Raw genomic sequence first — 72,089 nt, forward strand, 5'->3', positions numbered from 1 at the left:
TCCAAAGAGGGGAAATGGACTCAAGAAAAATAAGGGAGCAATCCCAAACAGGAGAAGAATTTTTTTTTTTTTAAGATTTTATTTATTTGACAGAGAGATAGAAAGAGAACACAAGTAGGCAGAGGGAGAGAGAGAAGCAGGCTCCCCGTAGAGCGGGTAGCCCCATGTGGAACTCGATCCCAGGACTCTGGGATCATGACCTGAGCCGAAGGCAGCTGCTTAACCGACTGAGCCACCCAGGCGCCCCCAGGAGAAGAATTTTTGACTCCTTGATTTTCCCCCTCTGAAAGAATCAAGTCCTAACTCAAAGGCTCAAATGTGTACCTATGCTCCTGATGAGGCTTCTAGCTTTCAGTAAGAAAAGAAGGGTAGATAGCCAAGATTTAGAAGCAACCATAAGTATAGATGCATGGGTATGGAAAAGATGTGGTATACACACACACACACAGAGGAATATTATGCAGCAAAAAGGGATGAGGTCTTGCCACATGCAGCAACATGGATGAACCTAGAGGGTGTTATGCCAAGTGAAATAAGTCAGACTGAGAAAGACAAATACCATATGGTCTCACCCTTATGTGGAATCTAAAAAAACAACAAATGAATTAACAAACAAAAAGCAGAATCAGACTTATAAATACAGAGAACTAATGGTTGCCAGAAGGGAGGGGTGGAAGGATGGGCAAAATGGGTGAAAGCAACTGAGAGATACAGGCTTCCGGTTATGGAATGAATTTAACTCACAGGAATAAAAGGCACAGAATGGGAATATAGTCAATGATATTGTAATAGCATCGTATGGTGACAGATGGTAGCCACATGGTAATGAGCATAGCATAATGTATGAAGAAGTCGAATCCCTATGTTGTACACCCGAAACTAATGTAACATTGCATATCAACTATACTGAAATTAAAAAAAAAAATTAAAGAGAGAGAGGGAACATAGGACAGAGGAGAAAGCCTTGAGCTCCCCCTAATGCTACTAAGGGCAATAATTTTATGAGACTCTCCAATACTTAGAAAATCATTCTGTGACTTATTCCCTTCTCTTTCTCCTTTTCTTCTAAGACATGGGAGAGGGACAAGTAAGGCATAGTTTTCAGAAATATTCAAGAGACTCATTTATAGTGAAAGGGAAGAAAAGAAGGAAGATAGAAGAAAGAAAGGAAGGGAAGGGAAAGGACATAGAAAGAGAAGGGGGAGGAAGAAAATAAATGGAAGGAAGAAGGAAAGGATAGAAGGATGGAAGAAAACTAATGTTCCAGGAATACCAATAATGTCTCCCAAAATGCACTAGGAGCTTTGCCTACATTATGTGATTAATGCTCACTGTCATCTTGCAAGAGAAAATCCTTTATCATTTCCACATCATAAAGGAGGGAATTGTGTCCTAGACAAAGAAAATAATAATGATTTTGTTGATGCCTACTTCATGTTTTCCAAAGGTGGTGTATGGATAAGTGACTCCCTGAAAAGGCATCTTGCCATTCGGGAACAGTGGTTAGATGGTAGACCCTGAGAGGAAAAACGCAGAAGACCTGAAAAAGTTGGAGGAACCTGGGGCAACTTTAAGAGAGGAGGAGTGGAGAGAAGCTGCAACTATAGTAACTGGACGGACACTATGTGTGCAGGGGCCAGAGATGGGCTCTGAGTCAGTAGGCAGATCCAGAGTACTCCTGAGTGAGAGATTGGGGCAGAGGAACAAACTAAGTCCAGAGAGACCTTTCCTTTCCTAGGGACCAACGGAACCACATCTCCAGCCTTAGACTGGGACTAGGAACTTGTAACAAATGGTTACATGAATGTAACAGATGAATGGATTGATTCATCCCATTAATATTTCACCTGTTACATGCAGGTGTAACAACATGGGCTGTATCATGGTAGAAAATGAGCTCCGGGAGTAACCTATCTAATTGGGAAACGAAATGAAGGGCCTAAAATTCACCGTACTAAAGATTTAAGGCAAGTCTGAACTGAATAACATGAATCTGTATAAATCAAATTTCTTTATAGTCTTTATCCCCAAATTCTTTCCAACTGCAGTAAATTTGTTTCTAAAGTTGAAACAGCTAACTGAATTTGATCTCAGATATGTTTCTCCCTGACTTTTGAGGGGGATTATTTGTATAAAATTCAAAATACATATCTAAAGGACTATATATTATAAAACTAAACATTAATGACTTTGGAAAAAAACACCCATTATACAATTAATTCTCCCTATAATCAAAAAAACTGCTGGAATAGCTTAATGTGTGGGTCACTGATTTGTATTTAAGCTGGTAATTAAAGCCATTAAGATGATCCACTAGGTACAAAAAAGAGTGCTGTGTTGATCATCAGTGAAATCTCAGTGAATCATGAATCAATGAAATTCATGTGTAATTAAAACATCCTAAATAGAAGACAGTTGTCAACCTTCAGATAAAAAAAAAAACCTGGAGGTTTGATCGAAACAAATCTGTAAATTTATTTTTTTTAAGATTTTATTTATTTATTTCTCAGAGACAGAAAGAGAGAGAGCACAAGCAGGGGGAGTGGCAGGCAGAGGGAGAAGCAGGCTCCCCACTGAGCAAGGAGCTTGATGTGGGACTCGATCCCAGGACCCTGGGATCATAACCTTAACCGACTGAGCCACCCAGGCATCCCAAATCTGTAAATCTAGAAAAAACCTTTAAAACAAAACAAAACTACTGATAAATAAGTACCAGTCAAAAAGATACCTGACAAAAAGCCAGCAAGGCAAAATAGTAACTCAGTGAATGGATGCAAAGGAATCGGAGACCAAAGCTAGCACAGAAGACAAGTGAATGTGGACATCAATCACCCAGCCAAAATTGGCTAGTGAGCATCAGCTGCAAGATAAAAGTGAGAACGTTTCTATTTTGTGATGAAATAAGCCCCCACCTATACCCCAGGAACATTGCCAGCTCACTCCCCCTGCTACCTTTAGATAGTTTCATGAGACTGAGATACCAACACTTGTGGGTGCTGGAAATAAAGGACATAAAGCAGGTTGAAGGAGGTGGCAGGACTTGTCAGCTCTAAAGATTTATCAAATGGAGTTTGAAAGAGTCAAGACTGAAAAGTGAAGTATTTAGGTCTGGCTCCAGATGTGGGTGTCTGTCTTATTCTGTTGGCGCTGCTATAACAAAATACCGGAGACTGGTGGCTTATACAGATCAGAAATGTATTTCTCACAGCTCTGGAGGCTGGAAGTCCAAGATCAGGGTGCCCGTGTGTTCGGGCTCTGGCGAAGGCTCTCTTCTGGGTTACAGACTGTGGACTTCTCACTGTGCCCTCACATGGTGGAAGGGACAAGCTAGTTCTCTGGGGCATCTTTTATAAGAGAACTACTTCCATCGGTTTTCTTTTGTTCCTTTTTGTTTGTTTGTTTTTTTAGTTTCATCCAAGTTTTTATTTAAATTCCAGTTAGTTAACACATAGTGTAATATGAGTTTCAGGTGTAGAATTTAGTGATCCATCACTTACACACAACATCCAGTGCTCATCACAGTCAGGGCCCTCCTTAATCCCCATCACCCATTTAGCCCATCCCCCCACCCACCTCCCCTCTAGCAACACTCAGTTTGTTCTCTGTAGTTAAGAGTCTCTTACGGTTTGTCTCTCTCTTCTCCACCCCCCCCACCCCGTTCATCTGTTTTGTCTCTTAAATTCCACATATGAGTGAAATCATATGGTATTTGTCTTTTTCTGACTGGCTTATTTCAACAGATGATTTTGGAAGAGATGCAGACATTCAAACCATAGCGTTTCCCCCCGCCAAGACCCCCAAAACTCATGTCCTTCTTACATACTGACTGAGAGGCTTCTAAATAACAGGAATTTGTTTCTGTTGTGGAGGCTGGAAGTCCAAGATCAGGGCTCAAGCATGGTGAGCTTCCAGTGAGCCTGCTTCTGGATTCCAGACTCCCAACTTCTCGATGTGTCCTCACACGGTGCAAGGAATGAGCTAGCCCTCTGGAGCCTCATTTCTAAAAGCACTAATCCCATTTACGAGGGCTCTGCCTCATGATCTAATCACCTCATGAAAGTCTGACCTTGTAATACTATCACCTCGGGCATTAGATTTTCAACATATAAAATGTGGGGGACACAAACATTTAGACCATAGCAGTGTCTTCCAATATTATCCCCACTCCATACCCTTAGTTTTCATCGTTTTTATCACCATCAATGTTGGAAGAAAGAAAACAATTGGTGGCTGAGTCAGGTAAGCATCCAACTCTTGGTTTCGGCTCAGGTCATGATCTCAGGGTCCTGGGATGGAGCCCCGTGGCCAGCTTTGGGCTCAGGGCTCAGGACAGAGTCTGCTTGAGATTCTCTGTCTCCCTCTCTCTCTGCACCCCCCACCACACATGCACTTACGCGCTCTCCCTCTTTCTCTCTAAAATAAATAAATAAATCTAAAAAAAAAGAAAGAAAACAATGAAAAAAGTAAGAGGGTAAAGGGAGAAGTAATATTTATGGAGTGCCTACCTGTATGACAAACACCTTTCTGCTTCATTACATACCTTATCACATTTGATCCTCAAAGTAACCCACTTGGCAGGTTTCATTACCCCCATTTCACAGATAAAAGGAAGGCTCAGAGGTTATACACACCCCCAATCTTGCACAACTTACAAGAAAATGAAAAATATTTTGGAGCCTGGATCTGTTCAAATCCAAAGTCTAGCAGAGGCTATATTATTTAGAAAAGAAACCCCCTCAATGGAAGCAGCATAGAGTCAGCCAGAGGAAAAGAGTGAGGGGACCGTCTGCCTGGTGTCCTGATCCAGGTTTCAACAAAGAACATCCCTCCTTGTGTGCCATGGCTATTGTTTTTTTTTCTGCTATAGAGAGTCAGTTCACACATGCAAGGAGCTTCCAAAAAAGGCAAGAGGCACAGGGATATACACACAATAAAATATTAGTGAGGATGACTCCCTGGGGAGATAAAACAGGTATGTGCAAATACTCAGTGTTTTTGCATGTTTGTGTGTTTTTTGGAGCTATGTTTTATGATCAATCACAAATGCTTATTCACAGGGGGAATGGTGTCTCTCTGAAAAATTGCTAACAACATATTGATCTTAAAACATTGAGAAAATGCAATAAAACAGAAAATAAATGGTGAGTAGAGGCAAAGTGCTTCGATCCTTTGCCCTTTCGTGAGAATGTGGTAATAATTTGATGCTAAGGTACAGATGACTTATCATCAACACTGTTGGCTATGTCTCAGTGTTAATTCAATTTCCCACTAAAACTGAGGGCTAAAGATCGTTTATGAAGAATAGTTGCAATCAATAGTATCCATGGGCAGATATCAATTCAAAAACATTTCTTAGGAGCCCCAAAACAACAATTAACATTTATTGAACCTCCATTCCACACTAAGAGACCCTGAGACTTTGCTGGGCCTGTGTCACAGAAAAGAACCCAACGCCTCATTGTGGAAACCTACATAAACATGATCAATTGCAATTGAACCCATTTTTAACAGAAAATTCATTAATATCTTAGCAAAAAAATGAGGGTAGATTCCCTAAGTGTTCATGAATATTCCACTAAGATGGATTCAATTGTCATTTGACTTTTTGGAAATGAAATGGGACTTTGCATAGATTGTAATATGCCGGCATATACTGTGAATCTTCAAGAGCATTAGCATCATAGCATCTTTCCCAAACCTGTTAGACCATGGAGTACTTTTATGAAAAATACATTGAGAAATGTTGGTGATGGAGAGAAAACAAATATGGGAAAAATAAAAAATCCAATGTAGAATAAGATAAACATGTTAAAAGGAGTACACCCTGGTTATAGCCCTCAAAACGCAGAAGAGCATAGAAAGAATAGTAACGACTGCAGGTTGCACAGTCTTAGGGGATTTTCATGACCTTGTTATGCCATCCATTATCATCAAAGGAAGCAGTCTGATAGCTTCTAAAGCATTGGCTCTTACAAAGCCATAAACATCCCAAGACAGCCCCCTCATCACCATAGCAACCCTATCCCTAATTACCAATTATGTGAGCTCTGGTATAACAATCTCTTTTGTGCAAGTCTACGTTTTTGCAGAACTATTGCTCGAGCACCTAGAACGAAAAAAGCAAGAACCAGGAGCGCCACCTGGTGGCCAGCACTCTCTCCTGCGCGCTCCAGGCCAGCTCTGCCGTGCAATGGCAGGCAGTCAGGATCAAGATCTGCTCACTGCAAGTACCCTCCTGATTTCCAGAAAGAAATGCATCATGATCAGACAGAACTTGCACAGTAATAAGCTTCCATTCTTATATCAATGGAAACAGAAGTCCCAAGCCCAATGGCAAATTCTTAAAACATAATAGGAAGCCAAGATAGGAAAGTAGGAACTAGCATGTGGAAATAAAACCACATTTGGGGTTTATGTTAATTTCTGGAAAATGAGTCTCCGCATAGACTCTTTTCTGAGATCGACTTTAAGTGCATTCCGTACTGTCAATGAGTAAATAGGTAGATAAAGACCTCCTTTACAATGAATGTTTAGCTCAATGTAGTAAGAGAGAAAGCCACTGAAATGGGAAACATTTTAGGGTTGACAATTAAGGAACAGCGGTCTTGAGACACGCTCGAAGCCCAAAGCACTCTGAGCCTTCTCAGTCATGGGAGCCCATAAATTCCCTTTGATGCTTAAATTTGTTTGAAGTGAATTTCTACCTTTACCCCCCAAAATGCATATTAACACATACTACATTCTATTTATTGTTTGTTCACTTTAAAAATTGTATTTCTCTTTTCCCCTGCATTCTGGGAGAAATTTTCAGGTGTGTATTACACTTGGCTTAAATATTCCTTTCATGGTGAGTTATTTATTTGTTTGTTTTACTGATGTGAACACATGACTCAATTGTGGTATGCATTTTTATTTTTCTTCAAGACTTCTCAGTATCGTATGTATCTCCATATTTCTTTCTTTCTCTTCTCGGTCCTTCTCTCATTAATCTTTTGTCTTTGCTTTGGTCCATATCTTCTTGAATTTTATTGAAAGACAAAGCAAATGCTATGTAAAATTCATTTCTCTTTTCTATGATAATAAATATTTCTCAAAACAATCCCAAGCATTCATATACGATGAATGCTATGAAAGCTTTATTTTGTACTTTTATCTCTTTTCACAGCCTCAGATTGGTTTTTCCCTGTTTACACATCCCTGAGCAGGGACAGTTCTATCTGGCCCTGGAATTGATCAATTCTCCTAGGGCCTTTTCCATGTGTGTCTCATTTATGGAAATGCCTTATCACAGATCATAAGCTGGAAGACCGGTTGACAATAATCTACATGAGCACTCAGTGATACAGCAGTCTAAGGTGACAAGAGAAAAATCCTTGGGGAGCCTCAGGAGGCAAAATTACCCCGGTGCAGTTTCTTCTACTTGTTTTGGTGAAAGTGCAGAGTGAAAGAGGAGCTTTCTCCATCAAATCGTATCTTTGGTGTGATCTCACGCCACAGTTCCCAGGTGGCTGTTGTTGGCTCTCACCCCGCAGCAGCTGTGTCTGGGTCTGGAAAGCCCCGCGGCCCCTCTGGCTTTCTGCCCTGACAGAGCACTGCAGGGACCCTGGCCTCCCAGTTCCTCCACTGCTCTCTGACTGTGCTGCCCTTCGAGGGCAGGAGGAATCCCCAAAGGCACGTGGCCCCTGGTATTCCTCAGCCACCATCACCCATATCCTTTGACCCTTCCAATTAGGGTGTGTCATAGGCAGAAATGTGGTCCATTCAGATGGACACCCAAGATTTCCATATCCTAGAAATGGGTTTCTTCAGTCAAACACTAATGTAGGTGCTGCTACAAAGGCATTTGGTAGATGTTAAAGTCCCAAATCGGTTGATCTTAAGATAGGAAGACTATCCAGATATGCTTGGCCTAACAACATGAACACTTTATTTATTTATTTTTTTTACTTATTTATTTATTTATTTATTTAATTTTAAATTTTTGTATAGTTAACATACAGTGTTATTTAGTTTCACGTGTACTGTATAGTGATTCAACAATTCCATGGTGCTCGTCAAGCTACATATACTCTTAATCCCCTTCACTTCTTATCCTCGTCCCCCATCCACCTCCCCTCTGGTAACCATTGTTCCCTGTAATTAGGAGTCTGTTTTTTGGTTTGCCTATTTTTTCTTTGTTCACTTGTTTTGTTCCTTAAATTCCACATGAGTGAAATCACATGGTACTTGTCTTTCTCTGACTGACTTATTTCGCTTGGCATAATACCCTCCAGTTCCATCCACATTGTTGCAAATGGCAAGATTGCATTCTTTTTTGTGGCTGAATACTATTCCACTATATGTATATACACCACATCTTCTTTATCCATTCATCATCGATGGACACTTAGGCTGCTTACATAATTTGGCTATTATAAATAATGCTACAATAAACATAAGCGTTCATATATATTTTCAAATTAGTATTTTTGTATTCTTTGCCTAAATATCCAGTAGTACAAATACTAGATCATAGGGTAGTTCTATTTTCAATTTTTTGAGGAAACTTCATACTGTTTTCCACAGTGACTGTACCAGTTTGCATTCCCACCAACAGTGCTCAAGGGTTCCTTTTTCTCCTTCCTCACCGACACTTGTTGTTTCTTGTGTTTTTTATTTTAGCCATTCTGACAGGAGTGAGGTGATAAAATAGCCAAACTGTGGAAAGAGCCAAGATAGCCATCTACAGATGAATGGATAAAGAAGATGTGGTTCATATATACAATGGAATATTACTCCACCATCAGAAAGGATGAATACTCACCATTTACACTGAGGTGGATGGAACTGGAGGGTATTGTGCTGAGCAAAATAAGTCAGTGAGAGAAAGAAAATTATCATATGGTTTCACTCATATGTGGAATATAAGAAACAGCACAGAGGATAATAGGGGAAGGGAGGGAAAACTTAATGGGAAGTCATCAGAGAGGGAGAAAAACCATGAGAGACTCTTAACTATAGGAAACAAACTGAGGGTTGCTGGAGGTGAGGTGAGTGGGGGGATGGGGTAACTGGGTAATGGGCATTAAGGAGGGCATGTGATGTGATGACCACTGGGTGTTATACACAACTGATAAATTATTGAACACTACCTCTGAAACTAATCATGTATTATATATTGGCTAATTGAATTTAAATTTTTAAAAAGTTAAAAAAAAGGAGGGAGGTTATAGTTCATGTAGTTTTGATTTGCATTTCCCTGATGATGAATGATGTTGAGCATCTTTTGTCCGTTGGTCCTCTGGATGTCTTCTTTGGAGAAATGTCTGTTCATGTCTTCTGCCCATTTATTAGTTGGATTATTTGTTTTGGGGTATTGAATTGTATCAGTTCTTTATATATTTTGGATACTAACCCTTTATCAGATACGTCATTTACAAATATCTTCTCTTATTCAGTAGGTTGTTTTTTGGTGGGTTTTTTTTGTTTTTGTTTTTGTTTTAAGATTTTATTTATTTATTTGACAGAGAGAGACAGAGGGAGAGAGGGAACACAAGCAGGGGAATGGGAGAGGGAGAAGCAGGCTTCCCGCAGAGCAGGGAGCCTGATGCGGGGCTTGATCCCAGGACCCTGGGATCATGACCTGAACTGAAGGCAGATGCTTAATGGCTGAGCCACCCAGGCACCCCTTGTCTTTTGGTTTTATTGGTTGTTTCCTTCACTGTACAGAAACTTTTTATTTTGATGTAGTCCCAGTAGCTTATTTTTGCTTTTATTTCCCTTGCCTCAAGAGACATGTCTAGAAAAATGTTGTTGCATCCAATGCCAGAGATTACTGTCTGTGCTCTGTTCTAGGATCTTTATGGTTTCATGTCTCACATTTAGGTCTTCAATCCATTTTGAGTTTATTTGTGTGTATGGTGAAAGAAAGTGGCCCAGTTTCATTTTTTTTTTTGTATGTAACAGTCCAGTTTTCCCAACACCATTTGTGAAGAGACTGTCTTTTTCCCACTGTGTACTCATTCCTCCTTTGTCAAAGATTAATTGACCATTAATTGTGGGTTTATTTCTGGTTTTCTGTTCTATTCCATTGATCTATGTGTCTATTTTTATACCAGTACCATACTGTTTTGTTTACTACCACTTTGTAATATAGCGTGAAATCTGGAATTATGATACCTCCAGTTTTGGTTTTGTTTTTCAATATTGCTTTGGCTATTTGAGGTCTTTTGTAGTTTCACACAAATTTTAGGATAGTTTGTTGTAGTTCTGTGAAATATGCTAGTGGTGTTTGACAGGGATTGCATTAAATCTGTAGATTGCTTTGAATAGTATAGACATTTTAACAGTATTTGTTCCTCTAACCCATGAACATGGGATTTCCTTCCATTTCTTTGTGTCATCTTGAATTTCTTTTGTCAGTGTTTTATAGTTCTCAGAGTACAGGTCTTTCATCTCCTTGGTTAAGTTTATTCTTAGATATTTTATTATTTTTGGTGCAACTGTAAATAGGATTATTTTCTTAATTTTACTTTCTACTAGTTCATTATTAGTGTACAGAAATGCAACAGATTTCTGTATATTGATTTTGTATCTTGCTATTTTACTAAATTCATTTATCAGTTCTCGTAGTTTTTTGGTGGAGTCTTTAGGGTTTTCTAGTTAGAGTATCAAATATCATCTGCAAATAGTGGAAGTTTTACTTCTTTACCAGTTTGGATGCCTTTTATTCCTTTTTGTTGTCTGATTGCTGTGGCTAGGACTTCCAGTACTAACGTTGAATGAAAGTGGTGAGCGTGGATATCCTTGTCTTGTTCCTGACCTTAGGGGGAAAGCTCTCAGGTTTTCACTATTGAGTATGATGTTAGCTGTAGGTTTTTCATATATGGCCTTAATCATGTTGCCATATGTTCCCTCTAAACCTACTTTGTTGAGGGTTTTTATCATGAATGGTTGCTGTACTTTGTCAAATGCATTTTTTGCATCTATTGAAATGACCATTTGGTTTTTATCCTTTCTCTTGCTGATGGGATGTATCATATTGGTTGATTTGCAAATATTGAACCAACTGCAAATATTGGTCCATTTATTCCTTGCATCTCAGGAATACATCCCACTTGAACATGGTGAGTGATTTTTTTAATATATTGTTGGATTCACTTTGCTAATAATTTGTTGAAGATTTTTGCATCCTGTTCATCAGAGATATTAGCCTGTAGTTCTCTTTTTTATGTGGTGTCTTCATCTGTTTTTGGTATCAGAGTAATAATGGCCTCATAGAGTGAATTTCCTTCCTCTTCTATTTTTTAGAATAGTTTGGAAAAAAAAGTATTAACTCTTTAAATGTTTGGTAGGATTCACCTGTGAATCTGTCTGGTCCTGTACTTTGGTTTGTTGGGAGTTTTTTGATTACTGGTTCAATTCAATGATGGTCTTTTAAGATTCTCTCTTTATCACTACTTTTTGCCATTTTAATTACTATGTGTCTTGGTGTGGGTCTCCTTGGGTTGATTTTGCTGGGGACACTCTGTGCCTCCTACATCTGGATTTCTGTTTCCTTTCCCAGACTCAGGAAGTTTTCAGCTATTATTTATCCAAATAAATTTTCTGTCCCTTTTTCTCACTCCTCTTCTTCTGGGATCCCTATAATGTGAATGTTATTATGCTTGATGGTGTCACTGACTTTCCTTAAGTCTATTTTTATTTTTTATTTTTTTTCTCTCTCCTGTTCAGCTTGATTGCTTCCCATGACTGTACTCCAGGTAACTGATCCATTCTTCTGCTCTTTCTAGTCTACTATTTATTCCATCTAGTGTATTTTAATTTCAGTTATCAAGTTCTTCATCTCTGATTGGTTCTTTTTTGTTTTCTATCTCTTTATTAAGGGTCTCACTAAGATCCTCCACTCTTTTCTCAAGTCCAGTAAGTATCTTTATGATCATTACCTTAAATTCCCTATCAGATATATTACTTATATCCACTTCACTTAGGTCTCTTGCTATGATTTTGTCCTGTTCTTTCATTTAGGACATATTCCTCTGTCTTTTCATTTTGTCTAACTCATGGTGTCTGTTAGGAATGTCAGCTATGTCTCCTGCTCTTGAAAGTAGTGGCTTTATGAAGAAGAGGTCCTGGAGTGCCCTGCAGTGCAATGTCCCCTGTTCACCAGAACCTGGCACTTCAGGGAGGTCTCCTATATGTGTTGTGTGCACCCTGCTATTGTGGCTGAGCCACCTCTGCCTTAGTCCAGTCATCTGCAATGGCTCTCTTTGTCTGTTGTGGGCAGGGTTTGGTCCCTGTGCTGTTAGTGGGCCTGTTTAGAGCCACTCTAGGCTTGAGTTTGCCAGGTATTTGCCAGAGATGCAGTAGCACTGAACTGCAGGGTGCTTTCCCTGTGATTGTCCCCTGAGAAGCTTCCATTGGTGGATTGGGCCTGCAGTCAGACCAGATGTCTGTCCCCAGCCCACAGCTGGGGCCACAGTCAGATTGGTATATGTGGTTATTTTCCATTCTCCCTGGGGCAGGCGTCACTTTGGAGTGGTGCTTGCCCCTGTCAGAGACCTTATACACTGCGAGGTTTGTGGCACCACTTTGGATGGGCTTCAGCCAAGCGTGAATTGGAGGGGGCAGGTCCACTGGAGAATGCGGGGGCAGGGCACACAATCTTAGCAAGGTTTCCTCAAGATCTGTTATGGGAGGGGACCTGGACTTGAGACACAGCTGAAGAGGGCATGTCCACAGGAGAACACAGGGGCAGGCTGTGCTGTTACCAAGTTAAATAGCAAGTGTTGGTGCCCTGTTGGTTCCCACATGTGTCTGGGTGTCTAGGCTGGGGGTGGAGAGGGAAATGGTGCCCACCAGCTCCTTTGTTCTTGGTGAAGTCTCCCAATGATCTCTGCCCTTCTAATGCAGGTTCTGTGACTAATAAAAATAATTGTCTCTCCTATGTTCCCTAGGAGTTTTTCAAGCTGCTGTTTCTATGCTGTCTCACTGGGGCTGTTTCTTGTGCTATCTCTCTAAGGGCAGGGACTCAATTTTCTATCATCCTTTGGACTCTCCCAGAGCCAAGCCCATTGATTCTCAATGTTCCAGGTGTTAAGCTCCACTCTAAGAACTCAAGAAATTGGGTGGAGGACCTTAGTGAGACCCTTAATAAAGAGATAGAAAATATTACAGGGATTTGTCTTTCTTTTTTTTTTTTTGATTTTACTTATTTATTTGAGAGAGAGAGAGCGAGTGAGGAGGGGCAGAAGGGGAGGGAGAAAGAATCTGATGCGGACTGCGCACTGAGTGTGGAGTCTGATGCAAGACTCAATCCCACAACTGTGAGAACATGATCTGAGCCTAAACCAAGAGTCAGACACTTAAACAACTGAGACACCCAGGCACCCCAGGATTTGTCTTTCTAATGCAGGTTCCCCATATCTGGGGTGCCCAGTGTGAGGGTCTGTCTTTTTCCCCTCTACCTGCCATCACTGTCCCTTCCTCCCAAAAACAGTCCTGTGGGTCCATTTAACTCCCAACCACATATCCACCCTTCCTACTCTCTTCAATATGGCCTCTTCTCTACATTTAGCTGTGGAGAGTCTGTTCTGCCAGTCTTTGGGTCATTTTCTGAGTTATTTATACTGGTATGGGTGTTATCGAGTTGTATCTGTGGGACGAGGTGAGCTTTGGATCCTCTTACTCTACCATCTTCCCCAGAAGTCTCAATATGAACCCTTTAAAACAAAAGGGAAGTCAGAGGGGTTTCAAGCATATGAAGGATTTTATGTGTCCTCACCAGCTTGAAGATGGAAGGCACACATGAGAAGAATGTGGGTAGCCTCTAGAAACAGAACAGACCCCAGCTGCAACTCGCAAGGAGATGGATCTCAGATCTGCAACTAGCAAGGAAATGGACTTCATACCTACAGTCAGGAGGAACTGGATTTTGACAACTTGAATAAGCATAAAATTATTTTCCATAATCTTTAGTTAAGAGTCCAGCCTAGCCAACACCTTGGTTTCAGCAGTGTGAGACCTTGAACAGAGAACCCAGCAGAGCCCATGCTGGACTTCTGGCCCACAGAACTATGAGCTAATAAGTGGACATTATTTTAAGCTGGTAAGTTCCCACAGCAATAGAAAATGAACACATGGTGTGTTCATGGGTTTCTTCTAGGATCTCCTCTGCTCTCTTCCTGGAGTTCGGCTAATTTCTTAGTAAAGGAGCTTCAAGTCAACCCTCAGCCCTGTCTTCAGTCTGGTCATATCAGCACTAGATGTAGCAAAATTCCCTGAGATGGTATTTCTACTTTACAGATGAGTATAGCTTAGAAATATTAATTTGCACAATATCATACAGCTACTTAATTTTAGAGCGAGGATTTTAATGCAAAGACAAAGCTTATCGTTTTTCAACAATACTGTTTCAGTGATATGTTTTTGCCTAACCCAGGAAAGCCAAACACATGGTAAGCTTTTCATTACTTCCTTCTCCTGCACCCATGTCAGACATCTCCAATCTATCATAGAGCTCTTGGTCTCAGTCTAGAAGTGGCTTCAGAATCCTTCTTAAAACAGAGGTCCAGAGCCTAAGGTTAGTTCCAGTGATTGAAGTTAGTATAATAAATGAACACATTTTGTTCATGAATTGGAAGAATTTATGTTGTTAAAGTGTCCATACTATGCAAAGTGATCTATAGAAACAATGCAATCCCTATCAAAATTTCAATGGCATTCTTTACAGAAATGGAATAAAACAACCCTAAAATTTGCATGGAACCATAAAAGATCCCAAATAGCCAAAGAAATTTTGAGAAAGAACACAGCTGGAGGCATCAAACTTTCTGTATTAAAATGTTCTAGTAATCAAAATAGCCGGGTACTGTCATAAAAACAGAAATGAGACCAATAGAACAGAATAGAGAGCCCAGAAATAAAACCATGCACATACAGTCAACTGATCTTTGATAAGGATGCCAAAAATACAAAATGTGGAAAGGACAATCTCTTCAATACGTGGAGTTGGGAAAACAGGATATCCACACACAGAAGAATTAAATTGGATCCTTATTTCACACCATATACAAAAATCAACTCAAAATAAATTAAAGACTTAACTAAGACCAGAAACCATAAACTACTGAAACCATAAAGCTACTAGAAGAAAACACAGGGGGGAAGTTTCCTGATACCGGTCTAGGCAATGATGTTTTGAATATGACACCAAAAACACAGGCAACAAAAGCAAAGATAGATAAATGGGATTGCATCAAACTAAAAAGCTCTGCATAGCAAAGAAAACAAAGGTAACAAAGAAAACGAAGTTAAAAGACAATCTACAGAATGGGAGAAAATACTTGCAAGTTATATCTGATAATATCCAGAATATATAAGAACTCATACAACTCAACAACAACAACAAAAAAAAAAACCCAAATAACCTGATTTAAAAATGGGTAAAGGATGTGAGTACATTTCTCCAAAGATGATATATAAATAGCCAACAAGCTTATGAAGAGATGCTTAACATCACTAATCATTAGCAAAATGAAAGTCAAAAACACAATGAGATAATCACCTCACAACCATTAGGATGGCTCATATAAAAAATAATAATAACAAGTGTTGGCAAGGATGTGAAGAAATTAGAATCCTTGTACAGTGTTGGTGAAATTGTAAAGTGGGGTAACCACTGTAAAAAACAGTATGGCAGTTCTTCAAAAAAGTAAAAACAGAATTACCGTATGTTCTGGCAATTACACTTCTGGGTTTTATCCAAAAGAATTGAAAGCAGGGTCTTGAAGAGGTAGTTTCACACCAGTGTTCATAGTCACATTTTTCACAACAGCCAAGAGGGGGGAGTTCTCCAAAGGTCCACTGACAGATGAATGGAAAACAAAACATGATATATACATACCATGAAACAACATTAAAAAGAAAGGAAATTCTGTCATGTGCTATAACATTGATGAACCTTGAGAAAATTAAGCTAAATCAAATTAGCCATTCACAAAAGGACAAATACTGTCCAGTTCCACTTATATAAGTTATGTAAAGTTGTCAGATGTATAGAAATAGAAAGTAGAATGGCGGTTACCAGGGGCTGGGAAAAGACAGAAATGGGCACTTTTTGTTCAGTGGGTGTGGGGATTCCATTTTGCCAAATAAAGAAGTTCTGGAGATCGGTTGCTCAACACGGTGAGAGTACTTAACACTACTGAACTGTACAGTTAAAAATGGCTATGATGATAAATTCTAGGTTACATGTTTTTACCACAACTAAAGGTTAATTTTTTTTTAATCAGAGGGAAAAAAGACACATTCCACATATACAGAAAAGCTGTTATTTAGAAATATAAAATCATCTAAACAGCCCAGTTGAAAGGTGGAAATAGATTGAGTAGAAAAACAGGATTCACTTATGTGCTACTTATGAGAAAGCCTGTCCAGCTTTGTTTGGATTCACGTTAGCATATGTCTGTTTTTATTTTTTATTTTTTTACTTTAAACTTTTTATGTCTTTATATTTAAAGTGTCTTTCTTGTAGGCAGCATACAGGATTAAGAAATAATAAATTGAAACTTTTCCAAAAATAATAAGGCAAATCAAACCACCGATCCAAGAAGCTCAGAGAACCTGAAGCAGATAAAGAAAAAAATCCTGAAAGCAGCTAGAGAAGAAAGACACATACAGACAAACAAAGATAAGAATAAAAGCAGACTTCTCATCAGAAAATATGCAAGTGGGAAGATGCTAGAGATTTTTAAAGAACTGAAGTATTTCCTTCCTTAGATGCAGACAGAATAGAAAAATGAGGCTAGACATGAACTGTGAGGTGTAGAACAAGTAATCCCAGGTGTGAGAAAGCATAGGAATAGAGAGGAAGCTAATAAGATCTCATGTTTTGTTAAGTGTTTATTGTATTTCTTGTACCATCATAAAAATTCAGAAGCTGTATCAGTAATTTCTTATGACTATATGAAGTATTGTTACCTCCCTCTCACAGATGAGGTATAGACATTGGGATAATTGTCAGTCCTTCAGAGAAGCTGCGTGTCCTGGTATGTCTGAGACCCATGCAGGGCATTCCAGCTCCGTAGGCAAGGCAACAGTAGAAAGCCAGCCTCAAGAATCATGAGGATCTGAAAGATAAACATCAGAAGACAATGGTTGGCAATGTGCGAGCCAACAGGAGACTGCGGGAAGTAGAGGAGGAAACACCAGAAATGAGAAGGTTCAGAACAGAGCTGGGTCACTGGGAGGTCCTTAAGGAAGTGGAGATTTTGAGAGTCATGCTGCACTCTTTTTTACCTGCCATGCAGCTGAAAGGGTACGCTTTCCAAGGGGCATGCCCCAGGACCTGTCAATCCTCAGTCAGCATTTCCTAAGCACCTACTAAGTACTGGCGATGTTCTCAAATAATTTAATCAGAGGCAAATAAATTAAGGTAAGGGATTAAAAACAACATGAAATAGTAGAATTTTAAGTTCCAAGGGAACGGCAGATTGTAAAAACCACAAAAACTTCCTGGTAAAGTTGAGATTTGCACTGTTCCATGAAAGAAGAACAGGACAGAGGCAAATAGATGAAAGAGAAGTGCATTCCAAGCAGGAGGGAAGGCAGAGTTGGAAATACATATTTCATGATGAACATCATGCTGATAGGCAAAGGGGCTTTGCAAAAAAAAATATATCTAAAGTTAGGAAAGATAAACGCCAGAATGTGTGAACTCTTGACTTCTGGTTTTTAGGGCAATACAAGGTGTTTCATTTTCCAACCATTTCCTATCTCTACATGGGGGTCCCACAGTCTGATGACAGAACTTTAGACTCATAATACTATATTTCTACCTTCACGGGCATGACAATTCCATGAAATCACCATGGAGGAAAGGAAGTAAGAAAACTAAATGCCCATTACCATGAGGGTTCACAGATTAATATCTTGTGTGATTTGAGATATTCAAGGCTTATGAAACATTAAAATATTAGAAATAGCTAGCTAAAAATAGCATGTAACAAGGCATTCCATGTTCTTAAAGCTTCCCATATGGTTCAAGAGCCTTATACTCCTCACCTTTCAATGAAGCATATGGTTTATATGTGAAGAGATGCAGTGACTTAAGGTGGTTTAGAATTGTTCAGCTATCCCTCCTGTCTCACTGAGGCCAGAGCATTCCAAGTGGCTTTAAAAGACTTTTCTGCATAGATTCAAGGGACCCAAATAAAACTGCCAACAAGAAATAATGGATGAGTGCTCTATCCTTCCCATGAGAAACTTAACCTGGAATCACTAGTGTGCCTCATTTCAGGGTTCCCAGAAGCATCGCCTTTGGGAATTCAGAGCATAACTTAGTTCACCTCATTACGGCTCTCCAACAAAGCTCTAGTTCTCTCGGCTGGTGAAAGGCAGAGCCACGATGTTCTTTGGGTTTCAAAAGAATATAGACTCTACAGTCAATCTGATTAGAATTCAAATCCTGGTTCTGCCACTTAGAAAGAACCTGGGCATTATTCTCAGTCTCTAAGACTGTCAGCTCCTTCTGTAAAATGGGTGCAATCATGTCTACCTCCTAGGGTTACAGTGATGGGTAAACCAAATGAGGTGAGGTAGACTAAGCCCCAGCCATAGTCTAGGCACATGGGATGCATGTCATGTCCATTTTCTTCTCCTGTTTCCAGTGCAAAACTTAATTTTAAAATTACAAAATTTCCCTTGGGTATTTATGAAAAAAATAAACCTGGAATTAAATAAATATTGCATGTAACATTTCTAGAAACTGAATCAAAAAGGCATTTAACATCTATTACCATTAACCTGCAAAGAAGCCACAAAAATAGACGTAGGAAGAAAGTGTGAAGATCTCATTACAAATAAATTTACAGAGAGTTTTCTCCTTCCCTAAGGCAAAAATGTCCCATGATCTTAATTAAACTTTTCAAAATTCATCTTCATTCTTCCTTCCATTCCTTTGAAATCTTTTCTGATTCAAATCTTCAGGCTTTCTTCTCTCTCTTATCTACCATCTGGAGCTTCTATTAAACATGCACATGTACACATTCTGTGTGTGTGTGTGTGTGTCCGTCCCTCCCTCCTTTCCTTCCCCCAACTCCCGCTTCTTGCCCAAAAAATTATTTGAGTCCGTGAAAAAAAATTGTAATTATATTGTATTTCTATAGCAAGTCCCTTCACTATTTTGCTGCCCACAGATAGATGATCTGAAAATGGAACTGTGTGATCACTGCCATGGCAAACTGTGACTAGACTTCTTATCTTTGCAGATTATTAGATGGCTCTTAATTACTTGTATGTTAGGTACAAATTACTTAGTTTGACATTCAGGGTCCTTTCCAGGTTCATCTGGTGCCAGTCCCATTACATATGGCATTCTAGTCATTCTGGATAACACACTGTTCCCTAAACACACTAGCCTTCCAGAGAATACTCCTGTTAGTTGCACATACCCATTGCCTTTATCCATGCTGTATGATCCTCGAAATGCCCTCTCCCCACACTGCTTCCATACCTGCCTCCTCACATGGAGGCTTCAGCTCAAATGTCATTCATTCTCACCCTACCTGAGCTAGCTAATGACTCCCTCTTCTGTGCCTCCAGCAAACAACAATGGGACCTATGGTTTTATCTGGTGGTGTGTGATTCTTCCCCAACAGAACACAAGTTTTATAGTCCTTTTATTTATATCCATCATCCCAGTGTTTTCAATGCATCATTACAATCTTGGGCATGGGGAGGACAAAAATTTTATGTAAATTATACTAATGAAAACAGAAATTATTTTATTTTTATTTTTTAACATTTTTTTACATAGGCTCCATGCCCAACTCAGGACTCTGAGATCAAGAGTTGTACACTCTGCCAACTGAGCCAGCCAGGCATGTCTGAAAACAGAAATTAAATTCAGTATGATTAGGTCCAATTGTTACTGACAGAGAAAAACTCAAAAAAAAAGGGGGGGGTGGTTATTTCTCTTTTATATGTCTGAAGTATGTTTGGTACCCATGGTGTTAGGGATTCAGGCTTCTGCCACCTTGTTATGCCCCCAGGTGTACCTCTTTTCCCATTTTCACCTCAGGATCCAAGATGGTTGCCCCAGCTCCAGTCATCCCACCCACATTCAACCCAGCAGGAGATATGAAAGGGAAAAAAAAAGGGCACACCTCTCCAATTAAAAACACTTCCTGGAGGGGCGCCTGGGTGGCTCATTTGGTTAATTGTCCGACTCTTGATTTTGGCTCAGGTCATGATCTCAGGGTCGTGAGTTCAAGCCCTGAGTCTCCAGCTCCATGCTCAGTGTGGAGTCTGCTTGAGATTCTCTCTCTTCTTCTCTCTCTGCCCCTTCCTTGACACTTGCACACGTGTGCATGCGCACTCTCTCTCACACACACAAATAAATAAAATCTTTATTTTTTTAAATTTTATTATGTTAGTCACCACACAGTATAAAAAAAACAGTATAAAAAAAATTGTATTACCATTTCCATTTCCTGGTCAGAAATTAGTAAACTGACACCTAGCAATAAGGGAGTTTGGGAAGTGTAGAGTGTAGTTATCTAAAGTTTCATTATGCAAACTAAACACGTACTTATGAAACAGAAGCCCTGCAACCACAATGACTTATGATAATTTGAAGTTATGCTCAAGGCAAGTTAAAATGTGCAACACATTTAGCATTAATTACTCTACATTCACGCATATATTTTCACATGTATTTATAGTTAGGACTTCAACTTAACCATGTATTGGGTTATTACTGCACTCAGTGCTTCTGAGATTGCCTATGTCTAATTGTGGCAGAATTGTTCCCCCACCTTCGGTTGTTAAACAGGGCACCCCATTACTCCTTGATGGTGTTAATGAAAAATGGCTCATAAGCAAGGTAGGCAACTTAACTGTAATCAAGAAATCAGCTTAGTGATATCACTTTAAGAAATCACATCTCAAAGTCACCATACCCCAAACCAAATACTTCCCCTCCTCCCATGCTCTCATCTTAATGATGGCACCACCATCTGCCCACCTGCTCAAGCCAGAAACATGGAAATCTCTCTATACAGTCACCAAGTTCTGTTGATTCCTCCTGCTTCCACCCCTCCCTCTACTCCCTCACTATCCCATTCTTAGTGCAGGCTCTCACCCCGCCTGGTCTTCTCCTGTACTTTCCCCACCAGACTCTCCTGCTTCTAGCCACAGCCCCTTCCCCACTGCTGTCAAAATGACCTTCCAAATTACAAGTGTGTTGTTCTCTTGTCTTAAATTCTCCCTACCACTCACAGGACCAAGCCCATACAGGTTAACTCCCGCCCTCCCGGGCCACATGAAGAATCCTGCCAATCCTTCTGGCTCCAGCTGTTGGAACTTCCCCTTATTACTATAAATCCCTGCTTAAGGGAGCTACTTGTCACTTCCAGAATTCCATGTGACATTCCTACCTTTGCACATGCTCTTCTCTTGGTCTGGAAGGCTCTCTACTCCTTTCCCCCATCCTTTTCTTCCCATTCTCTGCTGTCCTGACCTTTCTTAGTTATCCTCCAAAAGTCAGCTCAGACATCATTCCTCTGTGTAACGTCTGCCCGTCACCCTGCTCGCACTCCACCGAAGAGTGAAGCCTGCCCTCTCTGCTCCATTCCCATGAAACATATACTTGACTTATCACAGTATTTTAAAACTTCATCTCAGCTAGACTGCATTCAGAATAAGAATTTTAACTGTTTGTATCTGTGTCCTCAGAACCTCACATGAGACCTAACCCATAATAGGATCTCAGGGTAGAATGAAAGACTAAAACTAGCATGTTGCTGTGTTTATGCCTGCATAGTTTTGTGTGATTGAGAATTATCTTGTTTTTTTCCACTTAAGATAATATAATAATTTTTATTATTTCATAGGGACTGCTGAATCAAGCTCCCTATAAACATTAAAATTTTAATAAGCATCTACTATGTAACTGTTCCCTACTTTTTAAAGTATTTCCCTATAGCTAGACACTTACCTTATTTGCATTTTTATATTTAACCCTTTGATGAACATTAAGGTTCATGAAGCTTTGTATTTCAGAATATTTCTTTAGATTAGATTTTTAGAAAGAATATAACTAAATCAATGGGTATGGACTTTGGGGGGGGGTATGGACATTTTTAAGGGTCATGTTACATATTGCCAAATGGCTTGCTAAAATGGCCAAACCCATTTGAATTCACAAAAGCAGGACATGTAAGTGAGCATCACATTTGGAGAGCTATAAGCCAACTAGAAATCACCTATTGCAGAAGGAAACAAATTTGAGGAATTTGTTAACATCACATGCAAGTAATTATTGAAGATACACGAGAGCTAGGTAAGAAGTAAGGGTGAAGATAGGAGAGGAAAAGTCTTCAAAGAGAAGACTTTCTCTTCTCTGAAGAGAAGTAAGGGTGGACACGATATTTCCAAATCATGAAGACAGTATTATGATAATGTTATCATGAGGAAGAGGAAACAGACTTTGGTGTCATTTACAGAAAACAACAATAGAATAGCACTAGCTACTATTTATTGAGCATTAGCTGTGTGCCAGGCACTGTGCTAAGCATTGTAGCTATGGTTGTTACTGACTCTTCATCTTACAGATGGGTAAGTAAGACTTCCAAAGGTTTAGTTACTTACCAAGAGTCACAGAGGTAATTCATAGCAGATCTAGTATTCATAAATCCAGGTTGTACTGATTCTAAAGACCATGTTTTTCACTACTACACCAGGAGTTCCCAAACTTTTCTACCAAAGGAAGCCTAATGGTAGAGAAGAGTGAAAGCTGATCCTTGGGATACGTGGAATTGAGTGGACAGAGCTAACTCTCTATCATGTCCATATGTTCCTATCATCATCATTCACATTGGCCAAAAGGATGAAATAACCCAGATGTCCACCAATGGGTAAATGGATAAACAAATGGTGTATTTGTACAATGGAATTCATACAATTCTTTAGAAGAATGGAAATCCTGTCACATGTTACAATATGGCTGAAACTTAAAGACATTATGCTAACTGAAATAAGCCAATCACAAAAAGATAAATATCGTCCAATTCCACTCATATGTGGTATCTAGAGTAGTCAAACTCATAGCAACAGAAAGTAGAGTGGTAGCTACCAGGGGCCGAGGGGATGGGGAAGGGGAGCTGTTGAATGGGTACGGAGTTTCAGTTTTGCAAGATGAAAAGTTTCTGTAAATCTGTTTCACAGCAATGTGAATATACTTAATACTGCTGAACTGTACACTTAAAATGGTTAAAATGGTAAATTTTACACTGTGTGCTTTCACTGCAATTTAAAAATCTAGGTACATTTTTGTATTGTATTTGATTTTCATATTTACCATAACAAGATGTTCCCCCCAACTTCCTGATAAAAATGATCCTCTAGGAAGATGTGTAATTTTATCTGTAGCTTTGCATATCCTTGCATGTCATGTGCTCAGTTTGAGAAGCATTGCTCTGCATCACATTTCCAGGGAAACCAAACTCAACATTATCCATGGGGTACTGTCATTTCTGTATCTTCATCCAGAGAAACAATTGGCTATCGTCTTTCTGTTTTTAATTCCATTGACTTCTGTTCTTATCTTTATGCTTTCCTTTTGGCTACTTTGGGTTTAATTTGTTCTTCCCGTTCTAAATTCTTAAAGTGGGATTTAGATCTTTTTCTAACATAGGCATTTGAAGATACCAACTTCTGTCTAAGCATTTCAATAGCTGCATCCTATAATTTTTATATATTTTTGTTTTCATTCAGTTCAAAATATTTCTAATTTTCCTTGTGATTTATGCTTTCATCCATGGGTTATTTGGAGTGTGTTGTTTAATTCTTAAATATTTGGGGATTTCCCCATATCTCTGTTGCTGTTTTCTACTTTAATTCTATCATGGTCAAAGAACTTATTTTGTGTCATTTCCATCATCACAAATGTTTTGACCCTTGTTTTATGGCTTTGAATATAGTCCTTCTTGATGAATTCCATGTGTACTCAGAAAAGAATGTACATTCTGCTATTGTTGGATATAATGTTTTAGTTTAGTTGGTCAAGTTGGCCAACTGTTTTTCCTTTCAGTTCTATCAGATTTTGTGTATTTCGAAGCTCTAGTTATTAGATGCACATATATTTAGAATTATTATTTTCTCTTGATAAATTGACTCCTTTTGTTATTATATATTTTCTCCCTTTGTGCCTGGCAATAATCCTTGTTCTGAAATCTGCTTTGTCTGATATGAATGTGGCCACTCTAGCTGTCTTTTGATTGGTACTTACATGATATATCTTTATTCATCCTTTTCCTTTTAACTTGTCTTTGTATTTATATTTAAAGTGGGTTACCTGTGTCTGTGAAATAGCTGCATCTTGCTTTTTTGTCCAATGTGATAGTCTATGCATCTTAATTGGAGTGTTTAGAACTTTTAAATTTAATGTGAATTATCAATATGGTATATTTGAAAGCTGTTAAGAGAGTAAATTCTGAGTTCTCATCACAAGGAAAAAGCCTTTATTTTCCCTTTTTTTTGTATGTGTCTATAGGAGATGATGGATGCTACCTAAATTTATTGTAATCATTTCTCAATATATGTAAATCACTATGCTGTACACTTTAAACTTTTACCATGCTATATGTCAATTATATCTCAATAAAAATGAAGAAAATAAAGGAAAAAATTATTCATGTGGTTAGATGTAAATATACCATCTTGCTATTTGCTTTACATTTGCCCCATTTGGTGTTTGTTTCTTTTCTCTTGTTTTGGGTCGGATTTTTTTTTTTAATATTCCATTTTATCTCCAGTCTTGGTTTATGAGCTACGCCTCTCTGTTTTTCTGGTTCTCGTCTTTCTTGTTGTTGGCATTGCTATTTTCATTGTTGCTCTAAGACTTATGATAGATATCCTCAACTTGCTTCAGTCTCTCATCAAACATCATACCCCTTCACCTACAGTATAAAAACCTTAGAGCAGTGTGCTTTCATTTCCCACCTCCAATCTTTTGTGCATTCTTGTAATACATTTCACCTTTATGTGTTATAAAGCCTTCAATACATTGTCATTAATTTTGATTTAAACATTTTTAAATGAGAAAAAATGTGTTTTATATCTACCCACATATTTATGATTCTTTTTTTTAAGATATTTATTTATTTATTTATTTATTTGGGAGAAAGAAAGAGCGAGAGAGAGCAGAAGCAGAGAGAGGGGCAGAGGGAGAAGCAGACTCCCCACTGAGCTGGGAGCCCGATATGGGACTCAAACCCAGGACCCTGGGGTCAGAACCTGAGCCGAAGGCAGACGCTTAACCGACTGAGCCACCCAGGCACTGCCATATTTATGATTCTTGATACTCTTTAGTCCTTTGAATAAATCTGATAGCATGTTCCTGCTGCCTGAGGAAAGTTTATCATTTCTTTTAATTTAGATCTGCTGGCAATGAATTCTCTCCAATATTGATGATCTGAAAAGAGTCTTTACCTCACCTTCATTCTTGAAGGATATTTTTAATGCAGATATAATTTTAAATTGCCAGATTTTTTCCTTTCAGAACTTTAAAGATTTTGCCCCATTATTTTATTAGTTTGTTAGGGCTGCCATGTAAACTACCAGAGACTGGGTGGCTTAAACAACAGACATTTATTTGCTTATAGTTCTAGAGGCTAGAAATCCAAGATCAAGGTGTCAGCCAGGTTGGTTTCCTCTGAGGCTTCTCTCCTTGGCTCCCAGATGGCCACCTTCTTGCTGTGTCTTCACATGGTCTTTCCTCTGTACATTTGTGTCCTTACCTCCTCTTCTTATAAAGATACCAGTCATATTGGATTAGGGCCCACCATACAATCTCATTTGAGACCCATCTCCAAATGCAATCACATTCTGAGGTGCTGGGGCTTAGGACTTCAACATAGGAATTTGGGGACTGTATGTTCAGCCCATAACAATTATTTTCTGACAAGAGTGTGCTATCACCCTTAGCTCTGATTCTCTGTATGTAATGTCTTTTTTCCCTAGCTGTGTTTAAGATTTTTCTCTTTATCATTTTTTAAAAGATTTATTTATTCATTTGAGAGAGAGAGTGGGTGCACAGAGGGGTACAGGGAAAAGGAAAGAGAAACTCCAAACGGACTCTGCACTGGAGCACAGAGCCTGAGGGAGGGCTCTATTCCACGACCCTGAGATCATGACCTGAACTGAAACCAAGAGTCAGACACTTAACCAACTCTGCCACCCAGGCGCCCCTCTCTTTATCACTTTTTTTTTTTTTTAACAATTTGGTTGGGATGTGTCTTGATATGGTTTTTCTATGTTTATCTATCTTTCTTGAGGTTTGTTGGGATTTTTAAATCTGATGCTTATACTTTTTATGAAAACTCAAATATGCCAGCCCTTACATCTTCATATATTTTTCTGTTCTCTTACCACCCCCAACATTCTCCTCTCCTTCTGGGACTCAAATTTTACATATAATAAAGCATCTTATCTTGTTCCACAGGTCATTGTTGTCCTCTTCATTTTTTTAGTCCTTTTTCACTCTGTGCTTAGTTTTAGATAGTCTTTGTTTTGTCTTTACCTTCAAGTTTTCATTTACTGTAACTAACCAGCCATTAATACCACCCAGTATATTTTTTTCCAATTGTATTTTTCATTCTAGAAGTTGCATTTGGGTCTTTTTTACATCTTCCATTTCTTCTATGCTTTCCACTAGTTTCTTGAACATATGGAGCATATTTCTAGAAATCTTAAAATCTTGGTTAATTCCATCATAGTTGTCATTTCTATATTTGCATCTATAGATTTTCCTCTTAAGTAAATGTTATATTATCTTACTTCTTTGTATGCCTGATAAAGTTTTATTGAATGCTAGACATTTTGGAATTCTACATTATTGGTCCTGGGTTTTGTTGGGTTCCTTTAAATCAATTGGGACTTGTTCTGGCATGCCTTTAATTTACTTGAAAGCAGTATGATTCTTTCAAGGCTTATTTTTTTTAAGATTTTATTTATTTATTTATTTACTTATTTATTTATTGGGGGGGGCGGGCAGAGGGAGAGGAAGAATCTCAAGCAGACTCTGTGCTCTGACAGGCGCCTCCATCTCATGACCCTGAAATCATGACCTGAGCCGAAATCCAGAGTCTGACACTCAACCGACTGCGCCACCCAGGCACCCCTCAAGGCTTGCTTTTTAGTGTTCTCAGAGTGGGTTCAAATTAGCTTTTCTCTTTGAGAAGGTGCTGAGTGGAAGAGAAGAATCAAGTCCAAGGACAGAGTGAATGAACAGGAATAGGACTCAGGAAACAGAAAAGAGGAAGAAGAATGAGATAGATCAGGGGACAAAGACCAGAGACTAGCTGACCTGAGAAGTTGTATTCCTGCAAAAGTCAGCAAATATTTAAATTGGCATGGGGGGGGGTAGTTGTGTTTATTTATAAAACTGAGCTAGGTTCTGGACTTAGATGATCATAAACAGGTTTCTCATTTACATTCAGAAGTCGAATGTGATGTGGGACATTCTCTTGGTGCACCCTTGGTCTCCACCCACTCAAAGGAAGCGCTGAGCCTGCTCCTTTTGTTTACCAAAACTGCTGCTGCACAGTTCAAAATGCCCTCTAGGGGTCATTACTGCCTCCATTGAAAACCACTGGTTTAGGATCTCAGGATTTAAAATATGTCTCTCTTACTTTGCTCTTCCTTGGCCCCAATTCCTCATCTTGCCACAACACTAGGGGAATCCCAAGAGCCCTTTGCTTTGTATACTCTTCCTGGACGAAGAATTCATCCACTTCTATGGTAACAACTACTTCCCAATGCTCATGGTTCCCAACACACATTTCCAACTCTCCCTTCCTATGTCTGCCTCTTCCTCTCTGTTCAAAGTCTGCTCATCCTTCAAGGCTCAGCTCAAGTGCTGCCCACTCCATGAAGGAATCTCCCTTCCTCTTGCCTTCGGAAATACTGCCTAAGACTTAGTCCTTAATTGTACAGAATTCCTCAAACTGTAGTCATGATTGGCACCTAAAAGCTGGGAAATGGCTTTTTAAAACGTAGGTTCCAAGGCAACATCCTCAAAAAGATAATATTTCAAAAAGCCTGGTCAATTATTTTCATTTACAAACACCCAATGTTTGTAATGTACCTTGTAATGTACATTTTAACAAGCTCTCAGAGGGATTTTGATATAAACTGAAAATTTAAGATCTGTTGCTTTGGTCATTTTATTCGTATCCCAAGTGGTGTGTAAAACTTTCAATGTAGGAATCCTTTTTAATGCTTGGAAGCTAGCTTCATGCTGAGCACATAATTGGAGTTTTCAGTTTTCAGTGTCTGGCACTGAAGATTAGTGGGACCCAGGGGGTGTCTTGTTGACAGATTTTAGTTTTCTGCATAATCTGGATCAGCCATATTCTTTGATAGGTACAATTGATTGTGTTTTCTGGGTCTTATATACAGTGCTTCAGTAAAATGGTGTATCAGTGAAGCTTCAGGACAAGTGGACTGGCCTTTCTTTTAACTAGATTGTTGCCCATATTCTTCCTATGAAGAAATTCTGGAGCAGCCACTGCCTGCGACACAAAGAATAATAAAACTGGTTCCTGTTTTCAAGGAACTTCAAGTCTAATAGATGAGAGAGATAGGTAAACAAATAATTACATAGTAATCAAAGCATGTAAAAGGTACAGAAATATTGGTGGAGTCAGGGAACTTAGTATCTGAGTTGAGTTTAAAAGAATGAGTAAGAATTAATATTCAGCCAGGCAGGGAAGAGCACCCCAAACAAGAGGACTGCCTTTGCAAAGGATGGAGGAGTGGATTAATAGGGTTTATCAGGGAATGAAAGGTGAGTGCAAGAGTTTGGTGAAAGAGAATAGTGGGAATGAAGCTTCCTCCCAGCCTTGGGTTTTCCCGTGGGAGGATGGAGATACTGGTGGGGTAGATTTGTGGGAATAGACCCTTGAAGCCATTCTTGTCTCCTTTTACTCAGAAGCAGACAGTTCTAGATGGCATGGCCCCAAGCCTCTCACTTCCTCAAGCACAGCAGCTTCTAAAGCCCCTGGGGCTCTAAGTCTGGTCTCCACATTCACTGGAGAGCAGTGAGTTTCAACGAGCTTTGATTGCAACCCCCAGAAAGAAATACATACTATGCTGTGACCTAGAACACACATATGTAAATATAAAATTGAAACACAACTTCTACAAAATACTATCTCCATTGTTGCCTGTTTTGTTTCCTAGTCTATTCCATTAAAAAAAAATTAAGGTTGGGTGGCTCCCATAAGTTGATTTCACAGTCCAATGAGCCACAACTGGCACTTTGAGAAACACTATCCTGGAACTCATATTCTAGTTTAGAAGTGTTGAGAAACAGCACAGTGCAGTGGCTAAGGGCTTGGACTCTGGGAGCAAATGACCAGAATTCAAGTCTCTATTCACCTATTTATTATCTGTGTGGCCCTGAGCAAGTTACTTAACCTTTCTATACCTCAATTTCCTTGTCTGCAAAATGGAATAAGAGTACCTACTGGGTAGGGTTGTTGTGAGGATTAAGTGATAGATATAGATATAGACATAGATATATGCCAGAAAATTGATATTTTCTATATCTAGGGATTCTATTATAATAGAATATCTAATATATATAGATATATCTATAATAGATATATCTATTAAAATAGATATATCCCAGAAAATTGCCAGACAGCTAGTAAGTGCTGCTTAAGTGTTAATTGCCATTACCTTCCTCCTCTCCTGCATATCATCATCATCAATGATGCTTCCTGTTATCCCATCCTAAAATGAAGAAGTCAAATGTGTACCATTAGCGGGTTGGGGTGGGGGCAATACCAAAAGGTTTATTTATAAAGCTGTACAAAGCTACAATGTGCGCGGCAGAGTGGGGAACCTGCAGGCTGTGGCCCTGTCTGCAGGGCAGAAGAAGAGGGAGACTCCTTTCCCAATCATGGTTTAGTATTTTGGATAAGGTGACTGCTGGGTCTGAAAGGATCCCTCCGCTTTCTACTAACAAACATTTTATTTCCTTGCTCACTTTTGTAACCACCTAGAATACCACACTCCCAAAGTGAGGAGAACTTCCTTCTTACTATGCATGTGGGGGACCATCAGAATGTCAATCCACAGAAGGCAATACGGAATTTCTTTCCTCATTAATTCAGTGAACTCAATCCAATAATGGACAACCCACAAAGGGGGTTTAAAAAAAAAAGAAAGAAAAAGAAGAAAAGCAAAAGCAAACTTTTCAATTATGCCAAAGGCTGGCATGTTTAACCCACCTCGTCCAGCACCTCTCAGATGCTCTGATAGTCCAACTAAGGAACAAAAGGGGCATCTGCCACCTAATGGGTAGAAACCAAATTCAAGAATATTCTGCCCACCACTCAAAGGACAAATTCAGGAAATAAAGAACGGGAGACCTGGAGTAAATATTTCATTGGTCATGATGATCAAAAGGTAATGGTTAATACACACACACTCAGACCTCATCCCACCTGTTGCAGGGCGGAAGCAATACCTCCAGGCCCCCCACCCTCTCCCTGGGCTTCTCCTGCCATGCCCTGCAGCCACTGCCTCACCCAGGACTCCACCCTTCACTTGGTAATTCTCCTGCCCCGTTTGCAGCTTCCCTCAACGCGGTGCCTGGACGTTCACTGTGAAGAAAAGCCAAGGACTTGACCTGAGTCTGCGGTGGGCAGGGTTGCAATGTCCATGAGTCCTTCTCTACCTCCTTTCCCAAATTCTCTCCTTCTCTCCCCTCTCCCACCCCATCATTGTTCCCCGGAAACAAATAGGATGGCTTCACTGGTCAATTCTTTACATGTACAAACACCAAAAGCAGAGGAAACACCCCTGGCCACCCCCCTCCCCCCAAACCCCAGTGCTGGGAGAGCAGCCGACGGCGGACGAGGCTGCCTCGGGAACTGCGGAGCTGCTGGAGCTGTCCGGCTGTTCTGGAAACTTCTTTGGCCTCTGGGCTTTACCTGGAGGCCTCTTCCTTCAGCTCCTTGTTTTTCCGCACCTCCTCCGCGTGCTTGTCCTGAGAAGGAAGGGAGCAAAAAGGGGAGGTCACACAGGCTTCCCCGGGGATAAAAGGGAAGCCAAGGGGCAAGAGAACCCAAAGTAAAGAATTGCTGCTGCAGGAAGTGAAGAGAAAGGTCTGCAAAGATGTCCTGAGAAGGGGCAGAAGGTGGCAGGTGAGACTGGTAGGAGGCAGGTGAGCAAGCCGACTGGTGTGGCCCCAGGGAGCTCATTGACTGGGACCAACCTCCCATGGGGGACCCACCTCACAGAGACCCCAGAGCCCACCAGCTTCCCCCTCCTTCACCTGGCCATCCTGGGCTTGCACTGAGTGCATTGCTTGACTTAACGTAGGGAGCAGCTCAGTGTAGCTACGCCAGAGGAGCAGGTAGAACAGACAGGCCTCATTACAAATGTCCCCTGCACACACTTGCAACGTGACCGCTGCTTTCATTTCTGTCCATCCCCTCAGTGCAAGTTGTTTTCTTCAGCCCCTCGGTGAAAGAAGAGGGCTCTTAAGTATAAATTGACTGAAGAATTTTTGGAAATGTCACCCAACTCCAAAAAGTGGACTCACTCACAAGTGGTATATGAGAACCCTCTTCATCGGACAGTGTAATCAAGCCAAAAGATGGGATCTGACTTCAAAGACCCATCAGCTGTGTGACCTCGACTAACTGCTTCATCAATCAGGCCTCCTCAGCTCCCTGGTTTTTAGAGAGGGCCCTAAACCGAACGCTCTTTTTACCTCTAGAATTCTGTGATTTTAGTGTTCACCTCTAGGGCACATTATGGTCTGCCTTACATCCCTGTTCATTGTGCATCTGTCTGGGTCCTCTATTGGACGGTGACTTTCTTGGAGGCAGGGAGCACATCTTTTTCTTCTTTCCCAGTTCCTCCTATGGCACTTTGCACATGGCAGGTGCTCCATAAATATTGTCTCTGCCAGACCCTGGCAATCATCCAGATAGTATCATATCCAGATATCAAAAGTCAGACTGGAGTAGGCCTACTGAGGCAGTCCAGGAGCCCAGGATATACCTTAAACTATGAATCCATCCCTGAGAAAGCCCTAGAACTTTCTATGGCCCTGGGGAAAGTGTGGGTAGTGTTATATCTAGGGCAGTGGTTCTAAACCTTGCTATGTATCAGCATGACCTAGGGAATTTGTTATACTGCTGGGTCCTCAGGCGCCCCATGACAGTAGATCAGTAGGCTCCCAAGGATCTGTAGTTTTAAACTTTACACCAACTGAATCTGATGCGGATGATCAGTGACCCATGCAGATACCGACACAGAAAGCATTGGCTTGGAGCAGGGCAGAAGCCACACACCTGTCTCTTATTCCATCTCCCACATTCATCAGTGGCCAAGGGTCCAAAGGAGTCAATCAATCCCAAAGGAGTGATGCCCACTCAGATTCTGACTCTGACATCTTGCTTTTTTGAGTCTTACTCCACCTCCATAGCTATTACTCCAGAGTGGGGGGCTTCTCAATCCCTTCCCCTTGGAATTGACCTCCACATGAGCTCTCTGGGCAGAACCCTAGATTTCTGGGCTCTCTTTCTTTGGTCTCCAATGGTCCCCTCTCTGGCAAAAGGCCAATAGGATGATTGTGGGCTGGTCCCCCTGAAACAGGGGTTGAAAGAGTCCCCTGGACTTACACAGCCAGAGAATCGGGTTCTGGTCCCAGCTGCACTGCTTAGTGGCTGTGTGACCCTGGCCAAGTTATTTGACCTTCTCTGACATGGTTTCCCCATCGATTAAATAGGGATAACACTGTTCTGCTTACCTCATGCATTTGTTGGGAGGATAGGAGTTGGAAGAAGTAAAAGTGTTTTTGCCATTTTTTAAATACCATATCGTGGCTCTAGCCCCAGTTATTTCTTTTGGGTTTGGCCTGAGAGCCCATGCCCCCATTTTACGGCAATCTCAGATTTTTTTTTTTCCTGCAAGAGTTTGTTCCTAGCCATCCCTCGATAACTGGGGAAGACTGAAATGAGACCCAGATCACTTCCCTCCCATCTGATACTTGGTGGAGGTCTTACTGCCCGTAGAATGGTGGAGTGTGAGAGTGGAAGGGCTGCCACATGCTGGCTAGCTGCAGGGCCTATGCAACATTCAGATCCCCTGTAAAGAAACCAATCTTTCTAGTAGCTGTTGCCAAGGGCCTGAGACTCTAGGTGGATGGGCAGGAAGGAGTGGGGACCACGCTGCTCACCATGGGACGAGGCCACCGATCGGGTCCCGGGAGTCACCGCGCAGCAGGCGGCTCCTGGAAATAAAACACAGAGCTGGAGCTCTCCCAGGAGCTGCAGGAGAAACTGGGGCAGGCTTGAGACTCAGGAAATGAGGCCAACATGTTCTCAGCAGAACGGGCTGTTATTCTGCTGACACGTGGGACCAATCCCAGTCTCTCACGTTTCTCTTATATAGGTGACACCATTTGGTTTATTGACAAAGGGCAGAATATTGGAAAGACCAGTGACTCACTCAGTCCATATCATAGGTTTGGAGAGAATCATGTTTCCTGCTCAATGGTCAACTCAACTTATCATGCCCTTGGCTTAGAGCCAAGAGCCCAAGTCATCACCTTTCATTAAATCGAATCGGTCCATTCAAGGATGAACCAGGAATATACAACTGCTTGTTCATCCTTACTCTCTTGCATTAAGCAGGCTTTCTCTAGAAGATAAGAGGTCTAATCTCCCTAAGACAATGAGAAATTTCAATTGTGTAGCTGCGCATAATATCCCCCAAGGAATTCTAAAGCTCAGCTCGTTTCTTGCCAATGACTTCCCAAAACATCCCTTGAAACTCTGTAAGGATCCAGCCTAACAGAAATACCCCCTTTCCTACCTGAGGCTGTTTGCTACCTGAAATAATATGTAGGTCCTTTATACTTGCCATGTAAGGAAGAGAGTGTTCCAGGAGTCTCTTCTCTCACCAAGAACACTTACCTTCTCTTGCAGCCGTTCCAACATGGCGGCAAGGTGGGCCTCCCGGTTCTCCTTATTGGATTCCATCTTCTGAGCCAGTTTTTCCTTAGCCATCTTGATGAAATTGTTGTTTTCCTCAATGGCTTTTTGGATCACCTCCCGCTCATGTTCTCGTTTCTCTGCCAGGTGCTTCAGGAGCTCAGCTTCCTGGTACTAAGGCAGCACAAAGGGAAAAAGAGGCCCTTGAAAATGAGCATGCCATGGTGTGTTTTCACCATAACTTAAGAACTCTACACCCAGAATGCAGCCTCCCTGAGCCTGGTCCCTGGCCCACTGGCAGGAAGCAAGGACACTTTCTGGATTCTCCCACCATTCCCTCAGTTCTTTTTTCTCATTGCCTTCATTCATTCCCTCCTTCCTTTATTCATTCACAAATACTAGATGACTATATACCATGTGCCAAGCACTATTCTAGCAACTTGGGAAGGAAAAAAGTCTCATAGAGGTAAGACATATATATATATATAACTCTAATCCAGACTAGCATGTGACATATGCCTTAAGAGGTAGAGAAGAAATGCTATAAGAATCCAAGGGAGAAGAAGATTATTTTCTGCTTCAAAGATGAAAGCTTACATAAAGATGGCACCAGATTTGGGCCATAAGAATCAATAGGAAGCACAGAGGGCACACAAAGTGTGGAAGGATACCATACCATGACCTTCTCCTTCCCCCAGTTAAGGAGGCCTTTCCTTGATTGTCTAGCCTTTCCATAAATCCTTAGTGTTTGTCAATGTCTTCCTCCTGTTAGTGTGCATACTAGGCCACCTCTTGGACATATGTAATGCAATGCCTTATCCCTCTAACCAAACTGTAAGCTCCTAGAGACCAGGGATCTTTACTTCCTTGTTTCCCTCAATGGTACCTCATTATCTGCCTTGAACATGGGAGGGGCTACCTAAATATTTGTAGGTTGGTGGTAACTTGACCTCAGCTCAGAGCCACCTCTTATCTTCTCCAACTCCCTCCTGTCATGCTGAGTTGGAAGAAAGAAAGGACAGCACTTACCTTCCTTCGCTCCTCAGCTGCTTCTAGTTTCTTCTGGATCTCTTCCAGTGATGGGTCTCGCCGCCTGGGTAGGGAGGCATTGAACTCAGGAACCCCATCAAAGGAGGGTGGCTTCAGGATGACTTCAAAGGACTGGCCCGAGGTACATTTGTTCAGCTCGATGACTTCCATGTCAGAAATTACACACCAGTTCAGGTCCACTGTGTCTGCTGCAGAGAGCAGGAAACAGGCTGCTCACCCCCTGTAGACTAGATTGGCACCCCAAAAGCATGCACACATGCATACATATATGGGAAATCTGGGGTCCCCAAGGCAAATCAAAGACCAGTGTTCTGGGTTGGTCCTGAACCTGGCACCTAATAGGGTCAACGGGCTCCAGTGGGGCTGAAGGAGTTGGTAGCCACAGCAAGGGCTCAGGCTCCAAGAGTAGAGGTCCCAGGATTTGTGGTTTCTAATAATGGCTGTAGCAAATGCTTTTGCTTTTGCTTCTGCAACAAGGCTCCTCCCATACTTGAGCTCTTGCTCAAATTGTCCTGACTGGCGGCCAACAGTGGTGCATTTGCCCACCACCCACCGCCCATTCACTCCTCATCCCACTACCAATCTGATGGCTCATCCTATTGCCACCTCTCCCCTGCTCCCTCCTACCCTGCTCTCTTCTTTCTCTCCAGTCAGCACTGTCTTTCCGCTGGCTTTGATCTTTCCTCCTACACTGTCTCCCACACCAGCCTAGACAGAAAAAACAATCTCAGGTAACCCAAGCACTCTCATCTCTCATTTCCAGAACAAAACTGTCCCTTCCTTTTAATCCCTGGGAAATTAAGAGGTGACCTGTTCCCTCCCCTCCCTGAGCAGAACGTGGCCATTCAGTGCTCCCTGCCAGTGTCCTGGGACCCTATCACAGGTCCCGGTCAGCATAGCCCCCTCATTGGGTGACGGCAGGTGGAAGTCCTCTCTCTACCTCTGGACTCTCAGAGCATTCTCCACCATTCGCAGAGGAGGACTGTCAACCGTGGAATCTAGTGATTTATACTGCATCTTGTCTTCTATTCTAGGTGCTCTCCAAGGGCAGAATCTCTGTCTGCTTCACCTCTGTATCCTCCACAGCATCCATTTGTTAAATGAATGAAGAAAAGCTAAGATCAAGATCGCTCGGCAGAGGGTCTGATTCAGATTTTCAACTGCTGTCTAGTCCCCCAGCTGCAGCCCCACACCAGGCTTTCACATGATGCTTAGACCCTCAGAATAAGCTGTGGTGATTTTACTGGCTCTAGGAAAGAGAACGTGATATGGGGAAGAGAGTTTCATGAAATTGGGACAGGAGTGTGGTATTCATGGACACAAGCCCAGGAACCCTCCACAAGTTCCTCTCCCAATGGTGGCCCTCACTTACCTTCATATTTATAGGATGATTTATTCAGGGGATCGGCCAGAAAACAGGAGCAGAACAAGGACACCAGTGGAAGCTCCTTCATCTTCTCTTTGTAGGCTGCAGAAACACCAACAGGACAACATGGTGACCCCTACTAGACTCAGAAGTCAGCCTTCGTGAGAGTTTGGGTGCCTGAGCAGCGAGGAGTGACCAGGCTCCAGAGAGGCACCTAAACCACCCAGACCCAGCCCTGTTTGCCCTGAGCAGCCTGGTTTAGGATTCCTTCGTGTGATTAGATCCACTTCTGTCCATCTTATTAGAACCTGAGCCTTCCAGAGCACCCAGATGATCCCATCTTCTCCTCAGTACATTGTTTCCCTTCTTAGTACTGAATGCAAAATGCCTTCAGGTAAAGACCACAAGCACTAGTGCCTTTGCCCCAGCCTGGCACCCTAGACCTAGTTCTCTATTTCCTCATGCTTGCCAGAATATTTCATTTACTTTGCTCCAAGATGCAGGAAATCCACACTCCATTTTACTCAAAGCATTCAGCAGTGCTTCTCTGAAAGGTAAAGAAGCTCACCACCATCCCTCTAGTCTTGACCCTCACTGAGTGGCAAGGTCAGGATGTGAGTCATCTCTGACCTTCCCAGTGCAGTGGTCAAAGCAGAGGTGCTGGTGTCCATGAGGGCTGGAGGAGTACCCCCACCACCGTCTAGCCTCTTCGTGTCAGGGGAGGATTTGAAAACCAGGAAGTCACAGGTTAGAGCTGATACAGTGAAGTCCAGCCCACCTCTGCCCTGGCCCTGGCATGTGCTCCTGCCAGTACCCCCACCACTCTGGGGCCAATGCCCCTTGTTTTAAGCTCCACTATGTTCAAACTCTCTCTGTTCTCAGCTAAACCCAGCACAGTGCTCAGGCACTCTCCTCCTCGTTTCCTTTTACAAATTGAAAACATAATTAAGTGTAAAATAGTATATGTGCATTGTAAAAACTTTTTAAAAACACACACAGATGAGTAAAAAGGAGGAAAAGCTCAATGGTGATCCCACCCATCATCTAGAGATAACTTCTTTCAACCCTTAGGTGTACTTCCTGTCAGTCTTTTATCCTTCTCTGTGCCTATGTAAGTACATATGTGTGTGCACAGAAATATCTTATGCTGTGGTGCCCCATCACATAAACAGTTTTTGTACATACCAGCGAGGGTCATGTTTTCTGGAATGTGAGGGCTGAATCCGGCTGAAAGTCACAAAGTAGGTCTGTCACCAGCTCAGGATGCTGTCACAAATCTGAGAAAGAGAATATTTTACCACTGACAGGTTATTCCCTTAAGAAAGGTCTTTATACAACTGGGGAGGGAATCCCAGGAGGCACCTGGTCTGCTCCCACCTCCAGGAACTCTACACACCCACTCTCCCTTTCCCAAACACAGACCCCCTGTTCAACATCACCACAATAAAGTTCAGTTTCCATGCACAAATGACAGTTTCATAATTAGCTTTCTAGTCTCAAGCCCCCCCGAGTATCAGACATGAATTTCCCGAAACTGTATGTGTCAAGAGGTGTTCATTTGTCTCCCTGTGCAGCTTAATGGCTGGCCTAATGCAAAGGTTAGGGTGAGAGACAAATCCTAAGTCAGAATCACTTGGGAGGTTTTCAAAAAATAACTGTGTCCTGAATTTCTCCCTATTCCCATCCCAGACTCCCCTGCCCAGCCCGTTCTGATATGAGATCAGAGGGAATTGGACAGAGGATGTCAAAATACTACTCCAGATGGCCCCTCACTCACTACCCACCAAGAACCTCTTGTCTTAAACACTCCTTGACCCCATTTAACATAACCCTGGACTATGAGAGAGACAAACATTATTACAGAATAATGTCATCATAATGTGGTTGGTGCAGAGATGGAAATTACGCCACCAGCTTTCCTGGGTCTCCAGTTTGCAGGTGACTGATTGTGGGATTTCTCAGCCCCCATAACCGCATGAGTTAATCCATCAGAATAAATCTCTTTCTTGATGCATCCTATTGGTTCTGTTTCTCTGGAGAATGCCGACTAATACAGTCACCCTCAGTGGTCACTGTGCCAGCAGAGGGTGGTGTGAGCCAACAGTTTCACTGCCTGCATCTCACAAGGCAAAGGGCTCTGAGACTGATGTAGAGCCCCTTTCCTTCCTTAATGAGGTGTCTTCCCTCTGGCAACCGGGGCCTGTATTAGCTGTGAATGGGCAGGGGAGCCAATGGGAGCAGGGGGCTCAGCTTTAGGATCAGACCAATGTGGAGTCAAAGTCAGACTTGATCTCACTTACTAGCTGTCACTCACATGTCCAATTTGCTTTCTCCATCTTAATTCTGCACTAAGTTGCACAAATTCAATAAGAAAAGCATATGTACAGCATCCAACAAAAAGGAGGTACTTAATAAATGTGAGTTTCTTTTCCTCTGCCTTTTCCATCACGTAGCCACCACCCACACACCTGCTTCAGAGTCACTGCCCTGGTCCTCACCAGCTCTGCAATTAAGGACTGTAATCTCCATTTGTAGATGAGGAAACAGAGGCTCAGAGGGTTTATGTGGCTTACTCGGGGTCATGAGGTTAGAGAGTTATAAAAGCAGAGATTTAAAGCCAGGTCAACTGGCCTTAGAGTGCTCTCTTCCCTGCAGCGTCTTTGTGTTCTCTGGAGTCAGAGGCCCCTGCCATGCACCACCCTCCTCGCTGTGCAGCACAATGGGCCTCTTTCCTCAGAGTCAAGCTGATCCTGACAGTACCAGTGGGTCCCTGAACAGGGCCTGGATGTGACATCCCTGGTCACGAGGCTCCATTCCACACAATTTTGGCTTATAACCAGGCTGATTGATGAGGTGACTGGCTGGGTGAGCAAGCCCTTGCCAGGAGAGGGAGTAGCAGTAGACTTAACCTAGGTAATGGATCTAAAGCAGGGGGTCCAAGTAAGTGAAGTGAGGCAGAGAAGGACACTCTGAGAAAGAAGGGGGACTGAGCTGGACTTTTTCTGTAGGGGTAGGTACCTGGAATGAAGGACTGTGCCCCTCAGCCTGAGCTGGGCATGATAATTAAGGCCTTCCACTCATGGAGCACAGATTACAACTCCTGTCCTATCCCTATTAATCTTCACATGAGGCTGGGCTGACAAGACAGGTATCATCAGCTTCACTTTCAGATAAAGAACCTGGGGCTCAGAGAAGTTAAGACTCTTAGCTAAGGTCACACAGCTACTTAGTGGTAGAGCTGGTTCTTTGATCCAGGTCTTATCACTTTTAAGTTCTTCCTTTGTGACCAAGGGAGAGACTGGATGCTAGTTCCTCCATGGTTCTGGGGACTCAGGAAATGCCAGTCTGGCCTGTAGATATGGTTTAATTAAAGACATGAATAGGTGCTTTCTATACTTCTATGGAAGATACTGTGCTAGGAGTTGTAGGAGCATAAGGAACCAGGTAGAGAACGTAGATCAGAGATGCTGAGAAGGAAGACTGGGGCATGGAACAGGAGACACTCCAGAGATGGGCAGAGGTATGCATAGCCAAGGGATTAGTAACTGAGAGCTCTCTGTTTCACAGGGCTGGAGTCTACATAATCAAAAATGTGTATTTATAGAGCATCTACTATGTGTCAGATACTTTCCTTTTCATTTTCATAATAACCTTATGATGTAAGGATTGTTGTCCCCATTTTATAGATGTGGAAATTGAGGCTCAGAGAGGGTAAGTGACATTTCCAGGGCCATCCAGTGTAGTGGATTGAATGTGTCTCCCAATAAGATATGTCCTCATGCTAACTCCTATAACTTGGGGATGTGACTTTATTTGGAAAGGGTTTCTGCAGATTTAATTAACTTAAGGACCTCAGGGTCATATCATTCTGTATTATCTGGGTGGCATCAAATATAATGACAAGAGTCCTTATAAGGGACACACAGAGAGGAGACAGACAGAGAGGAGAGGCCATGTGAAGAGGGAGGCAGAGATTGGACTGATGCAGACACAAGCCGAGGAGCACCTAGAGCCACCAGAAGCTGGAAGAGGCATGAAAGTTTCCTCCCCTAAAGTCTTTGGGAGACTGTGACCCTACTGACACCTTGATCTTCGACTTCTGGACACCAGAACTGGAAAGAATTAATTTGTGTTGTTTTGAGCCACTAAGTGTGCGGTCATTTGTTACAGCAGCTGCAGGAAACTAATACACGCAGTACGAGATGGAGCCAGGGTTCAAACTTGTGATTCTTCCACCTCATCTCAGCTACTAGTGCTTATACACAGTTGACTTGTTCCTTAAGGTAATCTGTATATTTGTACTTATGGGTACAATAAATCCTTATGCCATAGTCACATCATCTCTATTGTATTCAAGACCCAAAAGATGTTGCTGCCTGTGGGACATTCTGAGAAAGGATAGAAGGGGGCAGGAGGTAGGGCATAGACTCTTCAAGAAGGCCAAGCAGTGAAGAGGGGTCCTAAGCCATTGGGTGGTGGCTGCCAAAGCAGGGGGCCTGACTTTGCCCCTAATTAACGTGGAGCATCAGAGTTGAATGGGTCCAGTCATACCTACCTCCCCAGCACTCCAGCTACATGAGGACTCCAGGTTGTCTGGTGGGTTAGACCCAGATTAGATGCACACCACTTGGAAGATCTAGTTATGTTAACCCATGGCCTGGAGGCCCTTTAGAACAGCTTTGAGGCCTCTGTTCCCCCCATCTTAGAGCACCAGCAGCTCAGATCATTCTCCTGGGCATGTCCAGTCAATCCAAAGGCCCACAAACCAGCCTTGGTCTCTAGGCTTGGTCCCTACAAGCTTCTCACAACACTGTCAAATCTATTCAATGACTTGGTGGCTTGGGTTAGCTTGGGTTACATTGTCAGGCCACAGCAAAATACCTGCAATGCAGTAGGGCCACCAAGCCTGTCCTGCATCTGCCGGAGAAGGGCATTAAGGGATGTTATTGCTCAAGGTCAAAGAGGACAAAATGCCAGGAATTCAGGGAGGCAAGATGAAAATTAAGAGACTATAGAGGCCAGAGTAGACATGAGCCAGGCCCATAGGGGGAAATTCTATCCAAAATGTCACATATCAGAGCATCATAAGGCAAAACTCTGTGCTGAGACAAACCTCTGGCCCTCATAGAGGCTCTTTGCATGGTTTCTGTTATGGCAGAGGCCAGTACCAGGCCTTGGCAGCACTAGGGAAGACCAGGACAATGACTATATCCAGCCATAGCAAAGATCAAAGCGGTCCCCAACTCAAGGTAGATGAGTTACACCCACTCAGTCAATAGCCACAGAAGCAGAGCCCACAACAGTGGCTTCCTGACTCTTGCTCAGCGCTCACTCCCCAGCACTTTTAATGGGTGCAGGCTGCTGGGCATCCCAGCCCCTGTGCTGGCCATTATTGATCTAGCATAGCAGGTGGTAAGAGGACTCAAGTTTCATACAGCAAAGGTCAGAGGGTGCTGGGCTTCTGAGGCAAATCAGATTCTGCAGGTGCCTCTATCCCTGCCATGGCTTTGGAACTTGACAGTGTGTGGGCGTGCGGACTGGATTTATTGGGGAACAGAGAAGATCCACTGGGCTGCATGCAGGACTCATTGGGACCAATTGGTAGAATAGCAATAGGAAGATGAGGGACCTGCAGACTAGGGAAAACATTTGTACTTTATATTCTATTCAGTAGGAAGGCACTGACATCTTTGGACTGAGAGGGGAGAGGGGAAATGGGGATGCTGATGATAATAGCAAAAAGAATAGCTACCACATCTTGAACACCCGCTTGGTACTAGAAAATTCACAAGCATTATTTCAATTTCTTCTCTGAGGTTATTTGTGAGAGGGAACTTGAAGCTCAGCAGAGTGAGGTTAATGACACAAAAGCCTACAGGTAGTAAGAGCAGAGCTGGGATGTTCATTAGCTGCTACTCAGGCAAAAAGATTCTTCCAGCAGCATCAGCTTGGGGAAAAGAATAGGAGAGGAAGTTTGGAAGCCAGAACTAGGCACAAAGTGATGAGGACCCACCTAGAACAAGTAACAGCCTCAACTGTTTGCATCCCACCCAGTACTGTTTCCCTGTTTGCAAACCAATCTATACATTTACTCCAGCTCCAGCATCTAAGAGTCTATGTATAGAAAAGGAAGTGATCACACATTTTTGTTGATAGATTGAACCATTAACCTAATTGGTAGAAATAATTAGTTAGCAATAACCCAACCGAGAAGAGACCCAGGCCATAAAGAGACAAGACGCAGAATGAGTATGTTTTGATTGGCAGACGGGGTGGCTGAGAGAGAAGGTCTAGAAATTAAGGCTGTTGACTTAAGGGGGATCTCGTGTGGCACTGTGGGGGAAAGATGTCTAAAGTGAAGAGGTCAGAGCCCCTAGTTTTCCCCTCGAACGTCAGAATGTCAGCAATGGAGTGGAGTGATTTTCTGATCACTAGCCTGAGGGTCTCAACTAGGACAGCCTCACTCCCAGAAATATACGTGGGACTCTCTGATGGTCACTAGACTAGAGGAGCTCCAGGCCTTTAGTGGGCAACAGCTGGATAAACTAAACACTCTGAACTGCACATATCCATCCCACACAACCAACAACTGTCCCTTCCAGAGTGCCAATATGCTCCTCCCCGGGGATCAGAGATCTTGAGGTCACACTGGCTGAGTTGGGACCAGGGTCCAAACCTTTGAATTCCAGTGCCCTTGCCCTTCATACTGAGCCCTTCCCTCCTCCCACACACTAGGACATGAGGGGGAAACCCACGTGGGGGCCACGTGGGGGAGCAGCATGAAAAGATGGGGATTTAAAGTGACCGGAAATGGTGCCCCATGCTCCCAGGCTTTCTGTAATGCAGTCGATGACCAGGAGCCAATAGAGATGAGCACCCAGTTCTCTGATGCTGTGGCATCATGACCATTTACTAGGCGCACCCCTGATCTCCTGAGGCACCTCTGACTGCCCACACTCCCCAAGGGAGCCAGTGTTTTATTTATCACTGCAAAGAATGCCCAGATAAGGCTTTTAGGATGTGTCAAATCCTATGTGGACTATTTTTGAAGGGTAAGAAGCTAATGCACATGCAAGTGGCTTGACTAGAGTGGTCCCTGGTGAGGGTGTTCAGAGAGGATAGACTCTGGCGTGGAATCAGAGCAAGGACACGGTGATTCGGGACTTCTAATCATGGGCAGAAGAGGGAGGTGGCTCTTTAGGTCTGTGCCAATTACTAGTCCTATTGAAGTGATGTATGTGCCTGAAATCAGCTGTACAACCTACCTAAATGTCATGGAATCCTATCTCTGCACAGTAACCCTGGTTATTTTGTGCTGATCAGAAGACTTTGACTGAAAGCTATATGGCTTATCTGGGCAAAAAAAAAAGGAGATAAATTATTTTTTCTTGAATGTGGTTCTTTCCACAATATTTATTGACTATATAATTCAGTGCCAAGCCCTCAGCTGGATCCTAAAATAACCGCAGGTGTTTGGGGTGATGAAAATGTGAAACAGGTCCCCGGGGTGAGAATTTGGAGCCTCTGAAAGTTTTGCAGATGCTGTGTGGGTCCACAGCAATTCTCCAGCAGTAGCATGGACCATGTTATAAAGGGAGAAGGAACAGATACTAGAGCACAGGCCAAGACCGGGCCAGTGAGACCCACAGAGGGCGAGTGGGCAAAGCGCAACAGTGTGTAATCACTGCAAAGCCGGCTTTTGGGAGCTAGCGCTTGTCTAATCACCACCCCAGCCTAGGTTGCTTCTAATGGCTTCACGAAGACGAGATGGTGAGAGCCGTGGTCAGAAGCAACTCCCAGACAGCACCTGACGGGCTTAGAAATGCCATTTTGGTTGTGTTTCTAGGAAACAAAGAGGAGTCACCTGTTGGCAAGCACAGAGTCCAAGGATCCCCTCCCCGTTTTAACAGCTATGTTGAGAGGCCAGCCAAAGAAGGAAAATTAAGTCTAGAAAAACGACAGTCCCAAATAATCTACAGTGGCGGCACTTCCTGGGCTGCTTCTGTTTTCCATTCAATACGTACAGAAGAATCAACATATTAGAAGCAAAATTCCAGGGCACGGACTTGCATTCAGGGTCGCTGGATGGAGTGCAAGGCATTGCAACCCTGGTACCGTGGGAGATCCTGGACTCAGAATACTTGGAAGCCCTACTAATCTGAGTCCTAGTCACACCAGTAGCAATATTTTGGAGTGCTTTACAGTTTACCAGGCACAAATACATTTTATATATAATGTTTTAGTTACAAACATATTAATATCCTATTTCAGAACACCTATGTGACAGAGAAAAGAAAAGAAATCCCTGTCATCTTGCTACTTTTCACTGTTGGCATTTCCTTCTAGTTTTTTTTTTCCTTCCTAATGTCCATTATTTCTAGATAGTTGTAAATTGGCATATATATTTTATCACTGCATTCTCTCCAAATCCTATAAAATAGGTTCTATTATCCCCATTCTACTGATGATCAGTTCAGGCAAGTGACTTGATTTGCCCAAAGTCATACAAGCAGAAAATGATAAAGATGGGATTTGAACTAATGCCTTCAAAGTTCCACGGTACTTTCTCATATCCAAGGCCAAGTGTAAATATAAGTAGGATGGATGATTGCCTAGGGCATGTGGATGAAGGGCGCACAAAGCCTTGCCTGCCCCACATCTGCCTCCCAACCATGGGCAGCCCCAGGGCTTAAAGTTCTCACCACTGAGTTCTCTCTTACAACAGGCTTTGCCTCAGAAAGTCCTGTTCAAATGCATACACATGCCCTATCAAGTGTAATAAATTAAATCACTTTCACATCAGTAGAGAACAAGCAATAGATCTGTAGGCATTTCCATGGGTCAAGCTCTCTGCCCGTAGATGGGAGGAGCCGGGGTGATCTCTGGCATCTCCATTTCCCACCCTTTTCAGATGAAGAGACAGAGGACCCAAGAGGGTCAGTGCCTCTCCCAAGATTAAGTTGGAGGAGCAGAGCCAGGTTCCCAACCCACATTTAGCTACGACCAAGGAAGATTCTCATCTTTTACAATATTATTCTTGTTTTTTTTATTCTTTCATTCTTCCCCAGTGCTTTGCAAGTTTTACATCTTGTTTTAATCTCCAAGTTAAAAATCATTTATATCTATGTTTTATTACATTAAGAAGAAAACAGTAGCGAATGGTTTTCTTTGTGAAAGATGAGAGATTTTGCATGCTTTTATTTCCTTTCACCACAAACCTTCTGATTTTGTCACAGTGATCTGTATTTTCAGTTCTGGATTACTATTATTGATTTCTTCCTTAAATTACTCTTTCAACAAATATCTATTGAGAATCTACTCTATGCATTACGTTAGGAAGGTGCTGGGAAGTAATACAATGATGAATTTAGTAGACATATTCCTTAGCCTTAAGATATTTGACATTTGTGTTCAGCTCTATAAATATGTTGATTATAATTAGACAAAGACTCAGGGCACCCAGGTGGCTCAATTGATTCAGCATCTGACTCTTGATTTCAGCTGAGGTTGTGATCTCAGGGTTGTGAGATCAAGACCTGCGTCAGGCTCTGTGCTGGGCGTGGAGCCTGCTGAAGATTCTTTCTCTCCCTCTCCTTCTGCCCCCCAATAAAGAAAAATAATTAGACAAACAATCTAAATTCTAGTATTTTCTTTGTCACCATTATCAATACCATATCTGCTCTGTACCTGAGTTCTTTAATTTGTTAAAAAAAACTTTTGGTTAGCTAGACAGACTACTTCTGGGGTAATATATTCCTCAAACATGGTTCATGGAATACTTACTGAGTCCTTACATATCTGTTTGGTGGCAGATGAAGAAGACAGATACACCTGTCCCAGGATCAATAGTCAGGTAAGTTGTGTTAGCACTATCAGCTAACAGAATCTATCCACCTGTTTCCTCATTCTTGGTTTCAACTTTGCTTTCTACCTGGCTTGCATTTCTGGGCACTGACCCCCAAACGATCCACTGGAACTCTGCACACTGCCTCACCCGCTCGCCCGCTGGGTCTCTCACCCTACAGTCTGCACTCAGCTCCCTTCTCTGGATTCACAACCCCTGGTTTGTTCTCTGCCATAAATTAGGCCAATCACCCCAGAGCCCTACCCCTTCCAATCTGTTCTGTCCTCTTGCCTCCTACCACCTACCTCGGACAAAAGGACCCTAAGGGAATGGACACACGGCAAAGATCAGTTTGAATGGATAAAAAAGACCAGTGAGAGCTGGGGAGGGAAGGCAGAAGCGTAGGTGTGTGTGGGGAAGCCGGGGTAGTGGACCTCTATCTGTGTATTTTCCTGTCGTCCTAGTGGAAAGAAAAATGTAAAAACCTGCAAAATGCTTTTTAAAATATCAGAAGAGGTTTTTTTTTTCTATACTCTTCCTCACAGAAAAACAGAAAAAATAATCTTTTTCCAGACTATCACATCTCTAAATATAGCAAATTCTAACTTAATAAGCAAATTAAATTTTACACGATGAGTGTTTATTAGCCAAGCCAAAAAAAGCGGGGGGGAGGGGGAATAGAGTTTGTTTCTCTACAGGGCATTATAAAACACATTTTGAATGTTTTATAATTTTCTCACAAATTTCTATCCTCCTCCCCAAATAAATGTCTCATTTCTATCTACCTATGATTTCAAAATCTCTGGGAATTCTGTATCTCCAAATGATAGTCTCCAGTTAAGTGAGAAATAATATAAAGATATCAAGGGGGTCTGGAGAAAGGATCTTAAGACTTCAGGAAAAATTAAGCCCTTCTGAATTATGATTTTGATTTTGAAAACATCCAATTATTTAAAATCAACAGCACAAAAGATCTGAATTTTCCCGTTCTTTCTATACTGTTGGTTTAATGCAGACACTCTGTCCTTCTCTCTTTACCTCTCTCTTACCTTCCTTCTCTGCCTTCTTTCCTGTCACACCTTACTCTCTGGATCTCAGTTTATCAATCTTTATTGCTCTACTTTTAGTCTTATCTGTCAGCACACTTACGTCCCATAGGGCAAATGTAGTTTAAATGACCTAGTCGGATGAGAGAAGGCAGCCAAACCTGCTTGGCCCTGGGATTTCTTTTATTGAGCCAAAATGAAATGTAAATATTAAGCAAAAAAAATGCAAGACACTCTCAGCACCCCACCAGCCAACAGTATGTCTGTTCAACAGTCTGCTCAGGAAGAACAGTATTAGACCAGACTTCTCAATTTTTGATAGGTCCTTTAGAACACAATATCTCCCTAAAGAGACACAGTTTTCCACTCAACACAGTATTTGGATTTTGGACACCTATATTGTACGTGGTCATTGGGACATGTTTGAACACGACAGTTCTCCTTGCAAGAAGTTCATAGTCTATGATATGGATGAATCTTGAGGACATTATGCTAAGTGAAAGAAGCCAGTCATAAAAAGACAAAGGCTATATAATTTCACTTATATAAGGTATCTAGAGTAGTCAAATTCACAGAGACAGAAAATAGAATGGGGGTTTGCCAGGGGCTGGGGGGAAAGGGAATGGAGAGTTAGTGTTCAACAGGGACAGAGTTTCAGTTTGGAGAGATGAAAAAAGTTCTGGGGATGGATGGTGGTGATGGTTGCCCAACAATGTGAATATAGTTAATACCACTGAACTGTGCACTATAAAATGGTTAAAATGGTAAATTTCATGTTATGTGTATTTTACCACAATTAAAAATTAAAAATTTTTAAAAAGAAGTTCATAGTCTAGTAAAAGTTATCCACAGGCTTACGGTCTTAGAAAAGGTCACAAGGGTCACTTAGCCAATGTTTTTTTCTTACTGGGACCGACAATAAAGAACTGCATTTTGTATCATGATCCAGTATGTACATGTCATAATACTGACATACACACATATGTATAGTCACTGATACATCTACATACATACACATAAATGTACATGTAACTGAAATATAAACATAAATATATTGTATTTATTTATAAATATAATAATATTTCTAAAATATGTTTATAAATATAAACATTATATTCATAAATATTTACATAACGGAAAATGCATAACTAAAAAAAGGTAGAGGAAACATTTACTCCACTATATGGGATGTGTTTCGACTTTTTTTCTACTCTATTTTATCCCATTTTATTTGGAAAAAAAAATACCAGTTACAACCCACTAATTGGATTTCACAATACACTATTGGATCTCAATCTGCAGTTTGAAAAACACTAACCAAGACCAGTCTCCAACACAATGCGGAAATCTCTACAGCCACCCTGCAGGTAGTCAGCCAACATCTGCTTGAATGCCCTCGGTGATGGGGACCTCACTCCCTACAATGTTCTTGGTGGATCCATCTAGCAGTTAAGGATCCTTGTCCATTCTAAACCTGTTTCAGGAGTGGCCTGGGTGGAGCTGGGGATCCCAGAAGGGCTGGGACCTGCTGACAGGTGCTCTGGCACTGGTGATGAGTGGGTTTCAAGGAGGGTGCAAGCACAGTTCCTAGCAGCAAGGTGGAGGCTTGGGGCGAGCTGAGGAGAGGGTGCTGGTTGGCCCTAGAGGACAGGTAGGGTCTCTGGAGGCTCTAGCTTCGTTCGGTGGAGCTGCTAATCAGACCTTGCCCCTCTGCCTCCTCACCTCTCACTCCAGCACTATGATTATCTCCTCATCTGATGGATGATCTCATTCCCCCTGGCACCCTGCCTTTGGGAGAGGTTTCCTCCCCCTAGAGGGGGCCTCAGCCTCAGTAGAGAGAGATTCTCCCACATTCCCTCTCAACCTGCCACCCACCCTGCAGGACTCCAGCAGGCCACCGCTGGCCATCCCCTCCCAATGTGTTCTCTCAGTCTTGAGACACGGGGCTATCCCTGCCCAGGGGGTTCTGACCTGGGCTGCCTCAATATTTCTGACCCCCCCAAGGGGTTCAGGGGACCTGCCTTTTTTTTTTTTCCAGGACAATGGGACTCCTCCACACCTGACTGTGTCTTCCTGGGAGGATTGAGACAAAGGCAGCATCACCACGTGGGGACAGACCTGGCCACTGGACAAGCAAATCCCCGGTCCTGGCCCCCTGGATGAGAAGAGAGCAATCCCTAAACTCCTGGCGAGGGCAGAGGGCTGAGCGAGGAGGGGCCCGGCTCGGCCACCCGCGGGGACCAGGGCGTGGCAGTTGTGGCTTCCCGCAGTTTGCAGCCTGACAGCCCCCTGGCCCTGCCCAGGTAGGAGCAGGTTGACCCCAGGGCGGGGCGGGGCGAGGAAGAGGCAGTGATCTCATTGTATCCTCAGAACCAGGAGCAAAAAGTAACCCAGTGCAGATAGAGGAGAAAGAAAAGGAGCCAAGGAAAACTGTGGTTGGGAAAGGAAATGTAAAACCCAGGGCAGATGCTAGCTTGAAATGGGTCTGGGCATTAGAGCCAGCTCAGGCAAAGCCAGACTTTGAACAAAACCGTTCTGCCTGAGCAACAGAACATTTTTATGCAGAAAAACTCACCATGAATATCCGACCTGAAAGAAACCCTGGCAATTCCCGCCTGCCTCTCTCTCTCCTGAGCTCTGGAATAGAAGGACTGACTCTATCCCCCCCTCACCCCTTGGGATAGCCCCATTCTTTTCACATCACCCCGTTTCCCCCAGGATTTGACAAAGTTTAATTGATCGAGTGACACCAAAAGGCGACACAAATGGTGCCAGACCCCTCACTTCTCTCTGCCGCTGCTATTTTTTTTTCTCTTTTGTCTGAAAGCTTCAAATAATTTGCATTTCATTCCTACTTACCTGCAGTCCCGTTCGAGGCGAGCTGCTCCCTTCCTCACTCCCTCAATTAGTGGTACCCTGGTCTTCTCCCCACATCAGCACCGCTGCTCGCTCTGGCCATGACATCACCTCTAAGCTCTGTGATTGGCCAGCAGTGGGTTGCTTGGCAATTGGACAGCCTCCTCCAGCAGAGCAGGGATTGCCTGAGTGAGTAACTCTTAGCAGGCCAGGGAGTGGAGGATGATGTCAGACAAATAGCCTGCTCTCCATGCCGCCTGCAGAGCTGGGGGCCAGAGGGTGAGGGTGGGGATCCAGAAAAGAAGGGGGGAGTGGTACAGGAAGGTGGGGGTGAAGGCACCCCTTGCAAGCTGAGCTGTCCAGCGAGGGAGAGCACCCGGAGAGGGGGAATGATGAATGATTTCCAGAATCTTTAGCTCTTTCAGATCTGGGGGTGGGAAAATATGGAATCTAGAGGAGAAATCAGAAAGAACAGATGAACCCCAAAAATAGCTTCCAGAGGGCTTGGTGCCTGTTTCCAGCTCCTGTCGGAAGGGCTGGTGGGTTTGAATGGTGACTCAGAAGGCAAGGAGGAACTGCAGACACCCCAGGCCTTGGAGCTCGTGAGGGCATGGCCCGTGGGTCCCAGGAGAGCAGGGCTTCCCTCTTGCCACCTGGCTGTGATGTTGGCCACGCCTCTCCTGTGGCATCTTGACTAGCGCTGGTGGGTCCTCACAGGCCACTCAACCCTCCCTGGGCTGTCCAGAGGGAAGAAGAGCATGACTGAAGCTGAGGAGCATCACTACCCTGGTGATTCCTAAAACAGATGGACCCCCGAGGGGAGGGGATGGGTCATCCATGGTGGCTTCCCTAGTTTTCTCAGGAAATGAGGGCAGGAAGCCCCTGATGTCACCCTCTCAGTCAGCCGGTCCACGGGAAGTGGCAGGGCCAGGTAGCCGGTCAAACAAGACCCCTTCTCCAGAATGCCTCTCCCATCAAAGCCTTGCTGAGTGTGTTCTCCATCCCCGCACTCCCATGACAGTGCTCCAGCACCCCGCCTCACCTCACCTCCTTTTTCCGGGGAGGGGAGTGGATATCTTTTACTGTGGTAAAATACACAAAACACCAAACTTACCACTTTACCCATTTCTCTGTATACACTTCGATGGCATTAAGCACATTCACGATTTTGTGCAGCCATCAGCACTCTCCAGAACTCTTTCTTCTTCCCAAATTGAAACCTTGTCCCTGTTAAACACTAACTCCCCCTCCCCCTCCCCCTCCCGGCTCCTGGTGACCTCTAATCTTTTTGTTCCAATGAATTTACCTCTTCTAGCAAATTCATTACCTCATGTATTACCTCATATAATTGGGATCATACAGTATTTGTCCTTTTGTTTCTGGCTTACTTCACTTCGCATCACATCCTCAAGGCTCATCCTCATTGTAGCAGGTGTCAGGGATGTTCTCCCCTCACCCTTTCTGTGGAGGGTCTGCTCTACCACCGTCAATATCGCTGACCTCCACCCTCTACCACCACCGCCCTGCTGACTGAGAACAGACAAAAGTTAACCTTTCTTCAGCCCATGCTTCTAAATCATTTTTGAATTGCAAGCACCAAAGCATGTGCACATCACCGTTTGTGTGTGTAGACGCCATGCCGTGTATCTGCTCTGCAAGCGTCTCGGGGAGGAAGCAGGTTCTCGGGCCCTGGCACGGACCCCATGGCTGGGACCCACTGGTTGGCGGCTCCCTGCCCAGTGCCCTGTGCTCTTCTCCGGGGGCCCCACGTGGACTTTTATCTCCCAACTCCAACACCCCCCCCACACACACCCGATCATCAGGAAAGGAGAGGAAAGCACCCACTTAGTTGCCCCCGCTCTGGCCAACCACACAGGGTGGGGGTGGGGGGTGACCGGAATGATGAATGACCCCTGACAGCCTTTGGAGTTCACAAAGCTCGCTCCCACTGGTCCTGTCGTGTAACCCCCAGCAGCGTAGCCAAGGCAGTGGGTTGGAATAACATGCTATCTTCGGTTGGAATAACATGCTATCATGCATGCCACACGCCACGAACCCAGGACCCTCAGGTCCCAAGCTGGCCCAATTCAAAGGGAATCAGGAGCGCCTAGGGATATCTAAATGGTTTCCCGGATGTGCAGAGATAGTAGAGGCCACACTGCGTGCCAGGCTGGTCTCAGGAGTCCAAGCGAAACTGAACCATGTGGCCGCCTTTGCAGTCAAGGAAGCCTCTCTCCCCTCCCCCGTCTTCTCTTTCCTCCACCCTCCCAGCGCTGAGAAGTCTGGAACTCCACAATCGGCTGCTCTGGAAAGGGGGGTGGGGGTGGGGAGGAGACAGTGAGTTGCCATGGTGATGGCAGCCAATGAGAGATTCTCTGCTACTAGGGGAGGGGAGCACTCTGTCTGCATCCCTTTTACTGACTAATAGGAGAGGGGGGCTGGGGCAGGAGGACAGGACATCACAACCTGAGAGCAGAGACCAAGGTGGGGGAAAAGGGAAATGCAGAAAGCTGCCTTATTTCTAGAGTTATTTAGCTAGTATCTGAGTACTACCCAGTGAAGGACTATGTGTGTGTGTGTGTGTTTGTGTGTGTGTGTGTGTGTGTGTAATCAGTAAATCTCACTACAGCCTTGTGAGAAAGGGACTCAAGACCCCATTTATACAAGAAACAGAGTCAAATGGTCAAGGTAACTTGCACACAGCCTCCCATTAAGTGGTGAGACCTAGATTTGAATTGGTGGGGGCTAATATCGGGAAGAGGGAGAGTAGGCAAGTCACATACAGCTTTGCCTGCCCAGCCTTACCAGATGGGAGAGTCCCAGAGCTTCCCCAAGATGGCATAAGGCAGTACTGTGATGGAACAGAGAAAGAAATACAGTTTTTTAGGAAAAAGTGTCAAGCATCAGGTCCAAAGGTTAAAGAGTGAGGGGAGCAATCACCAAGGTCAAAGCCCAGAGGTTAAGAGGGGTGGGGTCGCCATCAGGGAACAGACGGAGGGGAAGGAGATGGGCCGAGTGTTCCTTGCACCTCAATGTCCTCCGCTGAGGAAGGTGGGCGAACAGAGGCCAACCCTGGGCCTGCTGCATTGGCTGTGGGAGAGCCAGCTGCCTGTGATCAGTCCATCTAAATATAGCAGCTGGACATTAGTCAAAGGGACACAGGGCCCGTGAGGAGCAGCACGGCGATGTCGCTCTGCTGACTGCCACTTTCCACAGCTCAGGGTACACCGTGGCAATGGGCGCGGGAGGCCATTCCCTGAATCCATGCGTGCTGCCTGGCTACCCTGTGGGACTCCATTCATTTACCTCTTCCCAGGGTGGAAATATGACTATTATGTGGGAAAGGGGGCTCCACATCTTCCTGTTGATGTTGAAGGGTGGAAAGAAGCTGCAGCATGGAGGACTGATTTTCCAGAAGCCAGGCATGTAAGGGCAGTCCCTGTTCAATGACTTGACTCACCCATAACTCAAGCTCACAGCCCCCCGGGGCCCCGAGGACCGTGCCCAGGCCCCAGAGGGGCTCTGCCTGTCACAGACGTAGTTCTATTATAAGGCCAACAGCACAGTCACCTTGGGGACCCTCAGCAAACTTCTGGGCACTTTCCAAACTTCAGGAAATATGGTCCTTGCCTCACACAAGAATTCAGAATGTCTGGTCACTGCCCGTGCAGACTGCTACCCACATGCCAATGCAATTTTTAAAAACTGTGTGTCTTAAATGAGCTTTCATTTTCTGCCTTTATTTTAGGGGGAGACTAAAGTTTGGGAGATCTCTTCTATAGAATTTATTGAATTGAATACTGTCAGACATTTACTTAAAAGAAATAAAAACGTGCATACTATGTAATTTTTAAAAATGTGAGCCATGTTATTTCACTTGAGGACTGGCTCCTGTGATTCATGCACGCTTGTGATACCAACAGCTTAGATTTTTTCAATCAACCGAAACACAAATAAAACTTAGCCAATTCAAATCTAGGCAATGTTGGATTGCTGAACCTGTGTATTTATGCTGATAATTGGATTTGTAAACTAAATTGTAATGACGGTTAATATTTAGAACAACATATGATGTTTATAAAAACAACACATATCTAGGGGGCTACAACCTGTAAGTCACTTAGAACAGCGCCTGATGCAAAGTATGTGCTCAATAAACACCAGCTTTTATTTCTGTTGAATTCCAGAGTAGACTATCTGTGAGTTTGCAAGTAAGAGAAGCCGGTTTCAAACTTAACAAGACAGGAGCATTTATATCAAAACTGAACACGCACATACACACCCCATTAGAGAATGGGCACAACGAGCATCCTCCTCCCAGAGGAAGGTGCTGTGGCTGAGACCGTTGCAGCGGACCCGAGCCAAATAGTCACCTTCAGAATGTGGGCAAAGACCCAAGTGAGACCTCTCCCTGGTGGGTGGCACAGACCATTGCGAAGGCTCGATTAAAAGGAGCAAGACAGGTCAAAACCTCCCGAAGAAACAATGTGATGCCTTAACTCCCTGATTTCACCAGAGATCAAAATGTGATGAGAGAAGCTGCCCTTACTTGCCGAGGCCACATTCACAGTCCGAAGGGACTTGGGCACCACAGTTATCCACAGTGTAAGTGTAGGTTAAGTGAAGTTTCCGGCGAGGATAATGCCGCAGGTGATATTTGCCAGTATTTGAACATAACCATGAAGGAACTGACAGTTACAAACTGACTGGTTTAGCCAGAGGTGGGGACGGTGCCTCTGAATTAAAGAGGAATAATGCCAAAGCAGTAGGAGTAGCTTCGCTGCAGACTCCCTTTGTTCCTTTGGATGAAGCTGTTAAGATGACCCACAGGCGTGTAAACACCACTGAACGTGTCATCCGTCCCCGGATTGGATGCATCCTTGTTTGTACCATCATAGAGTTGGATGCGAGGGAGTGAGACTTCTACAGGTTAAAGAAAACACAGGAGAAGAAAAAGATTCTCCAGGAAAAATCTGAGCAGGACTTGGCGCAGCGGAGGGTAGCTGGAGAGACGACGGGAGCCTGCTAATCTGCTGGCTGGACAAAAGCACAGAACTCTTCTGTTCAGATAGTCTTTCCTGCTTGGCTGCATTCAGAAGCCCTCGGGCCAAGCATCTGAACTCAAGATGTGTAAGTTCGGTATGGGTAGTTCTTTATTGTTTTGGTCTAGGAATGTCGCAGGTTGTAAAATTTTCTTGGTTGTCCATTTACGGGATTTCCTTTGCAGAATCATAATCCTGCAACCATTTGTCACAGAAGAGATTGGTAGAAACTGCCCGGGAACTTGAAGAATTTATTCTGAGCAAGTATTACCCCACTGCATGTACATCTGTGTTACAAGTGACATGCTTCCCAGACACATGAGGAGATTGCCCTTGAGAAACATGAGGAGATTGCCCTGATTACAGTGGCCTTCGGGCAACACATGTGGGCCAACTGCCCTGTAGCGCCCCTGCTCACTCGCGCACCCTGACACCATCCCTTGAGACTGCTGCAGCCACCCTTATGTGCCCGCGGCACTTCTCTCCGCAAGCTTTATAAAAACCTTCACTTATTTTTCCTTGCATGACAGGTCACTGCCCCGTCAGTCCTGGAAGCGGTTCTGCCAACTTAGATGTGACTCTGGTACAGACAGTAAAATGATTTAAAAATGAGTTCTTCCTGGGGCACGTGGGTGACTCCGTTAAGCGGCTGCCTTCGGCTCAGGTCAATGATCTCAGGGTCCTTCGGTGGAGCCCTGAGTTGGGACTCTGAGCTCAGCGGGGAGCCTGTTTGAGATTCTCTCCTTCCCCCTCTGCCCCTCCCTCCACATGCGCTCTCACACGCACGTGTGTGCACACGCTCTCTATCTCTCTCTCAAAATAAATAAATAAATCTTAAAAAAAAAAGATGAGTTCTTCCTTTTTTTTACTAACTTATTGCTAAGACTAACAGTCAACGTGCTTATGCTCAGATCTGCACATGGGATTGTCATCCAAAAAGAGCTATCTCTGTAGACATGGAAGAAGGGGGTAGCCTTCGCTCCCCACCCCACTCCCCTTCATATATCAGTGTTTTACAAATAAGCTTAATGAGATGATTGTTGAAATTTGGGAGTAGTAATAAAATACACGATTGCCAAGGGAAAATAAAGAAAATGGGCAAAAGATATGAAGAGACATTTCATCAACTAGAATATACAGACAACGAATATACACATGCAAAAATGTTTAATGTTACTAGCAATAAGGGAGATGCAATTTAAGACCACAATGAGATTAGAACAAGTAAAATGACACTATCAAATGCTGGTGATGATGAAGAGAAACTGGAACTCTCATACAGAGCTGATGTGAACACAAAATGGCACAGCCACTCCAGAAAGGAGTCTATTAATTTCTTTTTAAAAACAAAACACTCACTCACCATACAACCCAGCAATTGCACTCCTGGGCATTATTCCCAGAGAAATGAAAACATGTTCACAAAAAAAAACAGGTAGTACACAAATGCTCATAGCAGCTTTATTTGTAATAACCCTAAACTGTAAACAACCAAAATTAAACAAAAGTAATACACCCATGCCATGGAATACTAATCCGCAGTAACAGTGGATGCACAATTGATATTCATAACAACTTGGATGTATCCCAAAGAATTATGCTGAGTAAAAAAAAGCCGGTCTCAAAAGGTTACAGACTGTCTGATTCCACTTGTAGAATATTCTCAAAATGACAAAATTAGAGAGGTGAAGAACAGATTGGTAGCCGCGGGGGATTAGGAACGGTGGGAGGAGGGGTGACTACACAGGGGTGGCAAGAAGAAGATGCTTACGGGATGGACTAGCTCTGTATCTTGATCGCAGATCTACACAGGTGATAAAATGGACACATTATAGCAATGTCAATTTCCTGGCTTGATGTTGTACTACAGTTATGTAAATCGTAACCATGGGGGAAACCGTGAGGGGTCCATGGGACTTCTCTGTACTAGCCTTGCAACTTCCTCCTGATCTAGACTTATTTTCTCTCTGTGTCTCTGTCCTGATCTCTCTCCCCTCTCCACAAAGCTGCTTCCTCCTTTGTAGACTATGGTCTCTGCTCCTTCCACGCGTGTGGCTGCCTCACAGCCATGAAGGACCCCATGCCTTCTGGTGGGGCTAGTATGCTTTACAGATAGCACTGGATATCTGACAAGGCCATGGCCATCACATGCTGACTCCCGCAGGCTCCTGGTTATCCAGTGGGGCCACTCTCCGTTCTGCCCCTTGAGGACATGGCCTTGTCAGGAGCCCTCGAGGAGCACCCCTGGGGGGAGAATGGACAGGAACTAGCAGTGGGGCGTGAAAACCTTCTGAATGGAGCCGGCAGCCTCTGAGCATGGGCCTGGGCTTGCCTCAGGGACCGAGAAGCCCTGCGGAATGGATTTGTGTTGCTCTAAAGACCCTGTGAGGTTTTCCTGGCAGCATAATGCCTATAAAACCTCAATTGGCAGCTCACTGATTTAATTTAGGGAGACTCCATTTGCTGGAAGCCTTTTCTAGACAGCTTGCTAAACTGGACAGCTAGAGGCGGGCCATGTCTGGGGGGCTTCAGTTTCTTAGAAGGACCCCTGAGGGCTGTGCCTGGGGTCTCTGTTTAGTTTTTTCTTCTTAGGGTGTAGAGAGCAGTGCGGACAGTCTGTTTTACCTCATCAGCCCAGTGGAGCATCCCAAACCTGGTCCTAAAATGTGCCTCCCAGTGGCAGGCATCACCACCTCTGCCCAGCCCAAGGACACAGCAGACTGACTTGGAGAAAGCATCGGAAGATCAGGGCTCCCCAACGCCCCTGGCATGTCCCAGGTGTCCTCTTTCCAAGTGCCAGGACCTCACTGTTTCAAATTTGGTGCACCTCATTTAGTTCCCGATGTCGGTCACTGCGGAGTATTAAGTGCTACAGCTCAGAAAGTCCACTTCAAGAGTGGACTCAGGTGGTCTCAGCTCCTATCCCATCAGCAGGAAGGACTCCCGGGAGTACAGTTGCCTAACTGACCTGTTTCCCCCCTCCCCTGTAAACAGGGCAGCCACACACTGGCTCATGTCTCCATGCCCCTTACTGAGGTCCCAGGGAGGAGCCAGCGCAGTCGGACGTCCTTCAACGTGGCGTTTCAAGCCTGCTAAAGCCTCAGCCTCAGGAGGAAAATTGTCCACGACCCCAAAACAGTGACCCTAACTTCACCAGCTGTTTCAGTCTATGCTCCACTAATGTCCCAGGGTGGCGGGATCCTTATTGTTTCCAAGCCCCCCAACGGCCCACTTTGGTGGTGGTTGTGGGCAACTTTGTTTCCTGATACCAGGTTGCATCTTTTTCAGTCTTTTGGTTGCAAATGAACAGGAAACTACTCCAAGTCACCTCATGCATAAACAGGAAGTTCATTCAAGTTTACAGGAATATCACATGGAAACCAACACAAAAGGACAGCTGGGCTGGAACTTGGAACTGGAAGCCAACAGAATCTGAGCAGCATTCCGCCTTCCTCTCTCTTTCCCTCCCTCCCCTTCTCTCCCTCCTCCTCCTCCCTCCCTCTTCTCTCCCTTTCTCCCTCCCTCTGTGCCTCTGTCCCTCTCTCCCTGCCTCCCCTTTCTGTATGTGGGTGGGCCTCCTGCCCCCAGCACTCTATGCCCACTCAGGTCCACATCTGCATCCATCTACAAGGCTGTTCCCTTCCATCTCCATGACAGACTCTGCCTTCTGAGCACTGGCCATCCCATGTTTCTTAAGGTGAGAGACAGACGAACCCCTCTTTCAATCCCAATTTCAGATATCCAGGCAAGAGAATCCATCTGGCCCAGTTTCAATCAGGTGTGCATGTCTGATGTCAAGGATGGTCTAGGGGCTGGGTTGCATAGTATGAATCTGCATGGGTTCTGTTCTCAAGAGTGTGGCATCGTGGAGAGCTGAGCAGGCAATCCACATGGGTACTCCACCAGGGTTAGTGACCAATCATAAAACAGCAACATTGTGCTCATTGCAAAAAGGTCTTCGAACAAAAATGTAATAGCCAATGGCAGAATACTTACATTGGATTAGGCAAAAAAGAAAAAAAGCTGGGGACAAGAGAATATTTGCTTTTTGCATTTCATGGTCCCTCCCTAGCACTAGAGTTATTTCTTCCCCCAGTGCAGGACTCCCAGGGGCTGAACCCCTCAGAGGGATGCCTCCTTCCCTGCTGTGCCTGGTGTCACAGCAGGGAACTAAGAGATGCACCTCTAACACAGGCTTTCAGGAGGTCTGGGGGCTGGGAGGCAAGGGGCCATAGCAGTCAGGCATCCAGGTTCACCAGCTGCATGCCTGTCTGTACATGGAAGGTGATGGAACCAGGAGATGGAATCACCTCTGGGGTCATCTTGGCAGATTCCCTCCTGGCCCCCGTCATGAATGCAGAGATGATGGGAGTTGGGAGCTGGGAGGGTGGGCTGGCAACTAGTACCCCCCCTATAGAATTTAGGTTTAAGGGACAGTAGGGACTTGGAAGACTGTATAGGTAGGTTAAAAAGAAAGGCAGAAAAGGAAGAAATACATACAGTCCTTCCATAATAACAAAAAGCCATGGTAAATTTCATTCATGTAGTTTAGAATCTGTTCAATGTCTTCAAAAATATATTCCATCAATGAATAGTCCAAATTCAAGCAAAGTGATCTTGAAGATGTATGAGCCCATGAAAAATCAATTTGTATCCAAATCCAAGGAAATTAGAAATACCCGTAAGCAGAATGCCAATAACATTTTTATATTCTAGCAAAATAAATAAGACATCAAGGGAAAGTGGAAACATAAATTGGAGGAGGGGCAATGGGAGAAGGACGATAGAGATTTTTGAGCTAATCGGAAAATATAATCAGAAAGATTATATTTCAATCTGTTTACTTTCCAGAGAGAATAAATATTGGTTTGGAAACAACTCACATTTTAAACTGACTTTCTTATTTTCTAGAAAGAAATTGGCTTTTTCTTATGCAGACAGATTTTTCTTGATTAAACTTGAGCTGTCAAGTACAATTTCATTTATATGAAGCTCTAGGAAAAACAAATCTCATCTGAAGAGATAGAAAGCAGATCGGGGTTGCCTGGGGCTGCGCAGGGGTGGAGGTCACCTGGGGAGGGGACAAGGGAAATTTGGGGTGACAGATATTCCATATCTTGACTGTGATAGTGATGGGCATGGGTTTATGTATTTGTCAAAACTCACTGAACTTAAAATGAGTTTATTCTATTGTTGGTAAATCATACCTCAGTAAATCTGATTAAACAACAAAAACAACAACACTGTGCAGTAATGGCAAGAAGAATTATTGTAAAGAATAGCATCTTCCCCCGAAGCTGGGGCATTGGTGGGTTTGTCCTCCTGCAAACAAACAGGTTTACCCCTTCTCCCTCTACAAAGGAAAGCAGGAACATGGCAGGTCGAGAGAGACACTCTCAAGGAGATGGTGATGGGCTCGTGTTTGGATGAGGGAACAGGATGGGTGCGGAGGGCATTCTAGGCTGAGAGATGAGCACAGGTAAGGCACTGGCTTTCCTGAGTGGTGTATTCAGAGAACTATAAGAGTAAAATCAAAGTACAATTGAGCGAACACAATTTATAACAGGCAACCAATGTTCCTGGATGAAAACCCAGGACTATCTTATTTCTTCTCACTCTTTTCAGTTCCTAAAGCAGCCTCAATTCAAGACTTAGTTATGTCCCAGGTCACCTGGATGGCTCAGTTGGTTAAGCATCTGACTCTTGATCTCAGCTCAAGTCTTGATCCGAGTGTTGTGAGTTTGGGTCTGGTGTTGGGCTCTATGCTGGGCATGGAACCCACTTAAAAAAAGAAAAATTAGTACGTCCCATAAAGATCTCCAACTTTGTTAGAAGTTACCACCTCTGTCTCCATCCATCCTGGGGGTGTTTGGGGCTGGGGTCAGCTCCTCTCCAGGGCTCTGCCTTCCTTTCTTCCTCTCCTGCCAGAATGCGGGTGGGGGGTTTGTGGAGGGAGAAGGGTCTTCTGAGGATGCCTCAGTCACGATGATGAAGTGGATCTTCTCTGGGCCTCGCAGGTGTTCAGAGCTGACTTCTTCCTTTGGAGCACTCTGGAGGGTTCTTCAAAGAGCCCCCACCCCCATTTCTGGCCTTTCTTGCTTGCAGCTCTCTCCTGGTGGGTGGTTGGGTGCCTGTGTAACTGCTTGCTCTAGCAGCCCCTGGGCGGGGAGGTACACCCCAGCTTCTCTGTGTTAGGGCCCCTCTCCCCTCAAGGCGGCCCCCTTGGGTGGAATCTAAGATAACTCCAGGAAGCTCGTCACACAGGCCACATCAGATGCTCAGGAGCCTCTCATCTGCACTTTGTTCTGACAAGCCTGTGGGTTCAGGCTGTCCCTGATGCAGCAGCCTCTCTCCTCTGCCATCAGAGGTACCCACCAGGCGCGGACCCTCCCAGTCTGATTGTGCAAGCATTCCTGAGACGCCAGCCCACCGTAGGAAGTATTCCAGGTGGTCCCCGAGAAATTCTTTTCCTTGGTCTTGGGATAAGAGAAAGGCACATCCTTCATTCTCCGTGGTGGTGGAAGCATGTGGGTGGGGGAGCTGGAGGGATTGGAAAGCAGGGTGGAACCCCCAGCATCCCAGCAACACTCCTCAGAGAAATCCTCTCTAACTCCGCTCTACCCTTTGGTTTCCCGACTTCTCTTACAGGTTGGAAGAGGGTGGTGAGCTGAGGATGGCAAAGCAAGGTGTGGGTCCCCTTTACTTTAACTTTACCTTAACTTTCATTTGGGTCCCACCTCCTCATCTTAGAATGCCAGGGTATTTTGGCCCTATTTCCTTGGAATCCCAGCCTGAAACAATACCAGCAACATTGCTACGCACTGATTCCTACATGGGTTGGGTACTCTGCTAAGCTCTTGACATAGATTATCTCATTTAATTTTCAGAATAAACCTATATGGCAGGAATGGCTATTATCACTTTACAGATAACGAAACTGAATCTCAAGGAGGTTAGCTAACTTGGCCAAGATCACATTGCTACATACAGGAGCCAGACGATGAGCCAAGGTTTTCTGGCTCCAAGACTCTGTGCTGCACCAAATGTTTTGTGTAGGTTGATATTATGGAAACAAAATCCACAAATCCAAAAGGCTTCAAGTGGCTCACAAACCAGATAGTGCAGGTAGTGACCCCATTCTTCTTCCAGGCCACCCTCTCCTGCTCATCCTTCCTTCCCCCTTAGCACCACCCCCCACCCGCCTTCCCCATTCCCCCTACTCCTCTCTGGTCTCAAGCACAATGTTGACACTAAATATTCGCAATGTATTTTACTTCCCTGTCTCTGCATTAGACTGTGAGCTTTTTGAGGGCAAGGACTGATGAACTTGTTATCCTCAGTGTGTCTCACTTCCTGGCAGGGTCTCAGCAACTATGGGATTAAGGAAGGCCATGAATAAACCATGAACGAATGACAAGGAATGAACTGGCCTCGAAAATCCTGATCTTTGCACAAGAATTTGGTCACAGCACTTGATGCAAGGGGTTTGTAGCTGTTCTCTGGGAGGGAGGAAGGAAGTGAGGATTCAAGCTCCCAGCCTGTAAGATGACAGGGTTGAGCTGGGTCACATCTAAGGCCCCTTCCCAGGGCTATCGCTGTGGCTCTTTTTAAAAAATATTTTATTTGTTTATTTGAGTAAGTGGGGGAGGAGGAGGAGCAAAGGGAGAGGGACAAGCAGACTCCATGCTGAGTGCAGAGCCCTATGCCGGGCTCTATCCCAAGACCCTGAGATCATGACCTGAGCTGAAATCAAGAATTGGTCACTTAACCAACTGAGCCACCCAGGCTCCCCTCACCGTGGCTCTTAAGGAGTCCAGAGAGAAGAAAGAAGGAAGACAGTTCACTGTCTCTGTCTGCTCCCTTCTTTCCTTCTTTCCTTTGGCTGGGTGGTACACTTCAACAAAACACATGTACAGGTATTGGGGATCAATCCTGGGCCGTGAGCCCAGGATGTACCAGGAACATCCCAGGAAGAGCGAAGCAGAGAAGGAGGAAGGTTTTGGGGACAGAAGCAGTAGATGGATTCACTCTAAGGCAACAGAAGCAAAGTTTCACTACTTTACGGGTTATGTGTTTCAAGTTCCGAACAACTATCCCCGCAGATGAACTGTTAGAATCTGTCATAATTTAAGGCCCACCTTCACGGATTCTGGGGAAGACCACAGAGGAGTACCCAGGGGAGTCTGACAGGCCAAAGGGAATAGGACCCATTCTCAGAGGTCTTGCACAGAAGGACTCATTACCATGGTTCACTTCGCCATTTCCCTAAAAGAGCTGACCTAGAAATGGAGAGATCAGAAGCCACTGTCAACACCATGTTTAATATTCAAAAAACACCACAAGCCACCTCTGGGCATTTACCTCAGCCTGAGTCTCAGCTCACCATCTTGGGCCTTCTTCAGCCTGTGGGCATGCACTTTCCACCCGGGGAGAGGCTTACTTGTAAGGGACACACTGAACGCTGTCCCTGGGGGAAGGAGGACTCAAGTCACAGAAAGCATGACATCATCCTGGCTGCTGAGACTCTGATGACTCCTGTGATGCCCTCAGCTCCCCAGGGATGACTCCAAGGCCCATGAGTTGCTCTAATTCTTTAAGTAATGAGCATCATGGCTGTGGAAGTCAAGCCATTATTGTCATTCTGTCCTCATACGAGAATAACCTCACTGGGCTAGGGGCTGGGGGAAGAAAAAAAGGGGAAACCTGCTCCTGGTCATACCTTGTCCCTCCTTTAAAACCTTCAGTGGTTCCCCAGCACCTGCAGGACAAAGTCCAAACCTCTTTGTGTGTCCCCAAGGCCTTCCATGCACACCACTCTCCCCTCCTGCCCTCACCCCTGACACACACACACACACACACACCCTACACACTGAGCTCCTTTCAAGCTGCAACAAAATACAGTTGGCTCCCCAAAGGTGCCACACAATTTCCAGCCACTCATCTCTGAATACGCTGTCCTTCCTAGTGGCTGGGGTGACTTCCCACCATCCCTCTGTCTGGCTAGCTTCTATTTATCTTTTAAATCCCAGCACACTTGCCATCCCTTCTGGGAGGCTTTCTCTGACTTAGGAAACAGTTGTTCTCACCCCTGTGTTTCCCAAAGCACCTGATAGAGACGATGATTTAGAACAGCTAACACGAGAGCTGAATATGAATCTAGAATTTTTAAGGGGGAACCCACGGGGAGAGTGGAATTCTTAAATGATAGGAAGCACATGGTATAATTTCAGATACGGAAGTATGAATGTAGAGGAGATATTTTGAGTGTGGGTGGGGTTTTACTGTCCTCCTCATTTTACATCATTGTACAGCCACCCTGCCACTCTGCACTTTTTATTATAAGGCTCAGAATTTTGTTTTCTAATTTTAAAAGTAATACATGTTCATTATAGCATTTTTTTAAAATATGGATTTACAAAATTAGAATATTAAAGTCATTTATAATTATTTTTTTTAAAGATTTTGTTTATTTGACAGAGAGAGAGAGGGAACACAAGCAGGGGGAGTGGCAGAGGGAGAAGCAGGTTCCCCGCTGAGCAAGGAGCCCAATGTGGGACTCGATCCCAGGACCCTTGGATCATGACCTGAGCCGAAGGCAGACGCTTAACCGACTGAGCCACCCAGGCATCCCAAGTCATTTATAATTCTTGCTCCCAGTTACCTTTGTACAAGCAGAGAGCAGTGCACTACCCTAGAGACTGGTGAGCCGCCGCACTTGTTCCTGATGGGGTCAGCTGCACAAAACGCAGAGCAAAGACACTTCAGTGCAGAAGCAAAATTCCCAGCTGTGACGAATGAGGGTTCTGGTTCCCTCCTAACTATCCCACCGCAGGCTTTTGGTTCTCTGAACTGTGAAAGAATACATACGGCAAATGAAAATGTTTCTTTTCTCTTTCCATTTTGGCCTGGGTGTTAGACCGAGATCTATACTAGAGCCCATCTTTACTTCTTCATATATTCTGAATTCAAGCCCTTTGTTGGATTATATGTTTTACAAATATCTTCTCTTACTTTGTGGCTTGAATGATTATTTTCTTAATGACCTCTTTCGATGAACAGAACTTCTTAATGTAGTCAAGTTCATCAATCTCTTAATTATAGTTAAATATTTGTGTGTGGCTTGTTTATTTCCCTACACCAAGGTCTTAAAAATATTTACTTATTTTATCTTTCACATTTGAAAGCATTACTTGCTTTTTACATTTGACTCTACAATCCACCCAATATATTTTTATAAATCACGTGGAATTTTGACTGGGATTGTGTTGTATCTTTAAAACAATTGGGGGAGAATTGACATCCTAGCAATATCAATTGAATATTACAATCCATGAACATGGTATATTTGTTATTTATTTAGATCTTCAATTTTTTCGAAATGCTTTTTTTTAATTACACGGATTTACTTATTTTTTCAAGTTTCAAAATTTTTTATAATTTTCTGTGTAGAGTTTTCAACATTTTGTTATATGCCTAAATATTTACTTTTTCAACCTCACTGAAAAAATCTTTTGTTGAAAATGCTTTTGCTAAATTTCATATTCTAGTTTCTTGCTAGACTCACTTATTAATATTTATGTGTAAATTGTTTTGATTTACCTACACAAATAATTGTACCATCTACAAATACTGAGTTGTATTTTTTCTTTTCAGTCTTTATGCCTTTTATTTCTTTGCCTTGCCTTGTCCCACTGCCTAGGGCCTCCAAAAAGATACTAAATAGAAGTGATTGTGAGGTGCCTGGGTGGCTCAGTCGGTTAAGCGTCTGCCTTCGGCTCAGGCCATGATCCTGGGGTCCCGGGATTGCCCCCCCCCCTTAGAGCTCCCGCTCAGCAGGGGTCTGCTTCTCCCTCTCCTTCTGAGCCTCTCCCTCTGCTCCTCCCCCTGTATGTGCTCTCTCACCCATTCTCTCTCAAATAAATAAATAAAATCTTAAAAATAAAAAAAGTGGTGCTTGTGGACTTCTTTGTCTTATTCTTGACTTCAAGAAAAAAGCTTTTAACATTTCATCATTAAGTATGTTTTTCCTCTAAGTTTTTATACCCATTATTAGATTGAGAATTTTTTTTCTGTTCCCTGTTTTCAAAGAATTTTTAAATAAATGGCTGTTGAATTTTATCAGATGATTTTTCCACATCAACTGAGATGATCATATACTTTTCTCTCTTGTTAATGTGATGAAATAATTGACTGATTCTGAAACTTTAAAAGCAAGGAATGAAATAAATTCCTGAAATAAATATAACCCAGTTGTGTTTACATATATATATATATATATATATATATATACACACACACATATACTGTTTTTAAATTAGATTTGGTTCACTATTTGTTTAGAACTTTTGTTTGGGATCTTTGGTTATAAATGAAATTGGTCTATAATTATCTATCTTATAATGTCCCTTTCAGGTGTTGATCTGTAATGCTAATTTCATCAAATGAGTGGGGAGTGTTAGTTATGTTTTCTAATAGAACTGAAGATAGCAGGGTGCTTGTCTGGCTCAGTCGGTGGAGCGTGCAGCTCTTTCTTGATTTGGGGGTTGTGAGCTCAAACCCCATACTGGGTGTAGAGATTATTTAAATAAATAAAATTAATCTTTAAAAAAAAAAAAAAGAACTGACAATAGCTACTAAAACCATAAATAACATAAGCACTTACCACATTTCTAGAGGAAAAAAAATGCAAAGAAAATACACTTTACACAGCAAAATATGGGGAGAAAATAAAACAAAGAAGTATAAAACACACAAGATAGAGTGACACTAAAAATAAATTTTAGATTTTTCTATTAAAAACAACATCTGAAAAAAGTCTCATCTTACTATTTTACTGCAGACATATCTTTAAAAAATGACACAGAAAGCTAAAACTAAAAGGATGAACCAATGTAAACTAGACAAATGGACACAAAAATAAACTGAGAGTAGGGTGTCTGGGTGGCTCAGTCGGTTAAGCATCTGCCTTCAACTCAGGTCATGATCTCAGGGTCCTGGGATTGAGTCCTGCATCAGGCTCTCTGCTCAGTGGGGAGCCTGCTTCTCCCTCTGCTTGTGTGCTCTCTCTCTCTCTCTCAATCTCAAATAAATAAATATTTTTTAAAAATAAAATAAAATAAAATGAGAGTAGCAGTATTACGTCAGATAAAATAGAATTCAACAGAAAGCATGAATAGTGTGCATTAGTTACCTATTGTGAAAAATATTACTTCAAAACTTAAAATGACAAACATTTATTATCTGACACAGTTTCTTAGAGTCAGTAACCCAGGAGTGGCTGAGCTGGGTGGTTCTGGCTCTAGGTCTCTCGAGGGGTTGCAGGTAAGGTGTCAGCCAGGGCTGTGCTCATCTGAAGGTTTGACCGGGGCTGGAGGATCTACTTCCACAAATGTCCTGGAGACACAGCAGAGCAAGTGACCCAACAGGGGGAGAGCAACCAGGATGGAAGTCGCAGTGCTTTTATATGACCTATTTTCCCAAGTTGCACACCATCATTTCTGCTTCATTTTATCATTTTAGAAATGAGTTGCTGAGTCCAGCACACACTTAAAGAGAGAGGAATTAGAACCCTCCCTCCAAAGGAGGAGCATCAAAGAATTTATGAAACATTTTCAAAATCACTACATGGAACACAGAATATTTTTAAAAATGGTTATACACAAAACTACAAAGAAAGCATCAAGAATTACAAATAGCAGGGTGCCTGGGTGGCTCAGTTGGTTAAGCGACTGCCTTCGGCTCAGGTCATGATCCTGGAATCCCGGGATCGAGTCCCACATCGGGCTCCCTGCTCGGCAGGGAGTCTGCTTCTCCCTCTGGCCCTCCCCCCTCTCATGTGCTCTCTCTCATTCTCTCTCTCTCAAATAAATAAATAAAATCTTTAAAATAAAAAAAAAGAATTACAAATAGCAGAAATTATACAGGCCCCATTTTTTTACTTCAAAGAATAAAAGCGCTTAAATAAAGCTTATAGTTAGAGAGATGACCTAAAATAAAATACTTCCAAATTACAAAAAGAAACATAAACATGCATAAGAACAAACACAGATACATAGTAAAATATAACAAGTATAAAATTTTTTAATTATAAAATATAAAATCATAAAAATTATAAAAATTCAGAAGCAATAAAAACAGAAATCATAATATAAATTTGATGACAGAATTAAATCTAAGCTTCTCTGTCATGCCAGTTATTACAAATGGGCTAACCTTGCTTAATAAAAGGAAGCAACTCACAGATTCGATAGTTACTTGTAAGGATAGTTACTGTAGCATCATTTGTAATAGCAAGTATTAGAAATAACCTTAATTTTTTTCAAAAATGATGTAGGTAAGTAAATTATAAGTTCCATACAATGGGACAATACACAGGTCTTAAAAGAATGACATAACTCTTCAGTGTTAGATAAGATAAAATCTTCAAAATACATTTTTTTAAAAAGCAAGACGAAGGGACGCCTGGGTGGCTCAGTCTGTTAGGCATCTGCCTTCCGCTCAGGTCATGATCCCGCATCAGACTCCTTGCTCAGAGGGGAGCCTGCTTCTCCCTCTCTCTCTGCCCCTACCCCTGGCCTGTGCTCTCCCCTCTCTCTCTCTCTCTGTCTGACAAATAAATAAAATCATAAAAAAATGCAAGATGAAGATATTTACAGTCAGTGACTATTTTCTATTTTGTGGTTTAAAAAAAAGGATGTGCTTTTGTTATTTTAGTATATCTCTGGAAAGATCCATAATAAACCAGTAATAGTGCTTGCTTATGGGAAGAGGATGTAGATGGTTGGGGACAGAGAAGAGGGAGAAATTTACCTTGTACTGCCTTCCTTTTGAATTTTGCATTTGTACCCAAGTGAATACTACTAATTTTTAAATTTTTGATAAAGAAATTTTAATACAGTTTTATTTAAAACTTCAATTGCACTAAAATAATAAAAATTTAATTAAGAATAGATTAATTGTATTGACTAAGAATTATGTAAGATATTGTTTAAGTAGTCAAAGAATTACCTTCAATAATGGCTCTGGTTCTTTAAACTTTCCAGGAACATAATACACAAACTATTCCACAGCACAGATAAAAGAGGAAAGTTGTCCAGATGCACTACAAAAGTACCTGAACACTGAAACAAAAGCCTGACAAAATAGCATAATAAGAGAAAACTGTAACCCACTATGTCCCTATGAAAAAAGATTCAAGAAAATACTGTCAAGCTGAAATTAGAGATCTTGCAAATGGATTAGAAAAAGACAAATATCCTGATATAAAAGTAGGCAAAGAAGATAGGTAATTCAGAAAAGAAATATAAAAGGCCATTGAACATGTGAAAACATGGTCAACATCACTAATAATGAAGGAAATGAATAAAGATTCATGAGCTATCATTTTGTACTAGATTATCAAAGATGTAAGAGATTAGAAACATCCAAGTTTGTTTAGGGTGTAAAGAACTGGACACTCCCATAGACTATTTACATTTCTGGAAAGCAATTTGAGAACACGTATTTTAATGTTTGACACAGGAGTTTCACTTCTAGGAATTTATCATTGGACAAGTGTCCTACAATACAATGTATATACAATAGTGTTCACTGCAGCATTATTTTCAACAGTGGCCTGGGCACTTTTAAAATAAATTGTGAGGGTGCCTGGGTGGCTCAGCTGGTTGAGCGACTGCCTTCGGCTCAGGTCATGATCCCGGAATCCTGGGATCGAGTCCCACATCGGGCTCCTGGCTCAGCAGGGAGCCTGCTTCTCGCTCTGACCCTTTCCTCTCTCATGCTGTTTCTCTCTCAAATAAATAATAAATAAAATCTTAAAAAAATAAAATAAAATAAATTGTCATATATCCATACAATACAATTCCTTGAAGCCAGTAAAAATGATAGCACAGATTTATATACTGGTGCACTTATGGAACGTCCATTTAGCTGAAAAGTTTTGCAGCTATTAAATACTATGCATTTGAAGATTATTTAATAGCAAAGGAAAAGTCTCACAGCCAGTGAATTTAAAAAGCTACAAAGAAAATGTAGCGTGAGTTAATTTCTATAAAATCTCCCACTTTTGAGTTTAAAAGTACAGGAAGAAACTACATCGAAATGTCTAAGAGGTGGTGGAATTTGGGGTGATTCTTTCTACAATTTTCTGAATAAACATGTTACTTCTCTACCTTAAAAAAATGCATCTATACCTGTTATCTACAAAACCTGGCACTACCTGTCCTTACTGTGTATTTCCAACTCCACTTCCTCACTCCCCTACCCTGGCGAAGAGCAGCCAAAAAAGAGGAGGCGTACTGTTTTTGTGGGCTCCTATGGTTTACGAAGAGTTAATTAACTTCTTAATCAACTCCTTAGCCAGGGAGGCTCAACTGACTTCAGATTGGTTGATGGTGACATCATGCCAGTAGCAGGAGCCAATAGTAGCGTCCCTGCTTATGAAGTTTCCCTAAGACCCGGATGCCTTAATGAGGCTCCTGGATCCGCTCGGTTGACATTTCCACCGTCGGCGCGGCCAGCTGAGTACCGCGCCCCCGGCTTGCAGAACGGGACCTCCTCCGCGGGGTCTCCCAGTCCGCAGGTTCTGGCCCTTGCGGGGTAGCCCTTTGGAGGGCTCTGGCTTCACTTTTGTTTTTTCTTTTTTTTTCCTGGACACCTCTGCTGCCTTTTTTCTGCGTCCTGCTGAAAACAATCCAGGATGCACAATGAGTCTATGCGGTTGCTTCTGTTTGTCCCCACGTTGTCACCCATCTTCTCTCTGGGGACCCAATCCAGCGTTTGTGCTCCCTCTCCCTTGTCTGTTCAGGTTGCCCCCTTCTAGCCTCACGGTCCTGCAAATAAAACCCTGAGTCAGGGGCACCAGCCACCACCTAATTGTCGCCTCTAAGAGAATCTTATTTTCTTAATGTCCCCTTTTCCGATTTTAAGTGCAATGCTTTCTCTTTTTAGAAAACAAAGGAGGAAGAGGAATGAGGGGGAAGGAAGAAAGCAAAAGTCACATGTAAACACATCATCCAAAGATACCCATTGTTCACAACATCAGGTATTCGTGTCAAAAATATGATAGATTTACAAATTTAGAATTGCGCTGATTATAGTCTGCTTTTTTTTAACTTTGGCTTTTATCATGTAGCATATCCTCATGTCTAAATATTGTTAGAGCGGGGAGGGGGGGAGAGATAAATTTTTTTTTTTTTTTTTTTTAGTGGCTTCATGGTATTCCAGCATTTGGAATAACTTATTTCTATGCCCCTTCTTTTGTATATTTAATTTACTTCCAACTATTCCCTATTTTAAATAATTCTGTGGTGAACAAGGAGCCTTTGTACATAATTTCTGAATATCTGAATATTTCCTTGGGATACAATCTTAGGGATATGGCTACTTTAAAGATTTCTTTTGCCCTCAAATATTTTTGATTAACCTTTCTTGTTATTCCAAATTAAATAAAAATCACTTGGTCTCATTTCAGAACCAAATCAGTTATTTTTATCTATGATTGCTTATTCAGTAAAGTTTTCTAGTTCTGTTTTAAAATTTAATTCAAGAGGTGGTTTTATATTTTGTTGATTTTGTGAAATGGCATCTTTATTTCTACCATATTTCCGAGATGGCATAAAAAGGTGTTGGTTTTTATAAGCTAACGTCATTGGGATTCACTTTACCACGTCTCAGTAGTTCTGCTTTTAGTTGATTTTCTTGGATCTGTAGGCAATTATTACCAGCAGCAAACTTGCAGTGTATGCCCAATGACTTGTCATACAGGTCGATGCTTTTGTTGGTTTGAAATAGCCCTTCAAAGCTCACTTTGTCCTTTTCCTCTGAATCTCTGCATGCAATTATTGGTGCCAGTCTTATTTTCTTTTTATTTGGGTGTGTGGTTAGAAA

The 72,089-nt window shown here is 42.9% G+C and overlaps 1 protein-coding gene and 1 pseudogene across 3 annotated transcripts; one reads left to right on the top strand and one right to left on the bottom strand.

Moving 5' to 3' along the window:
• Nucleotides 1–30,890: 30,890 nt before the first annotated feature.
• On the bottom strand, nucleotides 30,891–37,662 carry STMN4 (stathmin 4). 3 transcript variants are annotated; one of them, XM_021699015.1, is made up of 6 exons: nucleotides 37,600–37,662; nucleotides 36,421–36,516; nucleotides 35,676–35,756; nucleotides 35,028–35,236; nucleotides 33,981–34,172; nucleotides 30,891–31,039 (listed from the first exon to the last, which is right to left on the bottom strand). In XM_021699015.1, the coding sequence occupies exons 1-6, from the start codon at nucleotides 37,610–37,612 to the stop codon at nucleotides 30,980–30,982; spliced, it is 651 nt and encodes a 216-aa protein (XP_021554690.1). In that variant the 5' UTR covers nucleotides 37,613–37,662; the 3' UTR covers nucleotides 30,891–30,979. The 3 variants fall into 3 exon arrangements, with proteins under 3 accessions (XP_021554690.1, XP_044768783.1, XP_044768782.1); XM_044912848.1 differs by lacking the exon at nucleotides 35,676–35,756 and having other exon boundaries at nucleotides 35,028–35,233; XM_044912847.1 differs by lacking the exon at nucleotides 35,676–35,756.
• An 8,515-nt stretch (nucleotides 37,663–46,177) lies between these two features.
• LOC110588433 lies at nucleotides 46,178–55,232 on the top strand (annotated as a pseudogene).
• Nucleotides 55,233–72,089: the final 16,857 nt, after the last annotated feature.

The sequence above is a fragment of the Neomonachus schauinslandi genome, chromosome 2, assembly GCF_002201575.2.
Source record: "Neomonachus schauinslandi chromosome 2, ASM220157v2, whole genome shotgun sequence".
NCBI lineage: Eukaryota > Metazoa > Chordata > Mammalia > Carnivora > Phocidae > Neomonachus > Neomonachus schauinslandi.

Coding starts and splice junctions, on each gene's coding strand:
- STMN4 (XM_021699015.1), bottom strand. Junction 34,173..35,027: donor CAGCTGAGGAGCGAAGGAAG/GTAAGTGCTGTC, acceptor GTGCTGCCTTAG/TACCAGGAAGCTGAGCTCCT. Junction 31,040..33,980: donor TGGAACGGCTGCAAGAGAAG/GTAAGTGTTCTT, acceptor CTTCCTTCTCAG/GACAAGCACGCGGAGGAGGT.